We start from the raw sequence: 70,635 nt of genomic DNA, 5'->3' as shown, positions 1-70,635 counted from the left end.
AGGTAGAGAGGAAAGGTGGGGATATCAGGAGGAGGGAGAGAGGAAAGGTGGGGATATCAGGAGGAGGAAGAGAGGTGGGGATATCAGGAGGAGGGAGAGAGGTGGGGATATCAGGAGGAGGGAGAGAGGAAAGATGGGGATATCAGGAAGAGGGAGAGAGGAAAGGTGGTGATATCAGGAGGAGGGAGAGAAGAAAGTTGGGGATATCAGGAGGAGGTAGAGAGGAAAGGTGGGGATATCAGGAGGAGGGAGAGAGGAAAGGTGGAGATATCAGGAGGAGGGAGAGAGGAAAGGTGGAGATATCAGGAGGAGGGAGAGGAAAGGTGGTGATATCAGGACGAGGGAGAGAGGAAAGGTGGTGATATCAGGAGGAGGGAGAGAGGAAAGGTGGTGATATCAGGAGGAGGGAGAGAGGAGGTGGGGATATCAGGAGGAGGGAGAGAGGAGGTGGGGATATCAGGAGGAGGGAGAGAGGAAAGGAGGAGATATCAGGAGGAGGGAGAGAGGAAAGGAGGGGATATCAGGAGGAGGGAGAGAGGTAAGGTGGGGATATCAGGAGGAGGGAGAGAGGAAAGGTGGGGATATCAGGAGGAGGGAGAGAGGAAAGGTGGTGATATCAGGAGGAGGTATTTCCATTTTTTTTTAAATGTATTTTTTATTTATTTAATTTTTTTCAGCCCCTGTTCCCGCAGAAAGCCTTTTTGGCTGTTGGTAGGCTGTCATTGTAATTAAAATGTTGTTCTTAACTGACTTGCCTAATTAAATAAAGGTTAAATAAAAATAAAAGTTGAGAAAAAAAAGGAGGTGAACTGATAGCACGGCATGTTTGAATCATTTTTGAACGACATATATAATTACTAGACGGTACGGTGAACCGAAAAATGAGTGTACACCACAATTCTCTTTAGTAAAACTACATAGAATCAATCATTCTGAATGATGGGAGTGTTCGCTTGCCCTCGTGTGTCGGTTCCAGCGAAGTGCAGCTGGCCAAGTTCCTTGTTCACTGGTTCATGTTTCCGGGGGGCGAAGGTTCAATGTAACACCACAACATTGAGCTATCAGACAGCACAGGTTTGTGAATGTTTTTAAGTTGTAGCTTCTTATGTTATTTCACCTAATTATCAGGTTGTTAGGGACGTTTTTTCCACAGTACTTTTGGGGATGTTAAAGTCTACGCTTTTAGAAATCCACATTTTTATAAAGAGGATATAACTGAAGGACATGGTTAGTCAGCTAGCTCTTGCCCATCGCTCGAAGGCAACAACAATAAGGTGCCTCTGCACGGGTCAGATGCGCATGCGTAGATCTCTTAGTTGGGACCGGACGCATGCCCTTGGACCTGAGCTACTGTCTATCTGCCTCAGTTAGCACAGACAGAGGACTATTATGGACTGGTAGCTGCACACATACGACCTAGCAACCAACTCTGGCCAACTGTTTTACAGTTCAATAACAGTGCTGATTCCTCTCTGTTTCCCTCCCTTGCTCTTCCTCTCCTTTTTGTTTCTCTCTCTCCTCCTCTTCCTCAGTCCCTCTCCTGTCTGTTTCTATCCCTCCATCCTTCTCTCCTACCTTTCCCTGGTAGCAGCATGGTTCTGTCTGCAGCCAGGCAGCACCTCCTCGGGGGCAGTCGGCTTGGTGCCTGGGGGCAGCACCTCCTCGGGGGCAGTCGGCCTGGTGCCTGGGGGCAGCACCTCCTCGGGGGCAGTCGGCCTGGTGCCTGGGGGCAGCACCTCCTCAGGGGCATTGGATCAGTTTACACCGCTGCCAAGGGGTTCCAGGAGAAGGAGATCAGAGAGAAACTCCAAGCTTTCCCTGGGGGATCTATAGACCTTGTCAAACAGGAGTCGGGCATCGCGGTACTGACCGTCAACAACCCTGCTCGCATGAACGCTTTCTCTGGTATGGAAGCACTGCCTAATGTTATATTGTATTAATTGATCCGAGTGTTGCTCTTTGCTGACCTGCAATTCAGACTAAATATCACTCCGATTCTCTTCGGTTTTCTCTTCACCAAACGGAGTGAAAAATATATTTCATTTTATATTTCCCACTCTTTGTTTCTCCTGAGAATGACAGTGGAACTAAGGGGGCTGGTGCTCAATGAACTGGGTCGTGTTGAGTAGGGCACACTGTAGCAAGACGTTTCGCAACAGATGACCAACAAAAAAAAAAAAACGTGTTTATTCGGATCTCCATTAGCTTTTGCAGAAGCAGCAGCTGCTCATTCTGGGAGGTCCACAAAAACAACACAAAACATGACAACAGAACACTGATACACTGATGGACAAGGACTTACAATTACAAAACCATTTAACAATACAACAAAACAATGTGTGTTTGTTTGTGTCCCCTCACATTCTCCGTCGTTCCGTGAGATGTTGTTTAATCCGGTTTTTTTTTTTTAAAAGGTCATATTGAACATGTTCAGGTTGTACCTCCCTGTTTCATTCAGGTTCAAAACGTTTTATCCCTACTGAACACTACCCTGTTTTCTCCAGGTTCCATGATGGTGGAGCTGGAGGAGAGGGTGTCCCAGCTAGAGGAGTGGACGGAGGGCAAAGGTCTCATCATCCAGGGGGCTGCTGGGACATTCTGCTCTGGGTCAGACCTCAACGCAGTCAGGGCTATATCCAATCCTCAGGTCAGTCCTCAATGTTGTCAGAGATATATCCAATCCTCAGGTCAGTCCTCAATGTTGTCAGAGATATATCTAACCCTCAGGTCAGTCCTCAATGTTGTCAGAGATATATCCAACCCTCAGGCCAGTCCTCAATGTTGTCAGAGATATATCTAACCCTCAGGTCAGTCCTCAATGTTGGCAGAGATATATCCAACCCTCAGGTCAGTCCTCAATGCTGTCAGAGATATATCCAACCCTCAGGTCAGTCCTCAATGTTGTCAGAGATATATCTAACCCTCAGGTCAGTCCTCAATGTTGTCAGAGATATATCTAACCCTCAGGTCAGTCCTCAATGTTGTCAGAGATATATCTAACCCTCAGGTCAGTCCTCAATGTTGTCAGAGATATATCTAACCCTCAGGTCAGTCCTCAATGTTGTCAGAGATATATCTAACCCTCAGGTCAGTCCTCAATGTTGTCAGAGATATATCTAACCCTCAGGTCAGTCCTCAATGTTGTCAGAGATATATCTAACCCTCAGGTCAGTCCTCAATGTTGTCAGAGATATATCTAACCCTCAGGTCAGTCCTCAATGTTGTCAGAGATATATCTAACCCTCAGGTCAGTCCTCAATGTTGTCAGAGATATATCTAACCCTCAGGTCAGTCCTCAATGTTGTCAGAGATATATCTAACCCTCAGGTCAGTCCTCAATGTTGTCAGAGATATATCTAACCCTCAGGTCAGTCCTCAATGTTGTCAGAGATATATCCAACCCTCAGGTCAGTCTCTCTGAGGTTCTCTCTCTGAAAGACCAGTAGAAAGCTCAGTGAACAGTTTTTATTCAGTCCCATTTGTATTGGGGCACTCCTACTTCCATCCAATCCGACTTCCTAAACCACAAACTCATTCCACGGAGGGCCAAGTGTCTTTCTTTCCTTCCTTGGTTGATGAATTAAGGTCACTAATTAGTCAGGAAGTCCCCTCATCTGGTTGTCTAGGTCTTAATTGAAAGAGAAAAAAACCCCAAAACCAGCAGACACTACCAGGCCCTCCATGGAATGAGTTGGACCTCCTGGTCTAAAACGAAGCATCTTGTCTTTCAGGATGGGATGAAGATGTGTACGTTCATGCAGAATGCCCTGACCAGACTACTGAGGTAGTTACACACTACCCTCTGTGGTAGAAGGTTCTAGATCGGCGTGTCACACCAGATGCTCTGTGCCACACTAACCCACGTGTTCTCTGTTGAAGGCTACCTCTGTTGTCTGTAGCTCTGGTGGAAGGGAACGCACTGGGGGGAGGAGCTGAACTCACTACTGCCTGTGACTTTAGGTACAGTAACGTGACTCACTGTCCATAGATATCACCATTGTGTTTATTAACCTTTAGGCCTACATCCAGATAGTGGAGAAAAGAAGAGTTCACATAAAAAGGCATTTTCTAGAAATATTTTTTTTAAAACAACTCCACCAAGTTTCCAATCTGTAAAAACAAACGTTCCCGGTCTCTCCCTGCTAGGTTGATGGCGCCGGGCGGTGTGATCCAGTTTGTCCATAAACACATGGGTCTGGTCCCTGGTTGGGGCGGTGCAGCTAGATTGGTACGCATCGTAGGCGGCCAGAACGCCCTGAAGATGCTGGGTGGCGCTTTGAAAATAGACCCAGAGATGGGGCTTCAGATTGGGCTTGCGGACAGGGTCCTGGAAGGTTCCCTGGCTGGGTCTGGAGCCAATGCCCTCCTGGAGGCAGAGCAGTGGTTGGGATGCTACACCGCGGGTCCAGCCCCGGTCATCAGAGCCATAAAGAGCGTGGTGGTGTCTGGGAGAGAGCTCCCCCTGGAGGTGGCCCTGAGGACTGAGAGGGACGTGTTCGGGACAGTGTGGGGAGGACCGGCTAACCTACAGGCTCTGGCCACTAAGGCCAAACACAAGTGAATTAACTAATCTTGCGATTACATTGTAGTCTCGTCCTAATGTTCTGGAGAAACCTAGAACGTCTGGAGTGGAAGTCGTGAACCAACCCACACCGAGACTAAACTGGAACATTAGGATGGGCTGTAGAGGGTCTGAACTCAACCAGAACAAGTGTATTCATTCTGACGATTCTGTTGTTAAAAACAAGCAAACGAATCCTACTTGTATTTGTCCAATAGCAACTATAGTTTTAGTTGGGAAATGTTTTGAACCCATTAGGCAGAATGAATACATCCCTGGACTGTGCTCTGTGAGTTTGACAGTACCCAATGACAGATTTATATTGCTGTGTTGTGAGTGACCACTAACAATCTATTATTTCAGTGAAGGAATTGTTGTCGACTGTTGGGACCAATTATATGGTCCCCATCTAAAAGTGGTAATGTTTATTACAGGAGAGTCCGATACACTAGTTGTGACATGTGAAGATGGTATTGTGCCTTTTGGCCTTTGTGGCTCTACTACAGTCCATTAACACCGGGGTGACTGAACACCAGGGGGTGACCCAACACCAGGGGGGTGACCCAACACCAGGGGGGTGACCCAACACCAGGGGGGTGACCCAACACCAGGGGGGTGACCCAACACCAGGGGGGTGACTGAACGCCAGGGGGTGACCCTCTTCATTACAATGCAAGCTTGATGTAGAAAAAAAAAAAAACACGAGTGCCCACATTTCTTAGTCTCTTCCACAATTTCTTCCATTGTACTACAATTACATGTCAATGACTAAACATATGACAAAAACAACTGGGTCATCTTGAAGTCGATTTATTTATACCAAAATACATCTACAGAGAAACGGAAGAGAAGCAACTAGACTACTTCTCCCCCTGTGGCTGATCAGGCATACTCCTGATGATGTCTGAGTCCCCTGTGGATGATTAGAAAATAATGACAAGTTACATTCTAGAAACCAGTAGTGAGAGAATAACAGTTTACACACACACACACACACTCACCAGGGTCAATGATGGCCAGGGTACAGACTCTGAAGTACTTTCCACAGGCCGTGCCAAGCTCTATGTTGTTCCCACTGTAGTGGTGGACCCCAGTCTTAGCCAGCATCGCATAGTACTCGATCTCTGATTTCCTACCGGGAGAAGAGTTCAAATCACTTTTAGGGTGGGTTCACTTTAGTTCAATATCAGTGCTGAGCCCAGTCACTTTTAGGGTGGGTTCACTGTAGTTCAATATCAGTGCTGAGCCCAGTCACTTTTAGGGTGGGTTCACTTTAGTTCAATATCAGTTCTGAGCAGGACTGCGTAATCTTCCCTGAGGGAGAGGTTTCTGCGCCAGCCAAGTAGTAGCACACCCGATTTCAAATAAATCAGTCAATTGAAATAAATTCATCAGGCCCTAATCTATAGATTTCACACAACTGTGAATACAGAGATATGAATCTGTTGGTCACAGACACCTTATCCAAAAAAAGGTAAGGGCGTGGATCAGAAAACCAGTCTGATGTGACAAACCATTTACCTCATGCAGTGTGACACATCTCCTTCACATAAGAGTTAATCAGGCTGTTGATTGTGGCCTGTGGAATGTTGTCCCACTCTGATTCAAATGGCTGTGTTGAAGTTGCTGGATATTGGCGGGAACTGGAACACAGTCCTACATGTCGATCCAGAGTGGAGGAGCGTATGCAGGCCATGGAAGAACGGGACATTACCAGCCTTCCGGAAACTGTGTACAGATTTCTTGCGACATGGGGCCCATTCATCGTCGTGCTGAAACAATGGGGCCTCGGGATCTCATCATCTACATCCCTGTGTATTCAAATCGCCATCGTGTTTGTTGTCCGTAGCTTATGCCTGCCCCATGCTATAACCCCACCTCCACCACGATGACACTCTGTTCACAACGTCATGCCTGCCCCATACTATAACCCCACCATACTATAACCCCACCATACTATAACCCCACCATACTATAACCCCACCTCCACCACGGGGCACTCTGTTCACAACGTTGACGTCAGCAAACCGCTTGACCACACAACAACGCCAAACACACCGGGTACAGTTGGAACCGGGGATTCATCCGTCTAGAGAGCACTTCTTCAGCGCGTCATTGGCCACTGAAGGTGACCATTTACCCACTGAAGTCGGGTTACGACGCCAAACTGCATTCAGGTCAAGACCCTGGTGAGGTGAGGACGACGAGCACTAGGCTACCCTGGTGCCTCTACACTAACCACTAGGCTACCCTGGCGCCTCTACGCTCTAACCACTAGGCTACCCTGGCGCCTCTACGCTCTAACCACTAGGCTACCCTGCCGCCTCTACGCTCTAACCACTAGGCTACCCTGCCGCCTCTACGCTCTAACCACTAGGCTACCCTGCCGCCTCTACGCTCTAACCACTAGGCTACCCTGCCGCCTCTACGCTCTAACCACTAGGCTACCCTGCCGCCTCTACGCTCTAACCACTAGGCTACCCTGCCGCCTCTACGCTCTAACCACTAGGCTACCCTGCCGCCTCTACGCTCTAACCACTAGGCTACCCTGCCGCCTCTACGCTCTAACCACTAGGCTACCCTGCCGCCTCTACGCTCTAACCACTAGGCTACCCTGCCACCTCTACGCTCTAACCACTAGGCTACCCTGCCGCCTCTACGCTCTAACCACTAGGCTACCCTGCCGCCTCTACGCTCTAACCACTAGGCTACCCTGCCGCCTCTACGCTCTAACCACTAGGCTACCCTGCCGCCTCTACGCTCTAACCACTAGGCTACCCTGCCGCCTCTACGCTCTAACCACTAGGCTACCCTGCCGCCTCTACGCTCTAACCACTAGGCTACCCTGCCGCCTCTACGCTCTAACCACTAGGCTACCCTGCCGCCTCTACGCTCTAACCACTAGGCTACCCTGCCGCCTCTACGCTCTAACCACTAGGCTACCCTGCCGCCTCTACGCTCTAACCACTAGGCTACCCTGCCGCCTCTACGCTCTAACCACTAGGCTACCCTGCCGCCTCTACGCTCTAACCACTAGGCTACCCTGCCGCCTCTACGCTCTAACCACTAGGCTACCCTGCCGCCTCTACGCTCTAACCACTAGGCTACCCTGCCGCCTCTACGCTCTAACCACTAGGCTACCCTGCCGCCTCTACGCTCTAACCACTAGGCTACCCTGCCGCCTCTACGCTCTAACCACTAGGCTACCCTGCCGCCTCTACGCTCTAACCACTAGGCTACCCTGCCGCCTCTACGCTCTAACCACTAGGCTACCCTGCCGCCTCTACGCTCTAACCACTAGGCTACCCTGCCGCCTCTACGCTCTAACCACTAGGCTACCCTGCCGCCTCTACGCTCTAACCACTAGGCTACCCTGCCGCCTCTACGCTCTAACCACTAGGCTACCCTGCCGCCTCTACGCTCTAACCACTAGGCTACCCTGCCTCCTCTACGCTCTAACCACTAGGCTACCCTGCCTCCTCTACGCTCTAACCACTAGGCTACCCTGCCTCCTCTACGCTCTAACCACTAGGCTACCCTGCCGCCTCTACGCTCTAACCACTAGGCTACCCTGCCGCCTCTACGCTCTAACCACTAGGCTACCCTGCCGCCTCTACGCTCTAACCACTAGGCTACCCTGCCGCCTCTACGCTCTAACCACTAGGCTACCCTGCCGCCTCTACGCTCTAACCACTAGGCTACCCTGCCGCCTCTACGCTCTAACCACTAGGCTACCCTGCCGCCTCTACGCTCTAACCACTAGGCTACCCTGCCGCCTCTACGCTCTAACCACTAGGCTACCCTGCCGCCTCTACGCTCTAACCACTAGGCTACCCTGCCGCCTCTACGCTCTAACCACTAGGCTACCCTGCCTCCTCTACGCTCTAACCACTAGGCTACCCTGCCTCCTCTACGCTCTAACCACTAGGCTACCCTGCCTCCTCTACGCTCTAACCACTAGGCTACCCTGCCTCCTCTACGCTCTAACCACTAGGCTACCCTGCCTCCTCTACGCTCTAACCACTAGGCTACCCTGCCTCCTCTACGCTCTAACCACTAGGCTACCCTGCCGCCTCTACGCTCGAACCACTAGGCTACCCTGCCGCCTCTACGCTCTAACCACTAGGCTACCCTGCCGCCTCTACGCTCTAACCACTAGGCTACCCTGCCGCCTCTACGCTCTAACCACTAGGCTACCCTGCCGCCTCTACGCTCTAACCACTAGGCTACCCTGCCGCCTCTACGCTCTAACCACTAGGCTACCCTGCCGCCTCTACGCTCTAACCACTAGGCTACCCTGCCGCCTCTACGCTCTAACCACTAGGCTACCCTGCCGCCCCAATGTTGTTGTTTAATCAGCTTCTTGATATGCCACATCTGTCCGGTGAATAGATTATTTTTAGCGAAGGCAAAAATGCTCACAACAGGGTTTTTTTAAAAACGAATTGTGAACTCGATATGAAAAAGCTTTTTTTGCACGTATGGAACATATCTGAGAGGTCTTATTTCAGTTCATGTCATGAGACTAACACTTCACATGTTGCGTTTATATTTTTGGATCAGTGTAGTTACCTGAGGGCAGGTGTGTTGTTGGCCAGGATGACCAGCTTGGCTTTGCCCTGGCGGATCATCCTCTGAGTCTGTTTGTAGCCCAGTACGTATTTACCACTCTTCATCACCAGCTGAAGACGAGAGTTGATGGACTCCAGGGACTTTTTCTGGGGAGAGAAACTGATTTAGAGACCAACTGTCGGAAAGTTGGCCTTCTGACAGTCGGGCTGCTTTTAGCCCACGACTGCATAAATAGGCTCCCGAGTGGCGCAGCGGTCTAAGACACTGCATCTCAGTGTCACTACAGACCCTGGTTCAGCGGTCTGAGGCACTGCATCTCAGTGTCACTACAGACCCTGGTTCAGCGGTCTAAGGCACTGTGTCTCAGTGATAGAGGCGTCACTACAGACCCTGGTTCAGCGGTCTAAGACACTGCATCTCAGTGTCACTACAGACCCTGGTTCAGCGGTCTAAGACACTGCATCTCAGTGTCACTACAGACCCTGGTTCAGCGGTCTGAGGCACTGCATCTCAGTGCTAGAGGCGTCACTACAGACCCTGGTTCAGCGGTCTAAGACACTGCATCTCAGTGTCACTACAGACCCTGGTTCAGCGGTCTAAGACACTGCATCTCAGTGTCACTACAGACCCTGGTTCAGCGGTCTAAGACACTGCATCTCAGTGTCACTACAGACCCTGGTTCAGCGGTCTGAGACACTGCATCTCAGTGGTAGAGGCGTCACTACAGACCCTGGTTCAGCGGTCTGAGGCACTGCATCTCAGTGTCACTACAGACCCTGGTTCAGCGGTCTGAGGCACTGCATCTCAGTGTCACTACAGACCCTGGTTCAGCGGTCTGAGGCACTGCATCTCAGTGTCACTACAGACCCTGGTTCAGCGGTCTGAGGCACTGCATCTCAGTGCTAGAGGCGTCACTACAGACCCTGGTTCAGCGGTCTGAGACACTGCATCTCAGTGCTAGAGGCGTCACTACAGACCCTGGTTCAGCGGTCTTAAGACACTGCATCTCACTGTCACTACAGACCCTGGTTCAATTCCAGGCTGTATCACAACCTGCTGTGATTGGGAGTCCCATAGGGCGACACACAATTGTCCCAACTTCGTCCAGGGTAGGCCATCATTGTAAATAAGAATTTGTTCTTAATTTACTTAGTTAAATAAAAAGGTTCACTTTTTTTTAAATGACAGAACACAAGGCAGTCCCTGTGTAACAGTATAGCTTCCGTCCCTCTCCTCGCCCCAACCAGGGATCCTCTGCACACATCAACCACAGTCACTCGCGAAGCATCGTTACCCATCGCGCCACAAAAGCCGCGGCCCTTGTAGCTCAAGGGGAACAACTACTTCAAGGCCTCAAAGCGAGTGACGTCACTGATTGAAAGGCTATTAGCGCGCACCACCGCTAACTAGCTAGCCATTTCACATCGGTTAAACATGCATCATGGCATGTCAATATAGACCAGGCGAGGGCCCGGTTTCACAAAAGCATCTTACGACTAACTTCATCGTTAGAACCTTCGTATGAGCAATGTTAAAACCTCCGAGCCGTTTCCCTAAAACCAGCACTACTAAAGTTGTACTTAAACGAGAGTTATTTATCGACTGCCGCAGACCACTCGTAGAAAAAGCCAAGTGCGTCGTTGCCTGCGTTTTTTCCCCCTACTGCGTCACTTTATACACAGAAGATCTCGCTAAACACAGAATCCAGATGTGGATCTGTCTCTGTGTGACCGCCGATAACTTCACAACGAAGTTGACTACAAATACACAGTTGCCAAAGTCTTTAGAATTGTTACAAGCAAGGTGAGAAAATATGCTTAAAATGAGAACCGCGATGACTGCATTAAAGTGAATACGGTATATGCTACACAGGCCTACATATTTCCCTGATATCTGAGTCAATTTAATGTTAATTTCAATGGGTTTCATTTGACTATTAGGTCAAATGTATTTGAACGGAGAACGTTTACCCGAGAATGAACGCTGCCTTGATTACACATGCCGCAACGACGCACCTACCGAACGTTGTCGTGGTGTTTCGGGAAACGCATGTTACATCTAGCGACCTAGGAAAGACGCATCGTAGACACTCGTAAGCCTAAAGTTCCTTCGCTAACCCGAAAGCGGACCCTGCTTGGTCACTCAACACTGGGATAAATTAACATTTACCCATCACCGATTAAGTTTAAGGATGTGCGCAAACATTTCTATAATAAATGAACGATTTTTCCAATCTCAAACTCACAGTTTTCTTAGTGGCCACCATGTCTGCAGTTTAGATGTTACTAGGCAACCTAAACGAGGGTATCACATGCAAGAATGAGTGATTACAATCTTGTGTTGACATCAACCGGAGAGATTCGTTAAACGCACAGCAATCTACACTGTCCGGTAGTTGAATGAAAGAAGGAGAATTACCTCCCAGACTACAGTGCGTGTGTTTGGGAAAACATAGCATCGCGAGAAGTGGAGCGAGATGTGGCGTGAGACTTGCACCAGATTTGAAAACATCTCAGTCCTGATCACACACAGTTCATTAAGGAGGACGAGGAGACTGTCGTCTGTGTACTGGCACAACACGATACATCTCTTTGCAATGTCCGACATTTTGCCTTTTGGCTAGAAGTTTAGTAAACACTTCGACACGGATTAACTTTCTTTCTGAAACAATAACTAGGTAAGTAACGTTAACTAGTTTTCTACGTAACGTTAACGTCTGTCTCAGGCTTGTATATATGCATTACATTTTAGTATGTATTTCAAGGTGAGTTGCTAACATTTAGTAATTAACTTTAAGCTAGTAATCCAATTGTTTAACAAGCAAAGCTAACTATTAATAATACAACAATGGACTCTACATTGGAATCACATTCTGAAATTGCAACTGCTTTTTAACATTTTTGTTTTTGACGCCAGCCAGCCAGTCAGCCAGTCAGCTAGCCAGTCAGCCAGCCTTTCAGCTAGCCAGTCAGCCAGCCTTTCAGCTAGCCAGTCAGCCAGCCAGCCAGCCAGTCAGCTAGCCAAGCAGTCAGCTAGCCAGTCAGCCAGCCAGTCAGCCAGCCTTTCAGCTAGCCAGTCAGCCAGCCTTTCAGCTAGCCAGTCAGCCAGCCTTTCAGCTAGCCTTTCAGCTAGCCAGTCAGCCAGCCTTTCAGCTAGCCAGTCAGCCAGCCAAGCAGTCAGCCAGCCAGCCAGTCAGCTAGCCAAGCAGTCAGCTAGCCAGCCTTTCAGCCAACCAGTCAGCTAGCCTTTCAGCTAGTCAGCCAGCCAGTCAGTCAGCCAACTAGCCAGCGGGCTAATGGGTCTCTAGGGAGAGAGAAGGAGCCAGTGTCCCCGGCCTCAGTCGAGGTTTTTTTTTGGCGGTCGCAGTGCAGTTTTGAGCGGGCGACTGGGAGCCATGGAGATATCCAGCCGGAACAGTTTAAAACCCCCAAAACGACGGGATTTAAATGCCGTTTATCGACAGCATAGTAACTACGGAGTTGTTGTCACTGTCGTCGACTGCTAGTTAGCTTCTGGCTGTTTGTTTTATCCACTTGGAAGGTTAAAAGTAACTACTCTCATAACCTGTTAACTATTGACCACTTTTTAATTTTATAAAAAAAATAGATATATTATATATATCTAGATATATTTGTATTTACCAAAATTGAGTACAGCTTACATGTTTGTTTAATTTGAGCTAACTAGCTAGCTACATGAATTAACTTAAAGCTAACGTTAGCTAGTTAGCTTGTTTACAACAAAAGTGACTTAACCCTTTTTGTCTAACTGCATAGTTTTTCCAATTGTCTTCTCACAGATCAGTTTGAAACGCCAGACCCGTCAACCCGGTGAAATATCTGTGTTTCTACATCTGAAAGGGAGTATGGAGCACTGTCTCAGACCAGATGTCAATTTCCACAACCTCAAAGACCCGCAATATGGAGCTGGTCATGACAGCGGATACCTGGACAGCGGCTACAGCTCTAAGATTGAGAGCGGAGAGGATTTTGACCTCTCGAAGTGTTTATCTTCTGATGACGGTTATCACGAAACGCCTAAAGAGAACGTTTCACGGAAATGCGAACCTCTGTCACCCAGAAAGAACAGACGACAAGCGGCCGTCAGAAGTCCACGGAAAGACTTCCTGAAGGAGCAGCCGTTGAAGAACGGCTGGTGCGAAACGCCTAAAGTATCCAGGAGAGAGCCGTTGCTGAGAAGACGTCTCCTCGTGTCTAAAACTGCAGACGATACAGAAACGCCGCGCACTACAGGGACTGACTCGTCATCCAACGGGAGAACCGAACACGGCTCAACTGAGGTCTTTGACTCGCCGGGTGCCTTTACTATTGGCGCTTTGGCTTCAAGCACTTTAAAACCAGAAGACGTGCTTCTGTCCGGCAGGAAACTGCGCCTCCTCTTCTCTCTCGTAAAAACCTCGACACTCGAAGATGGCAAATGCAACATGGCCAACGTCACTCTCTTTGAGAGAAAGGCCTGTGCTACGTCGCTCTCAGATGCAGACCTGGAAGAGAGCGTCGGTCCCTCAGACCTCCTTACCACGGAGATGCCGGAGACCCCGCGCTATAGCAGATTAACGCCCTCGGCCAGAGACGACTTCCAGACTCCGGTCAACAACGACGTAGCGGCTAACCTCTCGGACAGCCTGAGTGTCCTGAGCACCCCTGCTCCTAAATACCACTTTGACACCCCTTCCTCCACCCCTACTCGTAAACACTACAACCGCTCTGTGTCTGAGGACAGCGGCTTCAGCTCCTTGGCTCTGGATAAATCCCAGGACTCCACGGTAGACAATGATGGTTCTTTCCAGGAGCTGCTGCTGTTGTCGTCGGGTAGCTCCAGGTGCAAGGAGACCCCCAGCAGGCTGGCTGAGACGATGAAGAGGAGGTAGGCTAGATGGCTTTTTGACTTCCGTTGAACGCCCTAGAACAGTGTTTCTCATCGCCAATCCTTGAGTACCCTCAACAGTATATACAAATGTGTGCTGTTTGGGGGGAGGGGGTTGAGAAAGTTGAGTTGTGAAACATTGCTGTAGAACGTTTTTAGTGTTGTATGTTTATGGTGTTTTTGTAGCTAATAATTGTCATATTTAATAATTTTAGTTGTACTTGGTGTAATTCAGTTTGTTGCTTGCTTCCATTTTTTTTTTTTTGTGAAGTCGTTTATGATCATCAAAAATTCTGATCATCAGGTCCAGACTGGAGCGCCAGCGTCGCCTCTCCACTCTCCGAGAGGGGGGTTCCCAGTCGGAGGGGGACCGGGACGTGAGGAACCTGGCTGGCCACAGAACTCATCGCAGAGAGAAGAAGAACATCGTATCCCAGGAACATCTGGAGCGCAGCATCTTCAAGGAGGATGACGACAGTGACGTCTTCCCGGATGTGACGCCGCCGAACACAACAACAACCACCGCTAAGCTAGAGGACCTGTCCTTCACGCCGGCCCTGCAGATGGTCCGGGCCCTGTCCCAGAGGACATCCAGGATGTTGCTGGAGCGCACCAGTCTGGAGGAACTGCTGAGGGTCTCTGAGAAGGAGGCCTTCAGGACCACCATGCCCCTGGCTGGGCTGATCGGCAGGAAGATGGGCCTGGGGAAGGTAGACATCTTTACCGAGCTGAAGAAGAAGAACCTCAGACACATCCTGGCTAAGATTCTCAATCAGCTGTCCTCTGAAGATGTCTATAGGTGAGGATTTTAATACAGTACCTCCAGAAAGGACTCATACCCCTTCACTGATTCCACATTTTGTTGTGTTTACAGCCTGAATTTAAAAAACAATAGATTAAATGTATGTTTTTTTTCCCTTACCGTAATGACAGTGAAAACAGGTTGGTTTTTTTAAATAGAAATTGTAGCAAATTTATTGAGAATTTTGGTCGGACGGCCAGCTCTAGACAGAGTCTGGGTAGTTCAGATATAACCTGTCAACTCTGGGACCCTCATATAGACGGGTGTGTTTCTCTCTAAAATCAATGTCCAAACTGTTGAATTGGATACAGGTGGGACTCCAATCGGGTTGTAGCGACGCCTCGCGGATGATCGAAGGAAATCGGGATGCACCCGAGCCCATTTTGGAGTGTCGTAACAAAGGGCTCTGAATACTTATCTAAACCAGGTAGGCTAGTTGAGAACACCTTTATTTAACCAGGTAGGCTAGTTGAGAACACCTTTATTTAACCAGGTAGGCTAGTTGAGAACACCTTTATTTAACCAGGTAGGCTAGTTGAGAACACCTTTATTTAACCAGGTAGGCTAGTTGAGAACACCTTTATTTAACCAGGTAGGCTAGTTGAGAACACCTTTATTTAACCAGGTAGGCTAGTTGAGAACACCTTTATTTAACCAGGTAGGCTAGTTGAGAACACCTTTATTTAACCAGGTGGGCTAGTTGAGAACACCTTTATTTAACCAGGTAGACTAGTTGAGAACAAGTTCTCATTTGCAACTGTGACCTGGCCAAGATAAAGCACAGCAGTGTGACACAGACAACAACACAGAGTTACACATGGAGTAAACAATTAACAAGTCAGTAACACAGTAGAAAACACATGTCTATATACATTGTGTGCAAAAGGCATGAGAAGGTAGGCGAATAATTACAATTTTACAGATTAACACTGGAGTGATAAATGATCAGATGGTCATGTACAGGTAGAGATATTGGTGTGCAAAAGAGCAGAAAAGTAAATAAATATAAACAGTACGGGGATGAGGTAGGTGAAAATGGGTGGGCTATTTACCGATGGACTATGTACAGCTGCAGCGATCGGTTAGCTGCTCAGATAGCAGATGTTTGAAGTTGGTGAGGGAGATAAAAGTCTCCAACTTCAGCGATTTTTGCAATTCGTTCCAGTCACAGGCAGCAGAGAACTGGAATGAAAGGCGGCCAAATTAGGTATTGGCTTTAGGGATGATCAGTGAGATACACCTGCTGGAGCGGGTGTTGCCATCGTGACCAGTGAACTGAGATAAGGCGGAGCTTTACCTAGCATGGACTTGTAGATGACCTGGAGCCAGTGGGTCTGGTGACGAATATGTAGCGAGGGCCAGCCGACTAGAGCATACAGGTCGCAGTGGTGGGTGGTATAAGGTGCTTCAGTAACAAAACGGATGGCACTGTGATAAACTGCATCCAGTTTGCTGAGTAGAGTGTTGGAAGCTATTTTGTAGATGACATCGCCGAAGTCGAGGATCGGTAGGATAGTCCGTTTTACTAGGGTAAGTTTGGCGGCGTGAGTGAAGGAGGCTTTTGTGTTGCGGAATAGAAAGCCGACTCTAGATTTGATTTTAGATTGGAGATGTTTGAAATGAGTCTGGAAGGAGAGTACATTCTAGCCAGACACCTAGGTACTTATAGATGTCCACATATTCTAGGTCGGAACCATCCAGGGTGGTGATGCTAGTCAGGCGTGCGGGTGCAGGCAGCGAACGGTTGAAAAGCATGCATTTGGTTTTTACTAGCGTTTAAGAGCAGTTGGAGGCCACGGAAGGAGTGCTGTATGGCATTGAAGCTCGTTTGGAGGTTAGATGGCACAGTGTCCAAGGACGGGCCGGAAGTATACAGAATGGTGTCGTCTGCGTAGAGGTGGATCAGGGAATCGCCCGCAGCAACATCATTGATATAACTTTGTCATTTTGTTGAGGGGTATTGTGTGAAAATGGGTGAGAAACAAGACCATTTTGAATTCAGGGCTGTGAACACAACGAAACATGTGGAATAAGCCCAGGGCTATATGAATACTTTCTGAAATGTGTGTGTGTGTGTGTGTAAACACACATGTGTAATCAAAACGCTTGCTAGAACATTCTATTACCACGTCATTGTCATGACATTGTTGCGTGTGTTCGTTCTCCTGGTCTACAGGGTCGGTCAGGTGTCCCGGAGCTGGGATGAGATCATAGTTCAGAACAAGATGTCCAGCCGCAGGAGGAGACACTACCTGATGGACGTCAAGGCCTCTCTGGAGGTGAGGTTGTCTCCTGTAACCGTGATTCAGCATTGATCTAGAAAAGCACTTTAGTCTGGGGCCACTATTATTAGTGTCTCAGTAGGAGTGCTGATCTAGGATCAGGTCCCGTCTGTCCATGTAGTCAGTACGATCTAGGATCAGGTCCCGTCTGTCCATGTAGTCTTCTTCATTATGATCTAGGATCAGGTCCATGAGTCTTATTCATCATGATCTAGGGTCAGGTCCCATCTGTCCATGTAGTCAGTACGATCTAGGATCAGGTCCCGTCTGTCCATGTAGTCTTCTTCATTATGATCTAGGATCAGGTCCATGAGTCTTATTCATTAGGATCAGGTCCATGAGTCTTATTCATTAGGATCTAGGATCAGGTCCCATCTGTCCATGTAGTCTTCGTCATTAGGGTCTAGGATCAGGTCCATGTAGGATCAGGCCCATGTAGTCTTATTCATTGGGATCTAGGATCAGGTCCCATCTGTCCATGTAGTCTTATTCATTAGGATCTAGGATCAGGCCCATGTAGTCTTAGTCATTAGGGTCTAGGATCAGGTCCGCGTGGGGTCTAGGATCAGGTCCGCGTGGGGTCTAGGATCAGGTCCATGTTGCCAGTAGGGTCTAGGATCAGGTCCGTGTAGGGTCTAGGATCAGGTCCATGTAGCCAGTAGGGTCTAGGATCAGGTCCATGTCGTCTTAGCCAGTAGGGTCTAGGATCAGGTAACTGTCGTCTTAGCCAGTAGGGTCTAGGATCAGGTCCATGTAGGGTCTAGGATCAGGTCCGTGTCGTCTTATTCAGTAAGGTCTAAAGGACAAACTGATCCTAGATCACCACTCCTACTGAGCCTCTTTATGAATATAGCTCCAGTCAGATGTTCTATATATATATATATTTAATACAGGGCTACTTTCACCAACACTGTTCATTCCCTGTGTGTGTGTGTGTGTGTGCAGCTTGGCAGTGCAGTCCATGTCCCTGATGCAGAGACCAGGTTGACCCTGCCGAGCCGGTCTGTCCTGAAGTCAGTCCAGGCCCAGTCCAGGACCCCCAGTACCAGCATCCGCGGTACCCCCCAGTCAGGAACGGGCACTTCAACCCCCGTCCAGCACAACTCCGCCAGCAAACAGGACCTGTTCATACAGGTGAGTCCCCTGTGTCATGTTATGTGGCCCTACGTTTCAGGTATATTTAATAAAAAATAAGACATTAGTTTATGGCCGCGATGAATTAAAACAGCATTCGAAACACACATCCAACTAACGTCGCTATTTTAATGATGCCTCGTTGCTGTAAGTTTATCAAATCAGCCAAATGTGGATCCCTCCCTGTAGACAAGGACACTAGGTCTGTTGTAGTGGATCCCTCCCTGTAGACAAGGACACTAGCTCTGTTAGGTTGTGGGTCCCTCCATGGAGACAAGGACACTAGCTCTGTTAGGTTGTGGATCCCTCCCTGTAGACAAGGACACTAGCTCTGTTAGGTTGTGGGTCCCTCCATGGAGACAAGGACACTAGCTCTGTTGTAGTGGATCCCTCCCTGTAGACAAGGACACTAGCTCTGTTAGGTTGTGGATCCCTCCCTGTAGACAAGGACACTAGCTCTGTTATAGTGGATCCCTGTAGACAAGGACACTAGGTCTGTTGTAGTGGATCCCTCCCTGTAGACAAGGACACTAGCTCTGTTAGGTTGTGGGTCCCTCCATGGAGACAAGGACACTAGCTCTGTTAGGTTGTGGGTCCTTCCCTGTAGACAAGGACACTAGCTCTGTTAGGACACTAGGTCTGTTGTAGTGGATCCCTCCCTGTAGACAAGGACACTAGCTCTGTTAGGTTGTGGATCCTTCCCTGTAGACAAGGACACTAGCTCTGTTGTAGTGGATCCCTCCCTGTAGACAAGGACACTAGCTCTGTAGTGGATCCCTCCCTGTAGACAAGGACACTAGCTCTGTTAGGTTGTGGGTCCCTCCATGGAGACAAGGACACTAGCTCTGTTGTAGTGGATCCCTCCCTGTAGACAAGGACACTAGGTCTGTTGTAGTGGATCCCTCCCTGTAGACAAGGACACTAGCTCTGTTAGGTTGTGGGTCCCTCCATGGAGACAAGGACACTAGCTCTGTTAGGTTGTGGGTCCTTCCCTGTAGACAAGGACACTAGGTCTGTTGTAGTGGATCCCTCCCTGTAGACAAGGACACTAGCTCTGTTAGGTTGTGGATCCCTCCCTGTAGACAAGGACACTAGCTCTGTTAGGTTGTGGGTCCCTCCATGGAGACAAGGACACTAGCTCTGTTGTAGTGGATCCCTCCCTGTAGACAAGGACACTAGCTCTGTTAGGTTGTGGATCCCTCCCTGTAGACAAGGACACTAGCTCTGTTAGGTTGTGGGTCCCTCCCTGTAGACAAGGACACTAGCTCTGTTGTAGTGGATCCCTCCCTGTAGACAAGGACACTAGCTCTGTTAGGTTGTGGATCCCTCCCTGTAGACAAGGACACTAGCTCTGTTAGGTTGTGGGTCCCTCCATGGAGACAAGGACACTAGCTCTGTTGTAGTGGATCCCTCCCTGTAGACAAGGACACTAGCTCTGTTAGGTTGTGGATCCCTCCCTGTAGACAAGGACACTAGGTCTGTTGTAGTGGATCCCTGTAGACAAGGACACTAGCTCTGTTAGGTTGTGGATCCCTCCCTGTAGACAAGGACACTAGCTCTGTTAGGTTGTGGGTCCCTCCATGGAGACAAGGACACTAGCTCTGTTGTACTGGATCCTTCCCTGTAGACAAGGACACTAGCTCTGTTAGGACACTAGGTCTGTTGTAGTGGATCCCTCCCTGTAGACAAGGACACTAGCTCTGTTAGGACACTAGCTCTGTTAGGACACTAGCTCTGTTAGGACACTCGCTCTAATCTCTGTTTTTATATTGTGTTTTCCGTCCTCCTAGGTGGCCAAAACCCTCTTCACCGACGAATGTCTGAAGCCCTGCCCTCGGTGCCGGCACCCTGCTCGGTGTCACCCGGTGAAGATGGAGGCCGTGTGTAGCAGCGTTGACTGTGGATTCCGGTTCTGTACCGGCTGCCTTTGTGCCTTCCACGGATCCAGAGAATGCGCCAGCCTGTCGGCCAAGAGACGTAGCAAGATGGACGTTCTTCCCGGGAGCGCTCGGAGCAAACGCAATGTCAGGAGATTGTGAATGTGTTTTTTTTTAAATTAATTTTTTATGTTTCGTTGTTTTGCAATTATTTGTACTTCCTGTCCCCTTTTTAAAATGTGTTTAGCTTGGATATGTTTTTAATTATGGGTCGGAGAGGAGCTGAGAGAGGAGAATCAATCAGAGATGAAATGGCTGCTGAATGCTGGGCTCCTCCATTGACGTTACCAGAATGTTGTTTTCTCTTCTCAACTGAACTTCCATGGTTTTTATATGAATGTTTCTGTACATTGTCTACATTTATTTTAATAAAGTTGTACTTTTTACATATTTTATTTGCCGTTGTCTCATAGGCATGTGAACAGGGACAAATCGTACTACACCGGCTCCGACGCTCGCCTTGTGTGGCAGGGCTTGCGGACCACAAAGGGAGGCCCAGCCGCGAGCTGCCCAGTGACACGAGCCTAAATCAGACGAGCTAAATCACTTCTATGCTCGGCTTCGAGGCAGGCAACACTGAGGCATGCATGAGAGCATCAGCTGTTCCGGACGACTGTGTGATCACGCTCTCCGTAGCCCGACGTGAGTAAGACCTTTTAAACAGGTCAACATTCACACGGCTGCGGGGCCAGATGGATTACCAGGACGTGTGCTCCGGGCATGTGCTGATCAACTGGCAGGTGTCTTCACTGACATTTTCAACATGTCCCTGATTGAGTCTGTAATACCAACATGTTTCAAGCAGACCACCATAGTCCCTGTGCCCAAGAACACCAAGGTAATCTGCCTAAATGACTACTGCCCCGTAGCACTCACATCTGTAGCCATGAAGTGCTTTGAAAGGCTGGTCATGGCTCATATCAACAGCATCCTCCCAGAAACCCTAGACCCACTCCAACTTGCATACCGCCCAAACAGATCCACAGATGATGCAATCTCTATTGCACTGCACACTGCCCTTTCCCACCTGGACAAAAGTAACACCTATATGAGAATGCTGTTCATTGACTACAGCTCAGCGTTCAACACCATAGTGGCCTCAAAGGTCATCACTAAGCTAAGGACCCTGGGACTAAACACCTCCCTCTGCAACTGGACCCTGGACTTCCTGATGCCCCCCCTCCCCCAGGTGGTGAGGGTAGGTAACAACACATCCACCACGCTGATCCTCAACACAGGGGCCCCTCAGGGGTGCGTGCTCAGTCCCCTCCTGTACTCCCTGTTCACTCATGATTGTGTGGCCAGGCACGACTCCAACACCATCATTAAGTTTGTCGATGACACAACAGTGGTTGGCCTGATCAACGACAACGATGAGACAGCCTATAGGGAGGAGGTCAGAGACCTGGCCGGGTGGTGCCAGAATAACAACCTATCCCTCAATGTAATCGAGACAAAGGAGATGATTGTGGACTACAGGAAAAGGAGGGCCGAGCACACCCCCATTCTCATCGACGGGGCTGCAGTGGAGCAGGTTGAGAGCTTCAAGTTCCTAGGTGTCCACATCACCAACAAACTAGAATGGTCCAAACACACTAAGACAGTCGTGAAGAGGGCACGACAAAACCTATTTCCCCCTCAGGAAACTAAAAAGATTTGACATGGGTCCCGAGATCCTCAAAAGGTTCTACAGTTGCATCACTGCCTGGTACGGCAATTGCTCGGCCTCTGACCGCAAGGCACTACAGAGGGTAGTGTGTACGGCCCAGTACATCACTGGGGCCAAGCTTCTTGCCATCCAGGTCCTCTATACCAGGCGGTGCAGAGGAAGGCCCTACAAATGGTCAAAGACCCCAGCCACCCCAGTCATAGACTGTTCTCTCTACTACCGCACAGCAAGCGGTACCAAAGTGCCAAGTCTAGGACAAAAGGGCTTCTCAACAGTTTTAACCCCCAAGCCATCAGACTCCTCAATGGGTAATCACATGGCTACCCGGACTATTTGCATTGTGTGCCCCAACCCCTTTTTTACTCTGCTGCTACTCTCTGTTTATCATATATGCATTGTCACTTTAACTATACATTCATGTACATATTACTTCAATTGGGCCAACGATCCGGTGCTCCCACACATTGGCTAGCCGGGCTATCTGCATTGTGACCCACCACCCACCAACCCCTCTTTTTACGCTGCTGCTACTCTCTGTTTATCATATATGCACTGTCACTTTAATCATATCTACATACTACCTCAATCAGCCTAACTAACAGGTGTCTGTATAGAGCCTCTCTACTGTATATATGTACATGCTACCTCCAATTAGCCCGACTAACCGGTGTCTGTATATAGCCTCTCTACTGTATATAGCCTGTCTTTTTACTATTTTATTTCTTTACCTACCTAATATTTTTTTTTGTTTGCACTATTGGTTAGAGCCTGTAAGTAAGCTACACCTGTTGTATTCGGTAAATAAACTTTGTCAAATCAATGTGTTTTGTATAACACCGCTGTTTCGAAATATTTATTTTTGTCGTTATGGCGCCCTCTACTGGTTGTCGTTCACTTGACTCGCACGCACTGAGAAAGTACTACGGTCTATTTCCTCTCTGAAATAGAATACATGTCGGTGTGCATAGTAGCGTGCTATGGTTAATCATCTCTACTTTACTATGAGAAGACTGAATAAAATGCAATATATTTAGTAGTTTTAAAACTGGATAAACTAGCACTCCAGTTATTGTTTCCTCAGCGTCACGAGTTTTACTGCTCCCTTCTTCTGCAATGTGATTGAGTTCACTTCCATAGCAACCCCTCTGTCGGTAATTACACACTGAACGGTCTGGTGACGGCGGGTCAGAGGTGTTCAGGGTTCGGTATAGAGCCCCCTGCCTGCCGTTTCTGGGTGAATTATAACTAAGGACAACTGAAGTACATAAAAGTGAAGAATGTTGGGGAAGATTACAACAGGTGAGTTCCGGGAATTCAAGAAAAATCTGAATTAAAACTCCGCGGTGAGATAACTTTCAACGTTAAAAACAACTAGGAACTTCAATGCGTTCAAGACAACTAAGAACTGGGGGTGAACGCTTTGTGACTGGGGAAAATCGTTTTGAACGGTCATCCAACTCGGAATTTCAAGTCGGGAACTCGGGCCTCTTTCTTGAGCTCTGAGTTCAAGATCCCCGACGTCATGATTTGAGCTCGTTTCCTGAGTTTTCGGTTGTCTTGGACGCTTTGGAAGTCGGGGATTTCCGAGTTCCCAGTTTATCTGAAGGTGGCATCAGTTGTCTTTTTCTTCCATAGATCCACCTTACCTTACCATCGATAATTTTGTGAGTAACCCATTTATAAAAAATATATATATTTTTTAAAAACGAATGCCTTTTTCTAAACGTTTCAACATGTCACATTATAGACTACTGTACTGTTATTTGAACAACTTTTAATATGACTTTATGGTTCTGGCAAGGGATTTAAAGTGAATGCTGTAGTCCCCCCCCCCCCATATCAACACATTGAAAACAAATTAACCGATGTCTTCTGTTCGATGTCCACAGGAGGACTGTCTGGCTTCTGATGATGTTCTGGTGCACTTCTTTAACGACTTCCTCAGTCTACCTGTAAACATCCGGTCACATTTCTACTTTGCCATATTATTTACTTTATTCAGTAACAAAAGTGTTTATTTTCACTGTGGGATGAATGCCAGAACTTTTGTAAAGCACAACGATGTTGGAAATTGTTATGCTTGTGGATTTGTCTTGATTTCACCTTTCCTCAAACGGTTGATCAGATTTTAAGATCATTCACTAATTACATGGGCTACTCTTTCTCTGTATCTATTCTGTCAGATTCTGAGAAAATAATGTCCCAAATGTCCTGGTTTCCTTCCAACCCAGTCGTTCCCTGAGTGTGTACAGTACAACCAGGCGACTGGTGTGTTTGAGGTGGTCAGTGATGCAGCGGAGGCTCTGTCTAGGAGGATCAGGTCAGCCCTGCAGTACTTTAAATCACAACCTCTCACGGACCCAACAGAGCTGACTGCTAGACCTGTGGTGGACAACCGCTACACTGTTCTGGTCAGTTCACATTCTCCTGTTCCTTTATGGAATGTCATCTTGATATAGAATACTGCATTGTGGGGTGGGGGGGGGGGCTTTCAAGTGATTATTTCACTGTACTGTTTTAACACCTATTGTATATTGTTCAATTGACAAATCAACTTTGATTTTGATTTGCCAACCACTACATTGCCCTCATAAGTTTTAATCAAACTAAAGAGGATTGCTTTAAAAAAAATTTTTTTAAATGCAAGTATTTTCAAGTTTCTCATCAGATTAGTTGGTTGATTTAATGAAATGGAGTTTTATGAAATCAGACACCTGTGTGTGTGTTTGACATCATCTAAATTAGAATAATAATCATTGTCTTAACAGTGCTTGGACAGAGAACAGGGAGTGGAGTGGATCCTAAAAGAAAGACTACCCTTGTTTATTGAAAGTGACTGCTACTTCGAGTACAGGTAATCCCCAATGTTTTATTACTGTGGGTCAGAAGTAGACCTATAGGTTGGGTCAGAAGTAGACCTATAGGTTGGGTCAGAAGTAGACCTATAGGTTGGGTAGAAGTAGACCTATAGGTTGGCCAGAAGTAGACCTATAGGTTGGGTGGAAGTAGACCTATAGGTTGGGTAGAAGTAGACCTATAGGTTGGCCAGAAGTAGACCTATAGGTTGGGTCAGAAGTAGACCTATAGGTTGGGTGGAAGTAGACCTATAGGTTGGGTAGAAGTAGACCTATAGGTTGGGTCAGAAGTAGACCTATAGGTTGGGCCAGAAGTAGACCTATAGGTTGGGTCAGAAGTAGACCTATAGGTTGGGTAGAAGTAGACCTATCGGTTGGGTAGAAGTAGACCTATAGGTTGGGTAGAAGTAGACCTATAGGTTGGGTAGAAGTAGACCTATAGGTTGGGTGGAAGTAGACCTATAGGTTGGGTGGAAGTAGACCTATAGGTTGGGTGGAAGTAGACCTATAGGTTGGGTAGAAGTAGACCTATAGGTTGGGTAGAAGTAGACCTATAGGTTGGGTAGAAGTAGACCTATAGGTTGGGTCAGAAGTAGACCTATAGGTTGGGTAGAAGTAGACCTATAGGTTGGGTAGAAGTAGACCTATAGGTTGGGTCAGAAGTAGACCTATAGGTTGGGTCAGAAGTAGATCTATAGGTTGGGTAGAAGTAGACCTATAGGTTGGGTCAGAAGTAGACCTATAGGTTGGGTCAGAAGTAGACCTATAGGTTGGGTCAGAAGTAGACCTATAGGTTGGGTAGAAGTAGACCAACAGGGGTCATACCACCTGTTGATGCATGTCTTGATATCAACACTGCCCTTTATCCTGATCCATGTCTGTCCTGACTTCATCAATCACATTGATTTTTGAATCAAATTTATTTATAAAGCCATTCTTACATCAGCCGATGTCACAAAGTGCTGTTCAGAAACCCAGACTAAAACCCCAAACAGCAAGGAATGCAGATGTAGAAGCACGGCTAGGAAAAACTCCCTAGAAAGGCCAGAACCTAGGAAGAAACCTAGAGAGGAACCAGGCTATGAGGGGTGGCCAGTCCTCTTCTGTCTGTGCCGGGTGGAGATTATAAACCTAGAGAGGAACCAGGCTATGAGGAGTGGAGATTATAACAGAACATGGCCAAGATGTTCAAATGTCCATAATGGTCAAATAATAATAATCACAGTGGTTGTAGAGGGTGCAACAGGTCAGCACCTCAGGAGTAAATGTCAGTTGGCTTTCATAGCCGATCATTCAGAGTATCTCTACTGCTCCTGCTGTCTCTAGAGAGTTGAAAACAGCAGGTCTGGGACAGGTAGCACGTCCGGTCAGGGTTCCATAGCCACAGGCAGAACAGTTGAAACTGGAGCAGCAGCACGGCCAGGTGGACTGGGGACAACAAGGAGTCATTAGGCCAGGTTGTCCTGAGGCATGGTCCTAAGGCTCAGGTCCTCCGAGAGAGAAAGCATTAGAGCATACTTAAATTCACACAGGACACCGGATAAGAAAGGAGAATTACTCCAGATATTTATTTTAATTTTTATTTTACCTTTATTTAACCAGGCAAGTCAGTTAAGAACAAATTCTTATTTTCAATGACGGCCTAGGAACAGTGGGTTAACTGCCTGTTCAGGGGCAGAACGACAGATTTGTACCTTGTCAGCTCGGGGGTTTGAACTTGCAACCTTCCGGTTACTAGTCCAACGCTCTAACCACTAGGCTACCCTGCTGTTATATATAACAGACTGACCCTTGCCCCCCGACACATAAACTATTGCAGCATAAATACTGGAGGCTAAGACAGGAGGGGTCAGGAGACACTGTGGCCCCATCCGAGGACACCCCCGGATAGGGCCAAACAGGCAGGATATAACCCCACCCACTTTGCCAAAGCACAGCCCCCACACCACTAGAAGGGATATCTTCAACCACCAACTTACCATCCTGAGACAAGGCCGAGTATAGCCCACAAAGATCTCCGCCACGGCACAACCCAAGGGGGGGCGCCAACCCAGACAGGAAGATCACGTCAGTGACTCAACCCACTCAAGTGACGCACCCCTCCTATGGAAGGCATGGAAGAGCACCAGTAAGCCAGTGACTCAGCCCCTGTAAAAGGGTGAGAGGCAGAGAATCCCAGTGGAGAGAGGGGAACCGGCCAGGCAGAGACGGCAAGGGCGGTTCATCGCTCCAGTGCCTTTCTGTTCACCTTCGCACCCCTGGGCCAGACTACATTCAATCATATGACCCACTGAAGAGATGAGTCTTCAATAAACACTTAAAGGTTGAGACCGAGTCTGCGTCTCTCACATGGGTAGGCAGACCGTTCCATAAAAATGGAGCTCTATAGGAGAAAGCCCTGCCTCCAGCTGTTTGCTTAGAAATTCTAGGGACAATTAGGAGGCCTGCGTCTTGTGACCGTAGCGTACGTGTAGGTATGTACGGCATGACCAAATCAGAAAGATAGGTAGGAGCAAGCCCATGTAATGCTTTGTAGGTTAGCAGTAAAACCTTGAAATCAGCCCCTGCCTTGTCTACTTCCACCCAACCTATAGGTCTATTTCTGACCCAACCTATAGGTCTACTTCTACCCAACCTATAGGTCTACTTCTACCCAACCTATAGGTCTACTTCCACCCAACCTATAGGTCTACTTCCACCCAACCTATAGGTCTACTTCCACCCAACCTATAGGTCTACTTCCACCCAACCTATAGGTCTACTTCCACCCAACCTATAGGTCTAATTCCACCCAACCTATAGGTCTACTTCCACCCAATCTATAGGTCTAATTCCACCCAACCTATAGGTCTACTTCTACCCAACCTATAGGTCTACTTCTGACCCAACCTATAGGTCTACTTCTGACCCAACCTATAGGTCTACTTCTACCCAACCTATAGGTCTACTTCTACCCAACCTATAGGTCTACTTCTACCCAACCTATAGGTCTACTTCTGACCCAACCTATAGGTCTACTTCTACCCAACCTATAGGTCTACTTCTGACCCAACCTATAGGTCTACTTCTACCCAACCTATAGGTCTACTTCTACCCAACCTATAGGTCTACTTCTGACCCAACCTATAGGTCTACTTCTGACCCAACCTATAGGTCTACTTCTGACCCAACCTATAGGTCTACTTCTGACCCAACCTATAGGTCTACTTCTACCCAACCTATAGGTCTACTTCTACCCAACCTATAGGTCTACTTCCACCCAACCTATAGGTCTACTTCCCTTCAACCTATAGGTCTACTTCCTGCAGCTCATGGATACCTAATCCCACAGCTATGTCACCATATACTGTACCTGTTGAGAGCAGGCGACTCTCCATTATATTCCATTCTATTCTATTCCATTCTATTCTATTCTATGCTATTATATTCTATTCCATTCCATTATATTCCATTCCATTATATTCCATTCTATGCTATTCCGTTCCGTTCCATTCCATTCCATTCCATTCTATTCTATACTATTCCATTCTATTCTATACTATTCCATTCCATTCTATTCTATACTATTCCATTCCATTCTATTCTATACTATTCCATTCCATTCTATTCTATACTATTCCATTCCATTATATTCCATTCTATGCTATTCCATTCTATTCTATGCTATTCCATTCCGTTCCGTTCCGTTCCATTCCATTCCATTCTATTCTATACTATTCCATTCCATTCTATTCTATTCCATTCCATTCTATTCTATTATATTCCATTCCATTCCATTCCATTCTATTCTATACTATTCCATTCCATTCTATTCTATTATATTCCATTCCATTCCATTCCATTCTATTCTATACTATTCCATTCCATTCTATTCTATACTATTCCATTCCATTCTATTCTATACTATTCCATTCCATTCTATACTATTCCATTCCATTATATTCCATTCTATGCTATTCCATTCTATTCTATACTATTCCATTCCATTCTATTCTATTATATTCCATTATATTCCATTCCATTCTATTATATTCTATACTATTCTATTCCATTCTATTCTATTCCATTCATAGCTTTGTCTGACCCTCCATTCCTGCACTTTGTGACAAATGCTGTTTAAAAGGCTTTTATAAATAACGTTTTGATTGATTGATGTGTGTTTGATGCTTGACGGTGTTTCCCAAGGTTAGCGAAGCTGCTCTCTCAGTGGGGCCCTCAGGGCTGGAACCAGAAGAGGGATGGTACCTCAGTCCAGCCCCCTGTCACCACAGAGCCTGTCTGTCCTTCCCCTGGGCCCGATGACAGAGAGACCCTGATGAAGGTCCTCTATGTGTCACTGGGACAGGTCAGCAGATCCTGCTTATTCACATAGATGGTATATCTCAGCATGATGTCAATATGGTTCAGTACAGCGGAGATGATATATCTCAGCATGATGTCAATATGGTTCAGTACAGCGGAGATGATATATCTCAGCATGATGTCAATATGGTTCAGTACAGCGGAGATGATATATCTCAGTATGATGTCAGTATGGTTCAGTACAGCGGAGATGATATATCTCAGTATGATGTCAATATGGTTCAGTACAGCGGAGATGATATATCTCAGTATGATGTCAATATGGTTCAGTACAACGGAGATGATATATCTCAGTATGATGTCAATATGGTTCAGTACAGCGGAGATGATATATCTCAGCATGATGTCAATATGGTTCAGTACAGCGGAGATGATATATCTCAGCATGATGTCAATATGGTTCAGTACAACGGAGATGATATATCTCAGCATGATGTCAATATGGTTCAGTACAGCGGAGATGATATATCTCAGCATGATGTCAATATGGTTCAGTACAGCGGAGATGATATATCTCAGTATGATGTCAATATGGTTCAGTACAACGGAGATGATATATCTCAGTATGATGTCAATATGGTTCAGTACAGCGGAGATGATATATCTCAGTATGATGTCAATATGGTTCAGTACAGCGGAGATGATATATCTCAGCATGATGTCAATATGGTTCAGTACAGCGGAGATGATATATCTCAGTATAATGTCAATATGGTTCAGTACAGCGGAGATGATATATCTCAGTATGATGTCAATATGGTTCAGTACAGCGGAGATGATTATTTGTCATAAATAAACACTTGTTTTGTGGTGTTAGTAAAACAGTAGTTTACTTTATATACTGTGTATGATCCAGGTATTTCTCTGTCTCTCTCACCCCAGGCAACACTTATCTGTAGTCACACTGGGTTTGTTTGTGTTCTTTGTGTGTCTGCAGGCCTCGGTAACAGACATGTTGACAATGGCTAAGGACAAGGACAAGCGGCTGCCTGTCTGTACCCGGTCTGTGAGAACCCAGGTGTGCTCCCTGGGCCGGGAGGGACAGAGGGGTCCGGCCTCAGCCTGCTTCTCCTGCATCCCTGACTCAGAGTCCTACGCCCTGTCCTCCTCACTCCTCGTCTCCTTTCCTCTCTCCTCTTCGCTCCCGGACTGTCCTCTCTGCTCTTCACTTCTAGACTGGGACAAGAGACGGGGAGACCACAGCGCAGAGCAGGAGATGAAAGTCTACCTCACAGAGACAGAGGCAAAGACAGAGATAGAGGCAGGAACTACAGATGAGGATAACGGGGACCCCAAGCCCCAGAGTCCCGCCTGTTCTACCACTGATGAGGAGACGGGTGGTCCCCACACAGAGAGCCCCTGTGAGGGAGGTCCAGCCACCAGCCACAGCAGACTGAAGGAGCAGCAGGAGGAGGGTGGAGGGTCAGAGGAGGAGAATGACCATGACCTTGAGTTCTATGATGTCACTGCTAGTAACAATGGTGATAGACAGGGCCTTGGTGACTTTAAGGACTTCTTAAAGGGAACACTAGGAGAGAAGCTTTTGCGTCTGTGGATGGATATAGAGAGACTGAAGACCCTACAGGACGACAGGAGGAGAATCAGGTATTCATACACACATTCAGTACTTCATATACACATTCAGTACTTCATATACACATTCAGTACTTCATATACACATTCAGTACTTCATATACACATTCAGTACTTCATATACACATTCAGTACTTCATATATACATTCAGTACTTCATATACACATTCAGTACTTCATATACACATTCAGTACTTCCATTAAAGGTCCAATGCATCAGTTTTTATCTCAATATCAAATCACATTTCTGGGTAACAATGAAGTACCTTACTGTGATTGTTTTCAATTAAAATGGTCAAAATGAAAGAAATATATCTTCTTGACAAAAGGTCTCAAGTCAAAAGTCAAAATGTTGCTTGGATTGTCTGGGAGTGGCCTGAGTGGGGAGGGGAAAACAGAACATTTGATCTTATTGGCAGAGGTTTGGAACTCTCTTTCTGATTGGTCTATTAACTAATTCATCATAACTCCTGACCCTGACCCCAACCCTTAACCCCAACCCCAACCCTTAACTCATAACTTCTAACCTTCACCTGAACCCTGACCCCAACCCTTAACCCATAACTCCTAACCTTCACCATAACCCTGACCCCAACCCTTAACCCATAACTCTTAACCTTCACCTTAACCCCGACCTTAATCCTGATCTCCAACCCTTAACGCATAACTCCTAACCTTCACCTGAACCCTGACCCCAATCCTAACCCCAACCCTTAACCCATAACTCCTAACCTTCACCTTAACCCTGACCCCAACCCTTAACCCATAACTCCTAACCTTCACCTGAACCCTGACCCCAATCCTAATCCTAACCCCAACCCTTAACCCATAACTCCTAACCTTCACCTGAACCCTGACCCCAATCCTAACCCCAACCCTTAACCCATAACTCCTAACCTTCACCTTAATCCTGACCCCAACCCCTAACCCCAACCCCTAACCTTCACCTTGACCCCAACCCATAACTCCTAACCTTCACCCAAACCCTTAACCCCAACCCCTAACCCCAACCCTTAACCCATAACTCTGACTCTTAACCTAAGCCATAACCCTAACCTCAACCCTAACCCTTCATTGAAGTATAGAACCTGAGATGACAATGAGCCTTCCTCTTAACCAATGGCGTGGACAGAACCGTCTTCAGTGACTGATTGATTTAATTGTTTCAGGCATTTGGTCCAGATGCGTAGCTGCTACCTGCTGACCGGTGGCCAGAGCAGTCTGAATGGTGAGCTGTTAACCAGACTGGGTCTCTCTACCTCCCCCTGCTGGAGAGAGGACAGACTGCAGAGAGTTCAGCCCCGTGTCACTGAGGCACTGCTCTGCTACTGGTGAGACAGACAGACTGAGGTCATCCACACCAGGGGTTTTTATACCTCTCCTCGGGGACCCCCAGACGTTCCACGTTTTTTAAACTACTCCAGAGCCCTCCGATTTAACATTGTGATCATGTTTATATACTGTTTTACCCACTTCGTATGTATAAACTGTATTCTAGTCAAGGCCCATCCTGTATAACTACTGTCTATACACACCATCCTATATAACTACTGTCTATACTGTCTATACACACCATCCTCTATAACTACTGTCTATACACACCATCCTATATAACTACTGTCTATACACACCATCCTATATAACTACTGTCTATACACACCATCCTGTATAACTACTGTCTATACACACCATCCTGTATAACTACTGTCTATACACACCATCCTGTATAACTACTGTCTATACTGTCTATACACACCATCCTATATAACTACTGTCTATACTGTCTATACACACCATCCTCTATAACTACTGTCTATACTGTCTATACACACCATCCTATATAACTACTGTCTATACTGTCTATACACACCATCCTCTATAACTACTGTCTATACACACCATCCTCTATAACTACTGTCTATACACACCATCCTATATAACTACTGTCTATACACACCATCCTATATAACTACTGTCTATACACACCATCCTATATAACTACTGTCTATACACACCATCCTATATAACTACTGTCTATACTGTCTATACACACCATCCTATATAACTACTGTCTATACACACCATCCTCTATAACTACTGTCTATACACACCATCCTCTATAACTACTGTCTATACACACCATCCTATATAACTACTGTCTATACACACCATCCTATATAACTACTGTCTATACACACCATCCTATATAACTACTGTCTATACTGTCTATACACACCATCCTATATAATTACTGTCTATACTGTCTATACACACCATCCTCTATAACTACTGTCTATACTGTCTATACACACCATCCTCTATAACTACTGTCTATACACACCATCCTATATAACTACTGTCTATACTGTCTATACACACCATCCTCTATAACTACTGTCTATACTGTCTATACACACCATCCTATATAACTACTGTCTATACACACCATCCTATATAACTACTGTCTATAATGTCTATACACACCATCCTCTATAACTACTGTCTATACTGTCTATATACACCATCCTATATAACTACTGTCTATACACACCATCCTATATAACTACTGTCTATACACACCATCCTATATAACTACTGTCTATACACACCATCCTATATAACTACTGTCTATACACACCATCCTCTATAACTACTGTCTATACTGTCTATACACACCATACTCTATAACTACTCTCTATACTGTCTATACACACCATCCTATATAACTACTAGACTAGACTGTGAACTGTGATCACCTGGTCCATACTAGACTAGACTGTGACCTGAACTGAGATCACCTGGTCCATACTAGACTAGACTGTGACCTGAACTGAGATCACCTGGTCCATACTAGACTAGACTGTGACCTGAACTGAGATCACCTGGTCCATACTAGACTAGACTGAGGCCTGAACTGAGATCACCTGGTCCATACTAGACTAGACTGTGACCTGAACTGAGATCACCTGGTCCATACTAGACTAGACTGTGACCTGAACTGAGATCACCTGGTCCATACTAGACTAGACTGTGACCTGAACTAGCATCACCTGGTCCATACTAGACTGTGACCTGAACTAGGATCACCTGGTCCATACTAGACTAGACTGTGACCTGAACTGAGATCACCTGGTCCATACTAGACTAGACTGTGACCTGAACTGAGATCACCTGGTCCATACTAGACTAGACTGAGGCCTGAACTGTGATCCCCTGGTCCATACTAGACTAGACTGTGACCTGAACTAGCATCACCTGGTCCATACTAGACTGTGACCTGAACTAGGATCACCTGGTCCATACTAGACTAGACTGTGACCTGAACTGTGATCACCTGGTCCATACTAGACTAGACTGTGACCTGAACTGTGATCACCTGGTCCATACTAGACTAGACTGTGACCTGAACTGTGATCACCTGGTCCATACTAGACTGTGACCTGAACTGAAATCACCTGGTCCATACTAGACTAGACTGTGACCTGAACTAGGATCACCTGGTCCATACTAGACTAGACTGTGACCTGAACTGTGATCACCTGGTCCGTACTAGACTGTGACTCCAACTGTGATCACCTGGTCCATACTAGACTAGACTGAGGCCTGAACTGAGATCACCTGGTCCATACTAGACTAGACTGAGGCCTGAACTGTTATCACCTGGTCCATACTAGACTAGACTGAGGCCTGAACTGAGATCACCTGGTCCATACTAGACTAGACTGTGACCTGAACTGAGATCACCTGGTCCATACTAGACTAGACTGTGGCCTGAACTGTTATCACCTGGTCCATACTAGACTAGACTGAGGCCTGAACTGTCATCACCTGGTCCATACTAGACTAGACTGTGACCTGAACTGAGATCACCTGGTCCATACTAGACTAGACTGAGGCCTGAACTGTTATCACCTGGTCCATACTAGACTAGACTGAGGCCTGAACTGTCATCACCTGGTCCATACTAGACTAGACTGAGGCCTGAACTGTTATCACCTGGTCCGTACTAGACTGTGAACTGTTATCACCTGGTCCATACTAGACTGTGACCTGAACTGTTATCACCTGGTCAAGTTGTGTTCCAGGGGTCCCAGGTTCATGTTGTGTTCCAGGGGTCCAAGGTTCATGTTCTGGTTGGGTTCCAGGGGTCCCAGGTTCATGTTGTGTTCCAGGGGTCCCAGGTTCATGTTGTGTTCCAGGGGTCCCAGGTTCATGTTGTGTTCCAGGGGTCCCAGGTTCATGTTGTGTTCCAGGGGTCCCAGGTTCATGTTGTGTTCCAGGGGTCCCAGGTTCATGTTGTGTTCCAGGGGTCCCAGGTTCATGTTGTGTTCCAGGGGTCCCAGGTTCAGGATGAGCCAGAGAGCAGTAGATCCTCTCAGACTGTCACTGTGGAGGAACAGACAGCTACACCCTCCCTCTGGTGTGAACCCTAACCCTCGTTACATCAACCTCCACCCCCTCCGGCCTCACATCTCTATCCCTCAACCTACCATCCGCCCAGACACCTCTCTACCCAGAGACAGGACCCCCACACCAGCTCACACACAGGTACTAGGTGTGACCGACAGAGAGTTGAGATAGGAGCTTTGAAATGTCTTTATTTTATAAAAAGCGCTATATAAGTTGAATAAAGTCGTATTATTCTGTGTGTGTGGTGTCAGACAGGTTAGTAAAGTCGTATTATTCTGTGTGGTGTCAGACAGGTTAGTAAAGTCGTATTATTCTGTGTGGTGTCAGACAGGTTAGTAAAGTCGTATTATTCTGTGTGGTGTCAGACAGGTTAGTAAGTCGTATTATTCTGTGTGTGTGGTGTCAGACATGTTAGTAAAGTCGTATTATTCTGTGTGGTGTCAGACACGTTAGTAAAGTCGTATTATTCTGTGTGGTGTCAGACAGGTTAGTAAAGTCGTATTATTCTGTGTGGTGTCAGACAGGTTAGTAAGTCGTATTATTCTGTGTGTGTGGTGTCAGACAGGTTAGTAAAGTCGTATTATTCTGTGTGGTGTCAGACAGGTTAGTAAAGTCGTATTATTCTGTGTGGTGTCAGACACGTTAGTAAAGTCGTATTATTCTGTGTGGTGTCAGACAGGTTAGTAAAGTCGTATTATTCTGTGTGTGTGGTGTCAGACAGGTTAGTAAAGTCGTATTATTCTGTGTGTGTGGTGTCAGACAGGTTAATAAAGTCGTATTATTCTGTGTGTGTGGTGTCAGACAGGTTAGTAAAGTCGTATTATTCTGTGTGGTGTCAGACACGTTAGTAAAGTCGTATTATTCTGTGTGTGTGGTGTCAGACAGGTTAGTAAAGTCGTATTATTCTGTGTGGTGTCAGACAGGTTAATAAAGTCGTATTATTCTGTGTGGTGTCAGACAGGTTAATAAAGTCGTACTATTCTGTGTGGTGTCAGACAGGTTAATAAAGTCGTATTATTCTGTGTGGTGTCAGACAGGTTAATAAAGTCGTATTATTCTGTGTGGTGTCAGACAGGTTAATAAAGTCGTATTATTCTGTGTGTGGTGTCAGACAGGTTAATAAAGTCGTATTATTCTGTGTGGTGTCAGACAGGTTAATAAAGTCGTATTATTCTGTGTGTGTGGTGTCAGACAGGTTAATAAAGTCGTATTATTCTGTGTGGTGTCAGACAGGTTAATAAAGTCGTATTATTCTGTGTGGTGTCAGACAGGTTATGCCAGCAGCAGTCCTGTTGTAGGGGCCTGGAGGATGGAGAGGATGTTACAGGCTCTATGTGTGGACTCACAGGCCGGGTTCTACTTCACACGCTACTGTGAACGCTCTGGAAACCCGGTATAGACAGCTCTCTCTCTCTCTCTCTCTCTCTCTCTCTCTCTCTCTCTCTCTCTCTCTCTGTCTCTGTCTATCTCTCTGTCTCTCTGTCTCTCTGTCTCTCTATCTCTCTCTGTCTCTCTCTCTCTGGCGCTGTCTCTCTCTGGCTCTGTCTCTCTCTCTCTCTCTCTCTCTCTATCTCTCGCTCTGTCTCTCTCTCTCTCTGTCTCTCCTTCTCTCTCTCTCTCTCTCTCCCATAGTGCTGTTGTAGCTGTATTGTACAACATAAATGAATAGGTCTTCCTGTATCTTGTCAGCTGTGGGAGAATGCCGTCCACTGCTGGTGTGATCTGCAGCAGTACCACCAGCTCTTCTACCAAGATGGACTGGATCCCTACAGGGTACAGAGACAGGCTCATGTAAGAATGATTCCCTGGGGGAAGGGGGGGGGGGGTAATTGCATCTGATGCTGGATTAGGTTCTGGTGGGAGATGTAGGATAGAATATATTAACGATACAGGCGAAGTCTCCACCCCAGTCAATGGAGACTCTCAGACAAAGCGTGGGCCAAATGTCCAAGCCCCTTCCCTAATTTGAACGAGCCATACATTAAAGGCATTTAATGAGCCCTACATTAAAGGCATTTAATGAGCCCTACATTAAAGACATATAATGAGCCCTACATTAAAGGCATTTTATGAGCCCTACATTAAAGACATTTAATGAGCCCTACATTAAAGACATTTAATGAGCCCTACATTAAAGACATTTAATGAGCCCTACATTAAAGACATATAATGAGCCCTACATTAAAGACATTTAATGAGCCCTACATTAAAGACATTTAATGAGCCCTACATTAAAGACATTTAATGAGCCCTACATTAAAGACATATAATGAGCCCTACATTAAAGACATTTAATGAGCCCTACATTAAAGACATTTAATGAGCCCTACATTAAAGACATTTAATGAGCCCTACATTAAAGACATATAATGAGCCCTACATTAAAGACATATAATGAGCCCTACATTAAAGACATATAATGAGCCCTACATTAAAGACATATAATGAGCCCTACATTAAAGACATATAATGAGCCCTACATTAAAGACATATAATGAGCCCTACATTAAAGACATATAATGAGCCCTACATTAAAGACATATAATGAGCCCTACATTAAAGACATATAATGAGCCCTACATTAAAGACATATAATGAGCCCTATATTAGACATTTTATGTGATGATGATGATGGAGTGACTATCATGATGATGATGGAGTGACTATCATGATGATGATGATAGAGATGATGGTGATGATGATGATAGTGATGATGGTGATGGTGATGATAGTGATGATGGTGATGATGATGATGATGGTGATGATAGTGATGATGGTGATGATGATGATAGTGATGATGGTGATGGTGATGATGATGGTGATGATAGTGATGATGGTGATGATGATGATGATGATGATGGTGATGATGATGATAGTGATGATGGTGATGATAGTGATGATGGTGGTGGTGATGATGATAGTGATGATGGTGATGATAGTGATGATGGTGGTGGTGATGATGATAGTCATGATGATGAAGATGATAGTGATGATGATGATGGTAGTGATGACGATAGTGATGATGGTGTCACGAACCAAGACAACGAAACTCGAACCGAGACAACGTGGAGATAAGGCATAACAAAATATATATTGATTAACTAAAGCAACTAAGGAAAATATACAATGGTGTGTGTAATCAGTAATCAGTAGTGTAAGTGAGTGTTTTGCATGCATGGATGTGATAATGCAGGGTGTTGAAAGGTACCAAAGCAAACAAACAAAAGGCCACCAAGAACCACAACACAATCTACAAAGGTGTCTGCATGGAGAGAGTCTCCTCCATGAATGTGGAAGAGGTCTATTTATCCTGGGAGACACCTGGCCCAGGTGTTTCCCATGTAGCTGACGACCCTCCCATCTCCGCCCACCGGCATCCTAATAAGGAAACAAGAACAAAGACAGAATACGGCAGACAGAGTGGGAGGGTCGTCACAATGGTGATGATGGTGGTGATGATGATAGTGATGATGATAGTGGTGATGATAGTGATGATAATGATAGTCATGATGATGAAGATGACCGTCTGACCCATTAGTTACGGTTCTCATTCTAACCCCTCCAGTTGATAGTGATGATGGTGGTGATGATGATAGTGATGATGATGATGAAGATGACCGTCTGACCCATTAGTTACGGTTCTCATTCTAACCCCTCCAGTTGTGATGATGATGGTGATGATGATGAAGATGATGAAGATGACCGTCTCACCCATTAGTTACGGTTCTCATTCTAACCCCTCCAGTTGTGATGATGGTGATGATGATGATGATGAAGATGACCGTCTGACCCATTAGTTACGGTTCTCATTCTAACCCCTCCAGTTGTGATGATGATGGTGATGATGATGAAGATGACCGTCTCACCCATTAGTTACGGTTCTCATTCTAACCCCTCCAGTTGTGATGATGATGGTGATGATGATGAAGATGACCGTCTGACCCATTAGTTACGGTTCTCATTCTAACCCCTCCAGTTGTGATGATGATGGTGATGATGATGAAGATGATGAAGATGACCGTCTCACCCATTAGTTACGGTTCTCATTCTAACCCCTCCAGTTGCTGTATTCAACCTACGTGTGCAGTGCTGCCCGTAGTAGCATTGAGGTGGAGGAGGAGAGCAGAGAGAGGGTGTACACCTGTCTCACTCCCCCGTTTGAGGAGCTGTTTGACTGGGTGGAGGAACACACTCTGACCCTCCTCCTGGAGCCCTGGACGCTGCTCACCACCAGGGACACAGACACCTTCCTGAAGGTGTGAGCCCTTATCTTTAAAAACATTTTTTTTAAACACGCTATAGTTGAAATAGCTTATCGGCCGAAACGGACAAACTCTCCTGTTCGTGCATCTCTCCTTAGTCAGATTCGTAAGATGTGTGTTATGGTCTGGATATTTGATGTCGTGGATTCATTGTTACTGCGCGTTCTCTCTCAGGTGGCTGTACGGGAGGAGACTCGCCAGGTGGAGTCAGAGCCGTACGGAGAACTGAAGACGCTGTACGAGGAGGCTGTACACAGACTGGAACAGGTGAGCTCTATTGAAGTCCAACGCTCCAATGCATGATCTATGTAACAGTCTGAGTAGTAAGTGGTGATCTAGGATCAAGTCCCCCCTGAAGTGGTGATCTAGGATCAAGTCCCCCCTGAAGTGGTGATCTAGGATCAAGTCCCCCCTGTTCCTCTGAAGTGCTGATCAAGGATCAAGGATCAAGTCCCCCCTGAAGTGCTGATCTAGGATCAAGTCCCCCCTGTCCCTCTGAAGTGCTGATCAAGGATCAAGTCCCCCCTGTCCCCCTGAAGTGCTGATCTAGGATCAAGTCCCCCCTGTCCCTCTGAAGTGCTGATCTAGGATCAAGTCCCCCCTGAAGTGCTGATCTAGGATCAAGTCCCCCCTGAAGTGCTGATCTAGGTTCAAGTCCCCCCTGTCCCCCTGAAGTGTTGATCTAGGATCAAGTCCCCCCTGTCCCTCTGAAGTGCTGATCAAGGATCAAGTCCCCCCTGAAGTGCTGATCTAGGTTCAAGTCCCCCCTGTCCCCCTGAAGTGCTGATCTAGGATCAAGTCCCCCCTGAAGTGCTGATCTAGGATCAAGTCTCCCCTGTCCCCCTGAAGTGGTGATCTAGGATCAAGTCCCCCTGAAGTGCTGATCTAGGATCAAGTCCCCCCTGAAGTACTGATCTAGTATCAAGTCCCCCCTGAAGTGTTGATCTAGGATCAAGTCCCCCCTGAAGTGTTGATCTAGGATCAAGTCCCCCCTGAAGTGTTGATCTAGGATCAAGTCCCCCCTGAAGTACTGATCTAGGATCAAGTCCCCCCTGAAGTGCTGATCTAGGATCAAGTCCCCTCTGAAGTGCTGATCTAGGATCAAGTCCCCCCTGAAGTGCTGATCTAGGATCAAGTCCCCCCTGAAGTGCTGATCTAGGATCAAGTCCCCCCTGAAGTGCTGATCTAGGATCAAGTCCCCCCTGTCCCTCTGAAGTGCTGATCTAGGATCAAGTCCCCCCTGAAGTGTTGATCTAGGATCAAGTCCCCTCTGAAGTGCTGATCTAGGATCAAGTCCCCCCTGAAGTGCTGATCTAGGATCAAGTCCCCCCTGAAGTGCTGATCTAGGATCAAGTCCCCCCTGAAGTGTTGATCTAGGATCAAGTCCCCCCTGAAGTGTTGATCTAGGATCAAGTCCCCCCTGAAGTGCTGATCTAGGATCAAGTCCCCCCTGAAGTGTTGATCTAGGATCAAGTCCCCCCTGTCCCTCTGAAGTGCTGATCTAGGATCAAGTCCCCTCTGAAGTGCTGATCTAGGATCAAGTCCCCCCTGAAGTGTTGATCTAGGATCAAGTCCCCCCTGAAGTGCTGATCTAGGATCAAGTCCCCTCTGAAGTGCTGATCTAGGATCAAGTCCCCCCTGAAGTGTTGATCTAGGATCAAGTCCCCCCTGTCCCTCTGAAGTGCTGATCTAGGATCAAGTCCCCCCTGAAGTGTTGATCTAGGATCAAGTCCCCCCTGAAGTGTTGATCTAGGATCAAGTCCCCCCTGAAGTGTTGATCTAGGATCAAGTCCCCCCTGAAGTGTTGATCTAGGATCAAGTCCCCCCTGAAGTGTTGATCTGAAAGACAAAACTGATCATAGATGAAGCACTTCTACTCCGAGAAGCTTTTCACATATGGGCCGAGATCTCTAGTAAGGATTTGGGGGATTCTCAGTTGTATTTCCTTGATTCCTCGCATCCTATCTCCTCACAACCTTCAGAAGGAAGTGAGGAGGGTTTAGTACAATTTGAGATTCTCTCTCTCCTCTCTCTCTCCCTCTCTCAGCATGCTGTGGCCCAGGCCTGCAGGCCCCCTCCTCCACCACTAGAGGTCGCCAGGTCTCCAGCTATGTGGTCTGCCGTCCCAGAGAGGTACAGAGGGTACAGGTTGGGCTCTCTGCTAGGACACCGCACGGAGCTACAACACTTCACATCCTTCCTACAGGACAACACCGCCAGGTGAAACTCTAGTTCTATACACTTCACATCCTTCCTACAGGACAACACCGCCAGGTGAAACTCTAGCTCTATATACTTCACATCCTTCCTACAGGACAACACAGCCAGGTGAAACTCTAGCTCTATACACTTCACATCCTTCCTACAGGACAACACCGCCAGGTGAAACTCTAGTTCTATATACTTCACATCCTTCCTACAGGACAACACCGCCAGGTGAAACTCTAGTTCTATACACTTCACATCCTTCCTACAGGACAACAGGGCCAGGTGAAACTCTAGTTCTATACACTTCACATCCTTCCTACAGGACAACACCGCCAGGTGAAACTCTAGATCTATACACTTCACATCCTTCCTACAGGACAACACCGCCAGGTGAAACTCTAGCTCTATACACTTCACATCCTTCCTACAGGACAACACCGCCAGGTGAAACTCTAGCTCTATACACTTCACATCCTTCCTACAGGACAACACCGCCAGGTGAAACTCTAGCTCTATACACTTCACATCCTTCCTACAGGACATCACCGCCAGGTGAAACTCTAGCTGTAGATACAGCAGGCTTATTTTACATGACATACGCTATGTGTGGCCAGGTGACCACAACACCATGCTGATTGTTAGACGTGACCTTTCTGTCATAAACACACCTTCTATCAAACAAGTGTTGTGTTTATCTATAGGGACCAAATCATTATTCCTGGTCATGTCAGTAAAAACTAAATGATCCTAATGATCTATAGCTCAATGATCTATACCTCAATGATCTCTACCACAATGATCTATACCTCAATGATCCTAATATCTCTACCTCAATGATCCTAATAGCTCTACCTCAATGATCTATACCTCAATGATCTCTACCTCAATGATCTCTACCTCAATGATCTATACCACAATGATCTCTACCTCAATGATCTATACCTCAATGATCTCTATCTCAATGATCTCTACCGCAATGATCTCTACCTCAATGATCTCTACCTCAATGATCTCTACCTCAATGATTTCTACCTCAATGATCCTAATATCTCTACCTCAATGATCTCTACCTCAATGATCTATATCTTAAGGATCCTAATGATCTATACCTCAATGATCTCTACCTCAATGATCCTAATGACCTATACCTCAATGATCCTAAATGATCTCTGCCTCAATTATCTCTACCTCAATGATCCCAATGAGCTCTACCTCAATGATCCTAATGAGCTTTACCTCAATGATCCTAATGATCTATACCTCAATGATCTTATACCTCAAAGATCCTAATGATCTATACCTCAATGATGTATACCTCAATGATCCTAATGATCTCTACCTCAATGATCCTAATGATCTCTACCTCAATGATCCTAATGATCTCTACCTCAATGATCTATACCTCAATGATCTATACCTCAATGATCCTAATGATCTCTACTTCAATGGTCTCTACCTCAATGATCCTAATATACCTATACCTCAATGATCTTATACCTCAAAGATCCTAATGATCTATACCTCAATGATGTATACCTCAATGATCCTAATGATCTCTATCTCAATGATCTATACCTCAATGATTTATACCTCAATAATCCCAATGATCTATACTTCAATTATCTATACTTCAATGATCTCTACCTCAATGATCTATTCCTCAATGATCCTGATGATCTATAGCTCAATGATCCTAATGATCTCTACCTCAATGATCCTAATGACCTATTGCTCAGTTGTCAATGATGTGTATAGTTCTGACGTGTGTGTGTGTGTGTCTACAGTATACACCTGGCTTGCTGGCAGGACATAGAGAATTACAGGAGAATCCCCCATAAAGACAAGGCCCAGAGAGAGGACAAGTCCAGACTCATTAAGGACAAATACCTCAATAGGAAATACATCTTTGGGCCTGACAGTCCTGCCACCAGACAACAACAGGAGGAGGTAATGCCACAGTCTCTTCTGTGATGGTGTGTGTGTTTTTGTGTCTGTCTGTGTCTGTCTGTGTGTCTGTCTGTGTGTGTGTGTGTGTGTGTGCCTGTGTGTTTTTGTGCGTGTCTGTGTGTGTGTGTGCCTGTGTGTTTTTGTGCGTGTCTGTCTGTGTGTGTGTGTGTGTGTGTGCCTGTGTGTTTTTGTGCGTGTCTGTGTGTGTGTGTCCTTCTCTTCATGACCGTCTGTGTGTCTGTCTGTGTGTGTGTGTATATGTGTGTTTCTCCTCTTGGTGATGCGTCTGGCTGGTGGCTGGGGGAGACTGCTTCATGACCGTGTGTGTGTGTGTGTGTGTGTGTGTGTGTGTGTTTCTCCTCTAGGTGATGCGTCTGGCTGGTGGCTGGGGAGACTGCTTCATGACCGTGTGTGTGTGTGTGTGTGTGTGTCTGTGTGTGTGTGTGTGTGTGTTTCTCCTCTAGGTGATGCGTCTGGCTGGTGGCTGGGGGAGACTGCTCCATGACCGTCTGTGTGCTCCTGTCCTGGTGGACATTCAGAGCATCACCAGGAACAACATAGAAACAAGATGGCTGCCTGTCTTCCTGACGACGCCGGAGTTCAATGAGAGACAGCAGCAGAGAGTCAGGGTAAGAGTCCAGGGTCTCATCTAGCCAGCTCTCCATCTGCTTGTATCAGGGGGATTACAACCTGACCCTACAAGGTCCGGACTACTGACCGATCAACTGGCTTCTAGGTCTAAATCAGTCCCTGATTAGAGGGGAACTGGCTTCTAGGTCTAAATCAGTCCCTGATTAGAGGGGAACTGGCTTCCTGGTCTAAATCAGTCCCTGATTAGAGGGGATCTGGCTTCCAGATATCAAGATACATATCTATATGTTATATGGCCTTCTAACTGTTGAATGCTATGTGTACAGTATAGCTACGGCCCTAAGCTAGGCTAGGTACTGTAGAGGCATCAGCTCTGCCATGTGAAACCTCTGTACATTACCTCATCAAGAGACAGAGAGAGACAGAGAGAGACAGAGAGAGACAGAGAGAGACAGAGAGACAGAGAGAGACAGAGAGACAGAGAGAGACAGAGAGAGACAGAGAGAGACAGAGAGAGACAGAGAGAGACAGAGAGAGAGAGAGAGAGAGAGAGAAAGACAGAGAGAGAGAGACAGAGAGAGAGAGACAGAGAGAGAGAGACAGAGAGAGAGACGGAGAGAGATGGAGAGAGAGAGACAGAGAGAGACGGAGAGAGATGGAGAGAGAGAGACAGACAGACACAGACAGAGAGAGAGAGAGAGAGACAGAGAGAGAGAGACAGAGAGAGAGAGGTGTAGATACTGCAGAGGACCAGAGGTGTCTTGCTGAAGTCTCTGTCCAGCCGTACTGTGTTTCTGACTGCTGCTCTTTCAGCCTCGGGGTGAAGACGGGGTGTCCGACCAGGTCTACCAGCGACACAGGAACAAGAGAGAGGTGTGGAAGGTGATCTCTGGTCCTCTGTCAATCTTTTGAACGTCATAGAGCAACGCTGGGAAAACTTTTTTTTTGTCTCGAGGTCCACATCGGGATTATCGGACAGATTGTATTTAGGAACCAATTTTGTTTGTCAAAATCTATTTTGGCGTGTCAGAAAAATATATAGGTCCATTATAATTTATTCTAGTTTTCTAAAATGTTGCCCATCCATGGATCTAGAACATCATGTCTGTAGACTTCTATGACCAATGTTGTTCCTCTCTGAGTTGTTCCTCACCTTAAAGCCTCCCGGCTGTATGTTCCTGCGTGTTTAACCGCTCCTCTCCTGCAGCAGGTCAAGGGGACGTGGATGACCTCTGCAGGGGAGATCCTGGCTGTCCGGAGGGCCCTGCTCAACCCCGTCACGTGTCATCAGTTCCGGCGCTTCGTCTCTCTGAAGGGAGACTTCCTGGAGAATGACGTCCTGTTCTGGCTGGAGGTCCAGAGGTATAAGGTAAGACTGAACCAAACCTTCTGTTCTGGCTGGAGGTCCAGCTGGTGCTGCTATCTCTGAGGTCTACACTGGGCCTTGGTAATCTGGTGCTGTTATCTCTGAGGTCTACACTGGGCCTTGGTAATCTGGTGCTGCTATCTCTGAGGTCTACACTGGGCCTTGGTAATCTGGTGCTGTTATCTCTGAGGTCTACACTGGGCCTTGGTAATCTGGTGCTGTTATCTCTGGGGTCTACACTGGGCCTTGGTAATCTGGTGCTGTTATCTCTGGGGTCTACACTGGGCCTTGGTAATCTGGTGCTGTTATCTCTGGGGTCTACACTGGGCCTTGGTAATCTGGTGCTGTTATCTCTGGGGTCTACACTGGGCCTTGGTAATCTGGTGCTGTTATCTCTGAGGTCTACACTGGGCCTTGGTAATCTGGTGCTGTTATCTCTGAGGTCTACACTGGGCCTTGGTAATCTGGTGCTGTTATCTCTGGGGTCTACACTGGGCCTTGGTAATCTGGTGCTGCTATTTCTGGGGTCTACACTGGGCCTTGGTAATCTGGTGCTGTTATCTCTGGGGTCTACACTGGGCCTTGGTAATCTGGTGCTGTTATCTCTGAGGTCTACACTGGGCCTTGGTAATCTGGTGCTGTTATCTCTGGGGTCTACACTGGGCCTTGGTAATCTGGTGCTGTTATCTCTGGGGTCTACACTGGGCCTTGGTAATCTGGTGCTGTTATCTCTTGGGTCTACACTGGGCCTTGGTAATCTGGTGCTGTTATCTCTGGGGTCTACACTAGGCCTTGGTAATCTGGTGCTGCTATCTCTGGGGTCTACACTGGGCCTTGGTAATCTGGTGCTGTTATCTCTGGGGTCTACACTGGGCCTTGGTAATCTGGTGCTGCTATCTCTGGGGTCTACACTGGGCCTTGGTAATCTGGTGCTGTTATCTCTGGGGTCTACACTGGGCCTTGGTAATCTGGTGCTGTTATCTCTGGGGTCTACACTGGGCCTTGGTAATCTGGTGCTGCTATCTCTGGGGTCTACACTGGGCCTTGGTAATCTGGTGCTGCTATCTCTGGGGTCTACACTGGGCCTTGGTAATCTGGTGCTGTTATCTCTGGGGTCTACACTGGGCCTTGGTAATCTGGTGCTGCTATCTCTGGGGTCTACACTGGGCCTTGGTAATCTGGTGCTGTTATCTCTGGGGTCTACACTGGGCCTTGGTAATCTGGTGCTGTTATCTCTGGGGTCTACACTAGGCCTTGGTAATCTGGTGCTGTTATCTCTGGGGTCTACACTGGGCCTTGGTAATCTGGTGCTGTTATCTCTGGGGTCTACACTGGGCCTTGGTAATCTGGTGCTGTTATCTCTGGGGTCTACACTGGGCCTTGGTAATCTGGTGCTGTTATCTCTGGGGTCTACACTGGGCCTTGGTAATCTGGTGCTGCTATCTCTGGGGTCTACACTAGGCCTTGGTAATCTGGTATTGTTATTTCTGAGGTCTACACTGGGCCTTGGTAATCTGGTGCTGTTATCTCTGGGGTCTACACTGGGCCTTGGTAATCTGGTGCTGTTATCTCTGAGGTCTACACTAGGCCTTGGTAATCTGGTGCTGCTATCTCTGGGGTCTACACTGGGCCTTGGTAATCTGATGCTGTTATCTCTGAGGTCTACACTGGGCCTTGGTAATCTGGTGCTGTTATCTCTGGGGTCTACACTGGGCCTTGGTAATCTGGTGCTGTTATCTCTGGGGTCTACACTGGGCCTTGGTAATCTTCTTGAATGAATAATAGATCTGTCCCCCCATGCCATCTCTCCCTCTCCCCCCATACCATCCCTCCCTCCCTCCCTCCCTCTCCCCCATACCATCCCTCCCTCCCTCCCTCCCTCTCCCCCCATACCATCCCTCCCTCCCTCCCTCTCCCCCCATACCATCCCTCTCTCTCCCTCCCTCCATCCGTCTCTCCCTCTCCCCCCATGCCATCCCTCCCTTTCCCTCCATTCCCCCCCGATACCATCCCTCCCTCCCTCCCCCCATGCCCCCCCATGCCATCCCTCCCTCCACCCCATGTCATCCCTCCCTCCCCCCATGTCATCCCTCCCCCCCATGCCATCCCTCCCTCCCCCATGTCATCCCTGCCCCCCATGCCATCCCTCCCTCCCCCCATGTCATCCCTGCCCCCCATGTCATCCCTGCCCCCCATGCCATCCCTCCCTCCCCCCATGTCATCCCTCCCTCCCCCCATGTCATCCCTCCCCCCATGCCATCCCTCCCTCCCCCCATGCCATCATTCCCCCTCCCCCCATTCCATCCCCCCCATGCCATGCCACCCCCCCATTCCATCCCTCCCCCATCCATCCCTCCCTCTCCCCCCCATTTCATCCCTCCCTCTCTCCCATTAGGATCTGTGTCATTCCCACTGTGTGGAGGCTGTAGTCCAGGACAAGGTGTCCACCATCATCAGCTGTTTCATCCAGTCCTCCGTCCCCCCAACCCTGCAGATAGACATCCCCCAAGAGCAGGCAACACACATCCTGGAGAGGAGGGGGGAGATGGGGCCCTACGTCTTCAGAGAGGCTCAGGTACACAGACAGACAGACAGCCCTGCAGATAGACATCCCCCCAGAGCAGGCAACACACATCCTGGAGAGGAGGGGGGAGATGGGGCCCTACGTCTTCAGAGAGGCTCAGGTACACACAGACAGACAGACAGACAGACAGACAGACAGACAGACAGACATGGAGAGAGGGAGACAGACAGACATACAGACAGACAGACAGACAGACAGTGATATACAGTGCCTTGCGAAAGTATTCGGCCCCCTTGAACTTTGCGACCTTTTGCCACATTTCAGGCTTCAAACATAAAGATATAAAGCTGTATTTTTTTGTGAAGAATCAACAACAAGTGGGACCCAATCATGAAGTGGAACGACATTTATTGGATATTTCTAACTTTTTTAACAAATCAAAAACTGAAAAATTGGGCGGGAAAAATTATTCAGCCCCTTTACTTTCAGTGCAGCAAACTCTCTCCAGAAGTTCAGTGAGGATCTCTGAATGATCCAATGTTGACCTAAATGACTAATGATGATAAATACAATCCACCTGTGTGTAATCAAGTCTCCGTATAAATGCACCTGCACTGTGATAGTCTCAGAGGTCCGTTAAAAGCGCAGAGAGCATCATGAAGAACAAGGAACACACCAGGCAGGTCCGAGATACTGTTGTGAAGAAGTTTAAAGCCGGATTTGGATACAAAAAGATTTCCCAAGCTTTAAACATCCCAAGGAGCACTGTGCAAACGATAATATTGAAATGGAAGGAGTGTCAGACCACTGCAAATCTACCAAGACCTGGCCGTCCCTCTAAACTTTCAGCTCATACAAGGAGAAGACTGATCAGAGATGCAGCCAAGAGGCCCATGATCACTCTGAATGAACTGCAGAGATCTACAGCTGAGGTGGGAGACTCTGTCCATAGGACAACAATCAGTCGTATATTGCACAAATCTGGCCTTTATGGAAGAGTGGCAAGAAGAAAGCCATTTCTTAAAGATATCCATAAAAAGTGTTGTTTAAAGTTTGCCACAAGCCACCTGGGAGACACACCAAACATGTGGAAGAAGGTGCTCTGGTCAGATGAAACCAAAATTGAACTTTTTGGCAACAATGCAAAATTTTATGTTTGGCGTAAAAGCAACACAGCTGAACACACCATCCCCACTGTCAAACATGGTGGTGGCAGCATCATGGTTTGGGCCTGCTTTTCTTCAGCAGGGACAGGGAAGATGGTTAAAATTGATGGGAAGATGGATGGAGCCAAATACAGGACCATTCTGGAGGAAAACCTGATGGAGTCTGCAAAAGACTTGAGACTGGGACGGAGATTTGTCTTCCAACAAGACAATGATCCAAAACATAAATCAAAATCTACAATGGAATGGTTCAAAAATAAACATATCCAGGTGTTAGAATGGCCAAGTCAAAGTCCAGACCTGAATCCAATCGAGAATCTGTGGAAAGAACTGAAAACTGCTGTTCACAAATGCTCTCCATCCAACCTCACTGAGCTCGAGCTGTTTTGCAAGGAGGAACGGGAAAAAATGTCAGTCTCTCGATGTGCAAAACTGATAGAGACATACCCCAAGCGACTTACAGCTGTAATCGCAGCAAAAGGTGGCGCTACAAAGTATTAAATTAAGGGGGCTGAATAATTTTGCACGCCCAATTTTTCAGTTTTTGATTTGTTAAAAAAGTTTGAAATATCCAATAAATGTCGTTCCACTTCATGATTGTGTCCAACTTGTTGTTGATTCTTCACAAAAAAAATACAGTTTTATATCTTTATGTTTGAAGCCTGAAATGTGGCAAAAGGTCGCAAAGTTCAAGGGGGCCGAATACTTTCGCAAGGCTGGGTGTACCAAACATTCCTCTTTCCATGACACACACTGACCAGGTGAATCCAGGTGTGCCATTCAGAGAGTTGAAGGGGAAAGACAAAAGACTGACGTGCCTTTGAAATGGGTTTGGTAGTAGGTGTCAGGAGCACCAGTTTGAATGTATCAAGAACTTCCTGTGTGTATCAAGAATGGTCCACCACTCAAACGACATCCAGCCAACTTGACACGGTATGAAGCATTGGGCCAGCACTCTCTCTCTGTCTCTCTCTCTCTCTGTCTCTCTGTTTCTGTCTTTCTCTCTGTCTCTCTCTGTTTCTCTCTCTCTCTCTCTCTGTGTAGTAGATGTGTGTGTTCAGTGAGCTACTGAAGCTGTGGCCAGAGTTCCTGTCGTTCAGCAGCGGTGTGCAGGAGGAGGAGGTGTTGCCGCTGTTGCAGAACAGCGTGAACAAACAGAGTGCTAAACTGCAGCGTCTCAGGAGGCGAGAGGAGGAAAAGGAAGTGGAGAGGAGAGCCCAGGAGGAAGTGGAGAGGTTTCCAGAGGAGCATGAGGAGAAACACAAAGGACTACAGGAGAGCAGAGAGCTGCTTTACCCTAGTCAACAGGTAAACACCTCTTGGTCCTATTCTCTAACTACATGTCTCTTCTATAACAGTTGTCTTGGTCCTATTCTCTAACTACATGTCTCTTCTATAACAGTTGTCTTGGTCCTATTCTCTAACTACATGTCTCTATAACAGTTGTCTTGGTCCTATTCTCTAACTACATGTCTCTATAACAGCTGTCTTGGTCCTAATCTAACTACATGTCTCTTCTATAACAGTTGTCTTGGTCCTAATCTAACTACATGTCTCTATAACAGTTGTCTTGGTCCTATTCTAACTACATGTCTCTTCTATAACAGTTGTCTTGGTCATATTCTAACTACATGTCTCTATAACAGTTGTCTTGGTCCTAATCTAACTACATGTCTCTATAACAGTTGTCTTGGTACTATTCTCTAACTACATGTCTCTATAACAGTTGTCTTGGTCCTATTCTCTAACTACATGTCTCTATAACAGTTGTCTTGTTCCTAATCTCTAACTACATGTCTCTATAACAGTTGTCTTGTTCCTAATCTCTAACTACATGTCTCTATAACAGTTGTCTTGTTCCTAATCTCTAACTACATGTCTCTATAACAGTTGTCTTGGTCCTAATCTAACTACATGTCTCTATAACAGTTGTCTTGGTCCTATTCTCTAACTACATGTCTCTATAACAGTTGTCTTGTTCCTAATCTCTAACTACATGTCTCTATAACAGTTTTCTTGGTCCTAATCTAACTACATGTCTCTATAACAGTTGTCTTGGTCCTATTCTAACTACATGTCTCTATTACAGTTGTCTTGGTCCTATTCTAACTACATGTCTCTTCTATAACAGTTGTCTTGGTCCTATTCTAACTACATGTCTCTATTACAGTTGTCTTGGTCCTATTCTAACTACATGTCTCTATAACAGTTTTCTTGGTCCTAATCTAACTACATGTCTCTTCTATAACAGTTGTCTTGGTCCTATTCTAACTACATGTCTCTATTACAGTTGTCTTGGTCCTCTTCTAACTACATGTCTCTATAACAGTTGTCTTGGTCCTATTCTCTAACTACATGTCTCTATAACAGTTGTCTTGGTCCTATTCTCTAACTACATGTCTCTATAACAGCTGTCTTGGTCCTAATCTAACTACATGTCTCTTCTATAACAGTTGTCTTGGTCCTATTCTAACTACATGTCTCTTCTATAACAGTTGTCTTGGTCATATTCTAACTACATGTCTCTATAACAGTTGTCTTGGTCCTAATCTAACTACATGTCTCTATAACAGTTGTCTTGGTACTATTCTCTAACTACATGTCTCTATAACAGTTGTCTTGTTCCTAATCTCTAACTACATGTCTCTATAACAGTTGTCTTGTTCCTAATCTCTAACTACATGTCTCTATAACAGTTGTCTTGTTCCTAATCTCTAACTACATGTCTCTATAACAGTTTTCTTGGTCCTAATCTAACTACATGTCTCTATAACAGTTGTCTTGGTCCTATTCTAACTACATGTCTCTATTACAGTTGTCTTGGTCCTATTCTAACTACATGTCTCTTCTATAACAGTTGTCTTGGTCCTATTCTAACTACATGTCTCTATTACAGTTGTCTTGGTCCTATTCTAACTACATGTCTCTATTACAGTTGTCTTGGTCCTATTCTAACTACATGTCTCTATAACAGTTTTCTTGGTCCTAATCTAACTACATGTCTCTTCTATAACAGTTGTCTTGGTCCTATTCTAACTACATGTCTCTATAACAGTTGTCTTGGTCCTATTCTCTAACTACATGTCTCTATAACAGTTGTCTTGGTCCTATTCTCTAACTACATGTCTCTATAACAGCTGTCTTGGTCCTAATCTAACTACATGTCTCTTCTATAACAGTTGTCTTGGTCCTATTCTAACTACATGTCTCTTCTATAACAGTTGTCTTGGTCATATTCTAACTACATGTCTCTACAACAGTTGTCTTGGTCCTAATCTAACTACATGTCTCTATAACAGTTGTCTTGGTACTATTATCTAACTACATGTCTCTATAACAGTTGTCTTGTTCCTAATCTCTAACTACATGTCTCTATAACAGTTGTCTTGTTCCTAATCTCTAACTACATGTCTCTATAACAGTTGTCTTGTTCCTAATCTCTAACTACATGTCTCTATAAGAGTTTTCTTGGTCCTAATCTAACTACATGTCTCTATAACAGTTGTCTTGGTCCTATTCTAACTACATGTCTCTATTACAGTTGTCTTGGTCCTATTCTAACTACATGTCTCTTCTATAACAGTTGTCTTGGTCCTATTCTAACTACATGTCTCTATTACAGTTGTCTTGGTCCTATTCTAACTACATGTCTCTATAACAGTTGTCTTGGTCCTATTCTCTAACTACATGTCTCTATTACAGTTGTCTTGGTCCTATTCTAACTACATGTCTCTATTACAGTTGTCTTGGTCCTATTCTAACTACATGTCTCTATAACAGTTGTCTTGGTCCTATTCTAACTACATGTCTCTATAACAGTTTTCTTGGTCCTATTCTCTAACTACATGTCTCTATTACAGTTGTCTTGGTCCTATTCTAACTACATGTCTCTATAACAGTTGTCTTGGTCCTATTCTAACTACATGTCTCTATTACAGTTGTCTTGGTCCTATTCTAACTACATGTCTCTTCTATAACAGTTGTCTTGGTCCTATTCTAACTACATGTCTCTATAACAGTTGTCTTGGTCCTACTCTAAATACATGGTCGCCCTGGAGAGAGAGGAGGTGCTGCTGAGGAGACAGGAACTCACCTCCTCCACTGGGACAGGTAGGTCTGGTCCTCTCTACAGTATAGTACAGTCTGGTCCTCTCTACAGTATATTACAGTCTGGTCCTCTCTACAGTATATTACAGTCTGGTCCTCTCTACAGTATATTACAGTCTGGTCCTCTCTACAGTATATTACAGTCTGGTCCTCTCTACAGTATATTACAGTACAGTCTGGTCCTCTCTACAGTATATTACAGTCTGGTCCTCTCTACAGTATAGTACAGTCTGGTCCTCTCTACAGTATATTACAGTCTGGTCCTCTCTACAGTATATTACAGTCTGGTCCTCTCTACAGTATATTACAGTATGGTCCTCTCTACAGTATATTACAGTCTGGTCCTCTCTACAGTATATTACAGTCTGGTCCTCTCTACAGTATATTACAGTCTGGTCCTCTCTACAGTCTATTACAGTCTGGTCCTCTCTACAGTATATTACAGTCTGGTCCTCTCTACAGTATATTACAGTCTGGTCCTCTCTACAGTATATTACAGTCTGGTCCTCTCTACAATACAGGATAGTCTGGTCCTCTCTACAATACAGGATAGTCTGGTCCTCTCTACAATACAGGACAGTCTGGTCCTCTCTACAGTATATTACAGTCTGGTCCTCTCTACAGTATATTACAGTCTGGTCCTCTCTACAGTATATTACAGTCTGGTCCTCTCTACAGTATAGTACAGTCTGGTCCTCTCTACAGTATATTACAGCTATGGCCCATTAACAGATGGATCTCTACAGCACTAGACAGGTTCCCCAGTGTGTCTGTTGTTAATGCGCGGTAGTTTGTCCGTTAGCTGTATCCATCTCAGACCTTGTGGCTGTAGTAATGATCTAAGACCTTGTGGCTGTAATAATGATCTCAGACCTGTCTACATAGAAACATGGACCTTCTGTCTACATATAAACATGGACCTTCTGTCTACATAGAAACATGGACCTTCTGTCTACATAGAAATGTGGACCTTCTGTCTACATAGAAACGTGGACCTTCCGCCTACATAGAAACGTGGACCTTCTGTCTACATATGGACCTTCTGTCTACATAAAAACATGGACCTTCTGTCTACATATGGACCTCCTGTCTACATAGAAACGTGGACCTTCTGTCTACATAGACACATGGACCTTCTGTCTACATGTGGACCTTCTGTCTACATATGGACCTCCTGTCTACATGTGGACCTTCTGTCTACATATGGACCTTCTGTCTACATAGAAACGTGGACCTTCTGTCTACATAGAAACATGGACCTTCTGTCTACATAGAAACGTGGACCTTCTGTCTACATATGGACCTTCTGTCTACATATGGACCTTCTGTCTACATAGAAACATGGACCTTCTGTCTACATAGAAACATCGACCTTCTGTCTACATAGAAACATGGACCTCCTGTCTACATAGAAACATGGACCTTCTGTCTACATAGAAACAAGGGCCCTTTGTCTACATAGAAACATGGACCTTCTGTCTACATAGAAACATGGACCTTCTGTCTACATAGAAACGTGGACCTTCTGTCTACATAGAAACGTGGACCTTCTGTCTACATAGAAACGTGGACCTTCCGTCTACATAGAAACATGGACCTTCTGTCTACATAAAAACATGGACCTTCTGTCTACATATGGACCTCCTGTCTACATAGAAACGTGGACCTTCTGTCTACATAGACACATGGACCTTCTGTCTACATATGGACCTCCTGTCTACATAGAAACGTGGACCTTCTGTCTACATATGGACCTCCTGTCTACATAGAAACGTGGACCTCCTGTCTACATAGAAACGTGGACCTTCTGTCTACATAGAAACATGGACCTTCTGTCTACATAGAAACGTGGACCTTCTGTCTACATAGAAACGTGGACCTTCTGTCTACATAGAAACGTGGACCTTCTGTCTACATAGAAACATGGACCTTCTGTCTACATAGAAACATGGACCTTCTGTCTACATAGAAACATGGACCTTCTGTCTACATAGAAACATTGACCTTCTGTCTACATAGAAACATGGACCTTCTATCTACATATGGACCTCCTGTCTACATAGAAACGTGGACCTTCTGTCTACATAGAAACATGGACCTTCTGTCTACATAGAAACGTGGACCTTCTGTCTACATATGGACCTTCTGTCTACATAGAAACGTGGACCTTCTGTCTACATAGAAACGTGGACCTTCTGTCTACATAGAAACATGGACCTTCTGTCTACATAGAAACATGGACCTTCTGTCTACATAGAAACATTGACCTTCTGTCTACATAGAAACATGGACCTTCTATCTACATATGGACCTCCTGTCTACATAGAAACATGGAACTTCTGTCTCCATAGAAACATGGACCTCCTGTCTACATAGAAACATGGACCTCCTGTCTACATAGAAACATGGACCATCTGTATGTGGAGCTTTGAGACAAATCTCGTGATTCACAACGGAAAGCTAGCCAGGGCTCTGCTCCTGGTTCAGAAGTGTTTCTGTAGGAGGGGAAGATTCAGTCAGCGCTGTCTGTCCTCACATTGAAGAGTCAGTCAGCGCTGTCTGTCCTCACATTGAAGAGTCAGTCAGCGCTGTCTGTCCTCACATTGAAGAGTCAGTCAGCGCTGTCTGTCCTCACATTGAAGAGTCAGTCAGCGCTGTCTGTCCTCACATTGAAGAGTCAGTCAGCGCTTTCTGTCCTCACATTGAAGAGTCAGTCAGCGCTGTCTGTCCTCACATTAAACAGTCAGTCAGCGCTGTCTCTCCTCACATTGAAGAGTCAGTCAGCGCTGTCTGTCCTCACATTGAAGAGTCAGTCAGCGCTGTCTGTCCTCACATTGAAGAGTCAGTCAGCGCTGTCTGTCCTCACATTGAAGAGTCAGTCAGCTCTGTCTGTCCTCACATTGAAGAGTCAGTCAGCGCTGTCTGTCCTCACATTGAAGAGTCAGTCAGCGCTGTCTGTCCTCACATTGAAGAGTCAGTCAGCGCTGTCTGTCCTCACATTGAAGAGTCAGTCAGCGCTGTCTGTCCTCACATTGTAAAATCACACCTGTAGTTTGACTGACGGCGCTTAACGACCACAACAATAAGTCTACTCTCCTCCTCTCTTGTCCTCCAGACTCGTCCTCTGCCCACAGTCGGAAGTCAAAGGGCAGCAGACACTCCCGACAGAGCCAACACCAGACCCAGCAGAGCTCTAACGTCTCCCCCAGGACAGAGCCAACACCAGGCCCAGCAGAGCTCTAACGTCTCCCCCAGGACAGAGCCAACACCAGGCCCAGCAGAGCTCTAACGTCTCCCCCAGGACAGAGTCAACACCAGGCCCAACAGAGCTCTAACGTCTCCCCTAGGACAGAGCCAACACCAGACCCAGCAGAGCTCTATCGTCTCCCCCAGGACAGAGCCAACACCAGACCCAGCAGAGCTCTATCGTCTCCCCCAGGACAGAGCCAACACCAGACCCAGCAGAGCTCTATCGTCTCCCCCAGGACAGAGCCAACAACAGCCCCAGCAGAGCTCTATCGTCTCCCCCAGGACAGAGCCAACACCAGGCCCAGCAGAGCTCTATCGTCTCCCCCAGGACAGAGCCAACACCAGGCCCAGCAGAGCTCCAACGTCTCCCCCAGGACAGACAATGGGCTTGTTTGAGTGGTAAGCCTGAAGCAAACCGTCTGCAGACGATCGTGGAGAAATTAATTCTGGGAAGGTGCATCTGTTTCAGCGTTAAGTCTGATACTCACGTGACTTTCCAACATGGCAGTGTTGACATTTTTCAGAAAAGTTGATTGTTCGTAGAAATAAATGTCTCTATCCCCATATCACTGTAAATGTGTGTAGCCTAGTGGTTAGAGCGTTGGGCTAGTAACCGGAAGGTTGCAAGTTCAAACCCCCGAGCTGACAAGGTACAAATCTGTCGTTCTGCCCCTGAACATGACAGTTAATCCACTGTTCCTAGACCAGTTAACCCACTGTTCCTAGACCAGTTAACCCACTGTTCCTAGACCAGTTAACCCCACTGTTCCTAGACCAGTTAATCCACTGTTCCTAGACCAGTTAACCCACTGTTCCTAGACCAGTTAACCCACTGTTCCTAGACCAGTTAACCCCCTGTTCCTAGACCAGTTAACCCCCTGTTCCTAGACCAGTGTTCCTAGACCAGTTAACCCACTGTTCCTAGACCAGTTAACCCACTGTTCCTAGACCAGTTAACCCACTGTTCCTAGACCAGTTAACCCCACTGTTCCTAGACCAGTTAACCCACTGTTCCTAGACCAGTTAATCCACTGTTCCTAGACCAGTTAACCCACTGTTCCTAGACCAGTTAACCCACTGTTCCTAGACCAGTTAACCCACTGTTCCTAGACCAGTTAACCCACTGTTCCTAGACCAGTTAACCCACTGTTCCTAGACCAGTTAACCCACTGTTCCTAGACCAGTTAACCCCCTGTTCCTAGACCAGTTAACCCACTGTTCCTAGACCAGTTAATCCACTGTTCCTAGACCAGTTAACCCCCTGTTCCTAGACCAGTTAACCCACTGTTCCTAGACCAGTTAATCCACTGTTCCTAGACCAGTTAACCCACTGTTCCTAGACCAGTTAACCCACTGTTCCTAGACCAGTTAACCCACTGTTCCTAGACCAGTTAACCCCCTGTTCCTAGACCAGTTAACCCACTGTTCCTAGACCAGTTAATCCACTGTTCCTAGACCAGTTAACCCCCTGTTCCTAGACCAGTTAACCCACTGTTCCTAGACCAGTTAATCCACTGTTCCTAGACCAGTTAACCCACTGTTCCTAGACCAGTTAACCCACTGTTCCTAGACCAGTTAACCCACTGTTCCTAGACCAGTTAACCCACTGTTCCTAGACCAGTTAACCCACTGTTCCTAGACCAGTTAACCCACTGTTCCTAGACCAGTTAACCCACTGTTCCTAGACCAGTTAACCCACTGTTCCTAGACCAGTTAACCCACTGTTCCTAGACCAGTTAATCCACTGTTCCTAGACCAGTTAACCCACTGTTCCTAGACCAGTTAACCCACTGTTCCTAGACCAGTTAACCCACTGTTCCTAGACCAGTTAACCCACTGTTCCTAGACCAGTTAACCCCCTGTTCCTAGACCAGTTAACCCACTGTTCCTAGACCAGTTAATCCACTGTTCCTAGACCAGTTAACCCCCTGTTCCTAGACCAGTTAACCCACTGTTCCTAGACCAGTTAATCCACTGTTCCTAGACCAGTTAACCCACTGTTCCTAGACCAGTTAACCCACTGTTCCTAGACCAGTTAACCCACTGTTCCTAGACCAGTTAACCCACTGTTCCTAGACCAGTTAACCCACTGTTCCTAGACCAGTTAACCCCCTGTTCCTAGACCAGTTAACCCCCTGTTCCTAGACCAGTTAACCCACTGTTCCTAGACCAGTTAACCCACTGTTCCTAGACCAGTTAACCCACTGTTCCTAGACCAGTTAACCCACTGTTCCTAGACCAGTTAACCCACTGTTCCTAGACCAGTTAACCCACTGTTCCTAGACCAGTTAACCCACTGTTCCTAGACCAGTTAACCCACTGTTCCTAGACCAGTTAACCCACTGTTCCTAGACCAGTTAACCCACTGTTCCTAGACCAGTTAACCCACTGTTCCTAGACCAGTTAACCCACTGTTCCTAGACCAGTTAACCCACTGTTCCTAGACCAGTTAACCCACTGTTCCTAGACCAGTTAACCCACTGTTCCTAGACCAGTTAACCCACTGTTCCTAGACCAGTTAACCCACTGTTCCTAGACCAGTTAACCCACTGTTCCTAGACCAGTTAACCCACTGTTCCTAGACCAGTTAACCCACTGTTCCTAGACCAGTTAACCCACTGTTCCTAGACCAGTTAACCCACTGTTCCTAGACCAGTTAACCCACTGTTCCTAGACCAGTTAACCCACTGTTCCTAGACCAGTTAACCCACTGTTCCTAGACCAGTTAACCCACTGTTCCTAGACCAGTTAACCCACTGTTCCTAGACCAGTTAATCCACTGTTCCTAGACCAGTTAACCCACTGTTCCTAGACCAGTTAACCCCCTGTTCCTAGACCAGTTAACCCACTGTTCCTAGACCAGTTAACCCACTGTTCCTAGACCAGTTAACCCACTGTTCCTAGACCAGTTAACCCACTGTTCCTAGACCAGTTAATCCACTGTTCCTAGACCAGTTAACCCACTGTTCCTAGACCAGTTAATCCACTGTTCCTAGACCAGTTAACCCACTGTTCCTAGACCAGTTAACCCACTGTTCCTAGACCAGTTAACCAACTGTTCCTAGACCAGTTAACCCACTGTTCCTAGACCAGTTAATCCACTGTTCCTAGACCAGTTAACCCACTGTTCCTAGACCAGTTAATCCACTGTTCCTAGACCAGTTAACCCACTGTTCCTAGACCAGTTAACCCCCTGTTCCTAGACCAGTTAACCCACTGTTCCTAGACCAGTTAACCCACTGTTCCTAGACCAGTTAACCCACTGTTCCTAGACCAGTTAACCCACTGTTCCTAGACCAGTTAACCCACTGTTCCTAGACCAGTTAACCCACTGTTCCTAGACCAGTTAACCCACTGTTCCTAGACCAGTTAACCCACTGTTCCTAGACCAGTTAATCCACTGTTCCTAGACCAGTTAACCCACTGTTCCTAGACCAGTTAACCCACTGTTCCTAGACCAGTTAACCCCCTGTTCCTAGACCAGTTAACCCACTGTTCCTAGACCAGTTAACCCACTGTTCCTAGACCAGTTAACCCACTGTTCCTAGACCAGTTAACCCACTGTTCCTAGACCAGTTAACCAACTGTTCCTAGACCAGTTAACCCACTGTTCCTAGACCAGTTAATCCACTGTTCCTAGACCAGTTAACCCACTGTTCCTAGACCAGTTAATCCACTGTTCCTAGACCAGTTAACCCACTGTTCCTAGACCAGTTAACCCACTGTTCCTAGACCAGTTAACCCACTGTTCCTAGACCAGTTAACCCACTGTTCCTAGACCAGTTAACCCACTGTTCCTAGACCAGTTAACCCACTGTTCCTAGACCAGTTAACCCACTGTTCCTAGACCAGTTAACCCACTGTTCCTAGACCAGTTAATCCACTGTTCCTAGACCAGTTAACCCACTGTTCCTAGACCAGTTAATCCACTGTTCCTAGACCAGTTAACCCACTGTTCCTAGACCAGTTAACCCCACTGTTCCTAGACCAGTTAACCCCCTGTTCCTAGACCAGTTAACCCACTGTTCCTAGACCAGTTAACCCACTGTTCCTAGACCAGTTAACCCACTGTTCCTAGACCAGTTAACCCACTGTTCCTAGACCAGTTAACCCACTGTTCCTAGACCAGTTAACCCACTGTTCCTAGACCAGTTAACCCACTGTTCCTAGACCAGTTAACCCACTGTTCCTAGACCAGTTAACCCACTGTTCCTAGACCAGTTAACCCACTGTTCCTAGACCAGTTAACCCACTGTTCCTAGACCAGTTAACCCACTGTTCCTAGACCAGTTAACCCACTGTTCCTAGACCAGTTAACCCACTGTTCCTAGACCAGTTAACCCACTGTTCCTAGACCAGTTAATCCACTGTTCCTAGACCAGTTAACCCACTGTTCCTAGACCAGTTAACCCACTGTTCCTAGACCAGTTAACCCCCTGTTCCTAGACCAGTTAACCCACTGTTCCTAGACCAGTTAACCCACTGTTCCTAGACCAGTTAACCCACTGTTCCTAGACCAGTTAACCAACTGTTCCTAGACCAGTTAACCCACTGTTCCTAGACCAGTTAATCCACTGTTCCTAGACCAGTTAACCCACTGTTCCTAGACCAGTTAATCCACTGTTCCTAGACCAGTTAACCCACTGTTCCTAGACCAGTTAACCCCACTGTTCCTAGACCAGTTAACCCCCTGTTCCTAGACCAGTTAACCCACTGTTCCTAGACCAGTTAACCCACTGTTCCTAGACCAGTTAACCCACTGTTCCTAGACCAGTTAATCCACTGTTCCTAGACCAGTTAACCCCACTGTTCCTAGACCAGTTAATCCACTGTTCCTAGACCAGTTAACCCACTGTTCCTAGACCAGTTAATCCACTGTTCCTAGACCAGTTAACCCACTGTTCCTAGACCAGTTAACCCACTGTTCCTAGACCAGGTAACCCACTGTTCCTAGACCAGTTAATCCACTGTTCCTAGACCAGTTAACCCACTGTTCCTAGACCAGTTAACCCACTGTTCCTAGACCAGTTAACCCACTGTTCCTAGACCAGTTAACCCACTGTTCCTAGACCAGTTAACCCACTGTTCCTAGACCAGTTAACCCACTGTTCCTAGACCAGTTAACCCACTGTTCCTAGACCAGTTAATCCACTGTTCCTAGACCAGTTAACCCACTGTTCCTAGACCAGTTAACCCACTGTTCCTAGACCAGTTAACCCACTGTTCCTAGACCAGTTAACCCACTGTTCCTAGACCAGTTAACCCACTGTTCCTAGACCAGTTAACCCACTGTTCCTAGACCAGTTAACCCACTGTTCCTAGACCAGTTAACCCACTGTTCCTAGGACGGCATTGAAAATAAGAATTTGTTCTTTAACTGACTTGCCAGGTTAAATAAAATGTAACTTGTACATATCCACTGTATACATGAATTGCTGCAAAGCTGCTTTCTGTTTAGTCACCTCTTTGGTCCTGTTCTCATGGGTCAAGTAAAATCACGTGATTGGTTGACAAATAGTCTCCTCCCACAATGCAGGCGATGTCTGCTAGTTGGTGAGGAGCAACTGCAGAAACGTTGCAGTCAACGTCATGACCTTCGATCACGTGGTTGTTGTAAAGTTCACGCAGTCGACATGGAGGCTCAAGTCTGACAATTTATTTCCCCATAATGCAACACACTTTGAAAGGCAGTGACCAATGAGTTATATCAAACTTGACAAACGTGATCTACTCAAACGCGCCCAGTGGCAGACAGACGGGTCAACACAGAGATGAATCAGAAATGAGATGAATCAACAACATGTTGTCTCCTCCTAGAGCCCTAATGTCTCCTCCTAGTCAGGATAATACTGAGCCCTAATGTGTCCTCATAGTCAGGATAATACTGAGCCCTAATGTCTCCTCCTAGTCAGGATAATACTGATCCCTAATGTCTCCTCCTAGTCAGGATAATACTGAGCCCTAATGTCTCCTCCTAGTCAGGATAATACTGAGCCCTAATGTCTCCTCCTAGTCAGGATAATACTGAGCCCTAATGTCTCCTCCTAGTCAGGATAATACTGAGCCCTAATGTGTCCTCCTAGTCAGGATAATACTGAGCCCTAATGTCTCCTCCTAGTGGCCTATTCAGGATAATACTGAGCCCTAATGTCTCCTCCTAGTCAGGATAATACTGAGCCCTAATATCTCCTCCTAGTCAGGATAATACTGAGCCCTAATATCTCCTCCTAGTCAGGATAATACTGAGCCCTAATGTGTCCTCCTAGTCAGGATAATACTGAGCCCTAATGTCTCCTCCTATTGGCCTAGTCAGGATAATACTGAGCCCTAATGTCTCCTCCTAGTCAGGATAACACTGAGCCCTAATGTCTCCTCCTATTGGCCTAGTCAGGATAATGCTGAGCCCTAACGTCTCCTCCTAGTCAGGATAATACTGAGCCCTAATGTCTCCTCCTTGTCAGGTTAATACTGAGCCCTAATGTCTCCTCCTAGTCAGGATAATACTGAGCCCTAATGTCTCCTCCTAGTCAGGATAATACTGAGCCCTAATGTCTCCTCCTAGTCAGGATAATACTGACCCCTGATGTCTCCTCCTAGTGGCCTAGTCAGGATAATACTGAGCCCTAATGTCTCCTCCTAGTCAGGATAATACTGAGCCCTAATGTCTCCTCCTAGTCAGGATAATACTGAGCCCTAATGTCTCCTCCTAGTCAGGATAATACTGAGCCCTAATGTCTCCTCCTAGTCAGGATAATACTGAGCCCTAATGTCTCCTCCTAGTCAGGATAATACTGAGCCCTAATGTCTCCTCCTAGTCAGGATAATACTGAGCCCTAATGTCTCCTCCTAGTCAGGATAATACTGAGCCCTAATGTCTCCTCCTAGTCAGGATAATACTGAGCCCTAATGTGTCCTCCTAGTCAGGATAATACTGAGCCCTAATGTCTCCTCCTAGTGGCCTATTCAGGATAATACTGAGCCCTAATGTCTCCTCCTAGTCAGGATAATACTGAGCCCTAATGTGTCCTCCTAGTCAGGATAATACTGAGCCCTAATGTCTCCTCCTATTGGCCTAGCCAGGATAATACTGAGCCCTAATGTCTCCTCCTAGTCAGGATAACACTGAGCCCTAATGTCTCCTCCTATTGGCCTAGTCAGGATAATGCTGAGCCCTAACGTCTCCTCCTAGTCAGGATAATACTGAGCCCTAATGTCTCCTCCTTGTCAGGTTAATACTGAGCCCTAATGTCTCCTCCTAGTCAGGATAATACTGAGCCCTAATGTCTCCTCCTAGTCAGGATAATATTGAGCCCTAATGTCTCCTCCTAGTCAGGATAATACTGAGCCCTAATGTCTCCTCCTAGTGGCCTAGTCAGGATAATACCGAGCCCTAATGTCTCCTCCTAGTCAGGATAATAGTGAGCCCTAATGTCACCTCCTAGTCAGGATAATACTGAGCCCTAATGTCTCCTCCTAGTGGCCTAGTCAGGATAATACTGAGCCCTAATGTCTCCTCCTAGTCAGGATAATACTGAGCCCTAATGTCTCCTCCTAGTCAGGATAATACTGAGCCCTAATGTCTCCTCCTAGTCAGGATAATACTGAGCCCTAATGTCTCCTCCTAGTCAGGATAATACTGAGCCCTAATGTCTCCTCCTAGTCAGGATAATACTGAGCCCTAATGTCTCCTCCTAGTCAGGATAATACTGAGCCCTAATGTCTCCTCCTAGTCAGGATAATACTGAGCCCTAATGTCTCCTCCTAGTCAGGATAATACTGAGCCCTAATGTCTCCTCCTAGTCAGGATAATACTGAGCCCTAATGTCTCCTCCTAGTCAGGATAATACTGAGCCCTAATGTGTCCTCCTAGTCAGGATAATACTGAGCCCTAATGTCTCCTCCTAGTGGCCTATTCAGGATAATACTGAGCCCTGATGTCTCCTCCTAGTCAGGATAATACTGAGCCCTAATGTGTCCTCCTAGTCAGGATAATACTGAGCCCTAATGTCTCCTCCTATTGGCCTAGCCAGGATAATACTGAGCCCTAATGTCTCCTCCTAGTCAGGATAACACTGAGCCCTAATGTCTCCTCCTATTGGCCTAGTCAGGATAATGCTGAGCCCTAACGTCTCCTCCTAGTCAGGATAATACTGAGCCCTAATGTCTCCTCCTTGTCAGGTTAATACTGAGCCCTAATGTCTCCTCCTAGTCAGGATAATACTGAGCCCTAATGTCTCCTCCTAGTCAGGATAATATTGAGCCCTAATGTCTCCTCCTAGTCAGGATAATACTGAGCCCTAATGTCTCCTCCTAGTGGCCTAGTCAGGATAATACCGAGCCCTAATGTCTCCTCCTAGTCAGGATAATAGTGAGCCCTAATGTCACCTCCTAGTCAGGATAATACTGAGCCCTAATGTCTCCTCCTAGTGGCCTAGTCAGGATAATACTGAGCCCTAATGTCTCCTCCTAGTCAGGATAATACTGAGCCCTAATGTCTCCTCCTAGTCAGGATAATACTGAGCCCTAATGTCTCCTCCTAGTCAGGATAATACTGAGCCCTAATGTCTCCTCCTAGTCAGGATAATACTGAGCCCTAATGTCTCCTCCTAGTCAGGATAATACTGAGCCCTAATGTCTCCTCCTAGTCAGGATAATACTGAGCCCTAATGTCTCCTCCTAGTCAGGATAATACTGAGCCATAATGTCTCCTCCTAGTCAGGATAATACTGAGCCCTAATGTCTCCTCCTAGTCAGGATAATACTGAGCCCTAATGTCTCCTCCTAGTGGCCTAGTCAGGATAATACTGAGCCCTAATGTCTCCTCCTAGTCGGGATAATACTGAGCCCTAATGTCCCCTCTTATTGGCCTAGTCAGGATAATACTGAGCCCTAATGTCTCCTCCTAGTCAGGATAATACTGAGCCCTAATGTCTCCTCCTAGTGGCCTAGTCAGGATAATACTGAGCCCTAATGTCTCCTCCTAGTCAGGATAATACGGAGCCCTAATGTCTCCTCCTAGTCAGGATAATACGGAGCCCTAATGTCTCCTCCTAGTCAGGATAATACTGAGCCCTAATGTCTCCTCCTAGTCAGGATAATACTGAGCCTTAATGTCTCCTCCTAGTCAGGATAATACTGAGCCCTAATGTCTCCTCCTAGTGGCCTAGTCAGGATAATACTGAGCCCTAATGTCTCCTCCTAGTCAGGATAATACGGAGCCCTAATGTCTCCTCCTAGTCAGGATAATACGGAGCCCTAATGTCTCCTCCTAGTCAGGATAATAGTGAGCCCTAATGTCACCTCCTAGTCAGGATAATAGTGAGCCCTAATGTCACCTCCTAGTCAGGATAATACTGAGCCCTAATGTCTCCTCCTAGTGGCCTAGTCAGGATAATACTGAGCCCTAATGTCTCCTCCTAGTCAGGATAATACTGAGCCCTAATGTCTCCTCCTAGTCAGGATAATACTGAGCCCTAATGTCTCCTCCTAGTCAGGATAATACTGAGCCCTAATGTCTCCTCCTAGTCAGGATAATACTGAGCCCTAATGTCTCCTCCTAGTCAGGATAATACTGAGCCCTAATGTCTCCTCCTAGTCAGGATAATACTGAGCCCTAATGTCTCCTCCTAGTCAGGATAATACTGAGCCATAATGTCTCCTCCTAGTCAGGATAATACTGAGCCCTAATGTCTCCTCCTAGTCAGGATAATACTGAGCCCTAATGTCTCCTCCTAGTGGCCTAGTCAGGATAATACTGAGCCCTAATGTCTCCTCCTAGTCGGGATAATACTGAGCCCTAATGTCCCCTCTTATTGGCCTAGTCAGGATAATACTGAGCCCTAATGTCTCCTCCTAGTCAGGATAATACTGAGCCCTAATGTCTCCTCCTAGTGGCCTAGTCAGGATAATACTGAGCCCTAATGTCTCCTCCTAGTCAGGATAATACGGAGCCCTAATGTCTCCTCCTAGTCAGGATAATACGGAGCCCTAATGTCTCCTCCTAGTCAGGATAATACTGAGCCCTAATGTCTCCTCCTAGTCAGGATAATACTGAGCCTTAATGTCTCCTCCTAGTCAGGATAATACTGAGCCCTAATATCTCCTCCTAGTGGCCTAGTCAGGATAATACTGAGCCCTAATGTCTCCTCCTAGTCAGGATAATACTGAGCCCTAATGTCTCCTCCTAGTCAGGATAATACTGAGCCCTAATGTCCCCTCCTATTGGCTGGCTATCCAACCCTGAACAATCCGTAGTAGATCGACTAACTTTAATAACCTGATCAGGTATTATTGGTCGAGGGAACCACGTGACATCACAACTTCAATATTTTTATTAGAATGTCATTTAATACAATATATTATCCATGTAGACCAGGTGGGGGTCCAGCTCGTTCCACGGAGGGCCTGGCGTCTGCAGGTTTTAGGCTCTTCCTTCCAGTTAAGACCTAGACAACCAGGTGAGGGTGAGTTCTTGACTAATTAGTGACCTTTAATTCACCAATCAAGTACAAAGGGGAGGAGGGAGAAACCCCTTCAGACACTCGGCCCTCCGTGGAACGGGGTTGGGGACACCTGAGCCAGACCATCAAAAAAGCATCAGAGTACAAAAACTGTTTTTAGCTGAATTTATAACAAGGTCATGATCTTGGGCATGAACTGTTTTTAGCTGCGTTTGAACAGAATTTATAACAAGGTCATGATCTTGGGCATGAACTTAAAATACACAGAACTAAACGATTAGATGTTTAAACGTCTTCTAGAAAACAAAAACAAAAAAACACTGAAAAGCAACAAATCCCACAACCATATTTTGGTGGACAGCCTGGATATGGACCATTTCTATATTCCTGAGCGTTCGTCCGACTCGTCCGACATGTTCGCCACCGACACCGCGACCCGGTCAGAGAGGCTCTCGGCATTAAGAGCTTTAAACGGCTCAGTTACTCAGGAATAAAGAGCTCGGAGACACTCGGTTAAGAGCTTTAAACAGCTCAGACGAGTGAAACGACCTAATGGCAACCTATTCCCAACACAGGGGCCTATGGGGCCTGGGCTAAAGTAGTGCACTATGTAGGGATTAGGGTGGCATTGGGGCCTGGGCTAAAGTAGTGCACTATGTAGGGATTAGGGTGGCATTGGGGCCTGGGCTAAAGTAGTGCACTATGTAGGGATTAGGGTGGCATTGGGGCCTGGGCTAAAGTAGTGCACTATGTAGGGATTAGGGTGGCATTGGGGCCTGGGCTATTGGTTCCTGGGTCTAAGTAGTGCACTATGTAGGGATTAGGGTGGCATTGGGGCCTGGGATAAAGTAGTGCACTATGTAGGGATTAGGGTGGCATTGGGTCCTGGTCTATAGTAGTGCACTATGTAGGGATTAGGGTGGAATTGGTTCCTGGTCTATAGTAGTGCACTATATAGGGATTAGGGTGGAATTGGTTCCTGGGTCTATAGTAGTGCACTATGTAGGGAATAGGGTGGCATTGGGTCCTGGGTCTATAGTAGTGCACTATGTAGGGATTAGGGTGGCATTGGGGCCTGGGGTAAAGTAGTGCACTATGTAGGGATTAGGGTGGCATTGGGTCCTGGTCTATAGTAGTGCACTATATAGGGATTAGGGTGGCATTGGGTCCTGGTCTATAGTAGTGCACTATGTAGGGATTAGGGTGGCATTGGTTCCTGGTCTATAGTAGTGCACTATGTAGGGATTAGGGTGGCATTGGTTCCTGGGTCTATAGTAGTGCACTATGTAGGGATTAGGGTGGCATTGGGTCCTGGTCTATAGTAGTGCACTATGTAGGGATTAGGGTGGCATTGGTTCCTGGTCTATAGTAGTGCACTATGTAGGGATTAGGGTGAGTCCTGGTCTATAGTAGTGCACTATATATAGGGATTAGGGTGAGTCCTGGTCTATAGTAGTGCACTATATATAGGGATTAGGGTGAGTCCTGGTCTATAGTAGTGCATTATGTAGGGATTAGGGTGAGTCCTGGTCTATAGTAGTGCACTATGTAGGGATTAGGGTGAGTCCTGGTCTATAGTAGTGCACTATATATAGGGATTAGGTGAGTCCTGGTCTATAGTAGTGCACTATGTAGGGATTAGGGTGGCATTGGGTCCTGGTCTATAGTAGTGCACTATATAGGGATTAGGGTGAGTCCTGGTCTATAGTAGTGCACTATGTAGGGATTAGGGTGGCATTGGTTCCTGGTCTATAGTAGTGCACTATGTAGGGATTAGGGTGGCATTTGGAACGTACTGTAGCCCCTCCAGTCTCCTCGACATTAGTGTTCACTGTCACAGGTGTTTTATTGAAATGTAAATCACAGTTGAAACCCTCTTCCCTTGTTCTATGAGAGGGGGAACTGTTTCTTAATGCACAGAGGACATTACACCTTAAAGGCAGTTTGTGGATGTACAACCTAAAACCCTCTTCCCTTGTTCTATGAGAGGGGGAACTGTTTCTTAATGCACAGAGGACATTAAACCTTAAAGGCAGTTTGTGGATGTACAACCTAAAGAGAGAGTACAACAGGTGTGTGTGTGTCAGGGTCTATGTAAAGGTGTGTGTGTCAGGGTCTCTGTAAAGGTGTGTGTGTGTGTGTATAGGTGTGTCTCTGTAAAGGTGTGTGTGTGTGTGTGTGTGTGTGTATAGGTGTGTCTCTGTAAAGGTGTGTGTGTGTGTGTACAGGTGTGTCTCTGTAAAGGTGTGTGTGTGTACAGGTGTGTCTCTGTAAAGGTGTGTGTACAGGTGTGTCTCTGTAAAGGTGTGTGTCAGGGTCTCTGTAAAGGTGTGTGTCAGGGTCTCTGTAAAGGTGTGTGTGTGTACAGGTGTGTCTCTGTAAAGGTGTGTGTGTGTACAGGTGTGTCTCTGTAAAGGTGTGTGTCAGGGTCTCTGTAAAGGTGTGTGTGTGTACAGGTGTGTCTCTGTAAAGGTGTGTGTGTGTACAGGTGTGTCTCTGTAAAGCTGTGTGTCAGTGGAAGCCGATGCGCAGCGCCTTGTTCTTGACCATGGTGAACTTGGAGACGAACACGGCGGCGTGGGCGGGGCTGACCAGGTAACGGTAGGTCTTGGTGACGGCGGGCGGAGGCTCGGCCGGGGTGATGGGAGGAGCCTGCTGGAGGGACGAGGCCGACGGGGAGAGGAACGCAGACGCACGAGTCACATAGTCCACCAGGCGACCATACTGCTGCTCTGACAACCACTCCCTCCCACTGTCACCCTGGGGGGGGGGGGGGGGAGAGAAATAGAGGAAGGGGGAGGAAGAGGGGGGGAGGAGAGAAATAGAGGAAGGGGGAGGAGAGAAAGAGAGGAAGAGGTTTAGTGATGTTTCCTGCATGTTCTGAAATCTGAATATTTTTGTTCACTGTAGTTGGCCAATAAACACGTCTGCTAAATGACCATATAGTGATCACCCTCCCCTCCCCTCCCTCACCCCTACCCTCACCCTCCACTCCCTCACCCTCCCCTCCCTCACCCCTACCCTCACCCTCCCCTCCCTCACCCTCCACTCCCTCACCCCTACCCTCACCCTCCACTCCCTCACCCCTACCCTCACCCTCACCTCCCTCACCCCTACCCTCACCCTCACCCTCCCCTCCCTCACCCCTACCCTCACCCTCCACTCCCTCACCCCTACCCTCACCCTCCCCTCCCTCACCCCTACCCTCACCCTCCACTCCCCCACCCCTACCCTCACCTCCCTCACCCTCCCCTCCCCCCCTACCCTCACCCTCCCCTCACCTCCCTCACCCTCCCCTCCCCTACACTCACAACCCCTACCCCCCCCCTACCCTCACCACCCCTACCCTCCCTCACCCTCCCTCACCCTCCCCTCCCTCACCCTCCCCTCCCCTCCCCTACACTCACAACCCCTACCCCCCCCTACCCTCACCACCCCTACCCTCCCTCACCCTCCCCTCCCCCCTCACCACCTCTCATCCCCCCTCACCCCTACCATCCCATCCCCCCTACCTCTACATCGTTGGTGAGTCTCTGCTGCTGCAGCGTGAGGGTCAGCGCTCCCAGGTGGTGGGGGTCTTGTTGACAGGCCACCTCGGTGATGGGGAAGGCCTGCTGTTGTGTGTCTTCAGACAGACTGACCACAAACACCACCTCCCCTGTCAGCAGCAGACACCCAGCATGCTCCTGGC

General features: G+C 46.8%; 6 protein-coding genes across 6 annotated transcripts in view; 4 read left to right on the top strand and 2 right to left on the bottom strand.

The window, feature by feature from the left end:
• Positions 1–1,043, top strand: part of LOC139405571 (ethylmalonyl-CoA decarboxylase-like) — an 8,044-nt gene extending 7,001 nt beyond the window's left edge. The window contains exon 6 of the mRNA XM_071147982.1: positions 977–1,043. Within this exon, the coding sequence (XP_071004083.1) occupies positions 977–1,043 (67 nt within the window). The remainder of the gene's footprint in view (positions 1–976) is intronic.
• A 489-nt stretch (positions 1,044–1,532) lies between these two features.
• LOC139405615 (ethylmalonyl-CoA decarboxylase-like) lies at positions 1,533–5,100 on the top strand. Its single transcript, XM_071148024.1, has 5 exons — positions 1,533–1,905; positions 2,505–2,647; positions 3,732–3,784; positions 3,880–3,960; positions 4,147–5,100. The coding sequence occupies exons 1-5, from the start codon at positions 1,593–1,595 to the stop codon at positions 4,559–4,561; spliced, it is 1,005 nt and encodes a 334-aa protein (XP_071004125.1). The 5' UTR covers positions 1,533–1,592; the 3' UTR covers positions 4,562–5,100.
• Positions 5,101–5,355: 255 nt separating this feature from the next.
• LOC139405614 (large ribosomal subunit protein eL30-like) lies at positions 5,356–11,534 on the bottom strand. The gene is made up of 4 exons (XM_071148023.1): positions 11,379–11,534; positions 9,134–9,279; positions 5,563–5,693; positions 5,356–5,474 (listed from the first exon to the last, which is right to left on the bottom strand). Exons 1-4 carry the CDS (start codon positions 11,397–11,399, stop codon positions 5,422–5,424), a joined length of 351 nt encoding a protein of 116 aa, XP_071004124.1. The 5' UTR covers positions 11,400–11,534; the 3' UTR covers positions 5,356–5,421.
• A 1,438-nt stretch (positions 11,535–12,972) lies between these two features.
• On the top strand, positions 12,973–20,288 carry LOC139405613 (F-box only protein 43-like). The gene is made up of 5 exons (XM_071148022.1): positions 12,973–14,020; positions 14,325–14,819; positions 16,999–17,101; positions 18,050–18,238; positions 20,029–20,288. The coding sequence occupies exons 1-5, from the start codon at positions 12,999–13,001 to the stop codon at positions 20,275–20,277; spliced, it is 2,058 nt and encodes a 685-aa protein (XP_071004123.1). The 5' UTR covers positions 12,973–12,998; the 3' UTR covers positions 20,278–20,288.
• A 438-nt stretch (positions 20,289–20,726) lies between these two features.
• On the top strand, positions 20,727–56,478 carry LOC139405570 (regulator of G-protein signaling 22-like). The gene is made up of 22 exons (XM_071147981.1): positions 20,727–20,817; positions 23,480–23,508; positions 23,734–23,796; positions 24,076–24,255; positions 24,613–24,698; positions 28,885–29,044; positions 29,999–30,666; positions 31,824–31,985; positions 34,989–35,202; positions 36,332–36,457; positions 36,754–36,855; positions 39,126–39,320; positions 39,501–39,593; positions 41,374–41,546; positions 43,319–43,481; positions 43,946–44,110; positions 44,886–44,954; positions 45,280–45,441; positions 47,834–48,013; positions 50,176–50,436; positions 53,148–53,238; positions 56,351–56,478. The coding sequence occupies exons 1-22, from the start codon at positions 20,727–20,729 to the stop codon at positions 56,476–56,478; spliced, it is 3,561 nt and encodes a 1,186-aa protein (XP_071004082.1).
• A 12,888-nt stretch (positions 56,479–69,366) lies between these two features.
• Positions 69,367–70,635, bottom strand: part of LOC139405612 (intermembrane lipid transfer protein VPS13B-like) — a 1,336-nt gene continuing 67 nt past the window's right edge. Inside the window, exons 1-2 of the mRNA XM_071148021.1 lie at positions 70,457–70,635; positions 69,367–69,704 (exon numbers count right to left, since the gene is read on the bottom strand). The exon at positions 70,457–70,635 is cut by the window's right edge and continues 67 nt beyond it. Of these exons, the coding sequence (XP_071004122.1) occupies positions 69,456–69,704; positions 70,457–70,635 (428 nt within the window). The 3' untranslated portion in view covers positions 69,367–69,455. The remainder of the gene's footprint in view (positions 69,705–70,456) is intronic.

The sequence above is a fragment of the Oncorhynchus clarkii genome, chromosome 3 (genome assembly GCF_045791955.1).
Source record: "Oncorhynchus clarkii lewisi isolate Uvic-CL-2024 chromosome 3, UVic_Ocla_1.0, whole genome shotgun sequence".
Taxonomy (NCBI): Eukaryota; Metazoa; Chordata; class Actinopteri; order Salmoniformes; family Salmonidae; genus Oncorhynchus; species Oncorhynchus clarkii.
Note: the sequence above shows the minus strand (reverse complement) of the source record. Positions and strands in the feature narration are given on the sequence as shown.

Coding starts and splice junctions, on each gene's coding strand:
- LOC139405614 (XM_071148023.1), bottom strand. CDS start 11,399: ATGGTGGCCACTAAGAAAACT. Junction 9,280..11,378: donor TGGTGGCCACTAAGAAAACT/GTGAGTTTGAGA, acceptor TTCTCTCCCCAG/AAAAAGTCCCTGGAGTCCAT. Junction 5,694..9,133: donor AACAACACACCTGCCCTCAG/GTAACTACACTG, acceptor TTCTCCCGGTAG/GAAATCAGAGATCGAGTACT.
- LOC139405615 (XM_071148024.1), top strand. CDS start 1,593: ATGGTTCTGTCTGCAGCCAGGCAGCACCTCCTCGGGGGCAGTCGGCTT. Junction 2,648..3,731: donor GGGCTATATCCAATCCTCAG/GTCAGTCCTCAA, acceptor CTTGTCTTTCAG/GATGGGATGAAGATGTGTAC. Junction 3,961..4,146: donor ACTACTGCCTGTGACTTTAG/GTACAGTAACGT, acceptor TCTCCCTGCTAG/GTTGATGGCGCCGGGCGGTG.
- LOC139405570 (XM_071147981.1), top strand. CDS start 20,727: ATGCTCGGCTTCGAGGCAGGCAACACTGAGGCATGCATGAGAGCATCA. Junction 36,856..39,125: donor GGGTACAGAGACAGGCTCAT/GTAAGAATGATT, acceptor TAACCCCTCCAG/TTGCTGTATTCAACCTACGT. Junction 44,955..45,279: donor ACAAGAGAGAGGTGTGGAAG/GTGATCTCTGGT, acceptor CCTCTCCTGCAG/CAGGTCAAGGGGACGTGGAT.
- LOC139405613 (XM_071148022.1), top strand. CDS start 12,999: ATGGAGCACTGTCTCAGACCAGATGTCAATTTCCACAACCTCAAAGAC. Junction 17,102..18,049: donor ACGTCAAGGCCTCTCTGGAG/GTGAGGTTGTCT, acceptor GTGTGTGTGCAG/CTTGGCAGTGCAGTCCATGT. Junction 18,239..20,028: donor AACAGGACCTGTTCATACAG/GTGAGTCCCCTG, acceptor CCGTCCTCCTAG/GTGGCCAAAACCCTCTTCAC.